This window comes from Dromiciops gliroides, chromosome X (assembly GCF_019393635.1).
Source record: "Dromiciops gliroides isolate mDroGli1 chromosome X, mDroGli1.pri, whole genome shotgun sequence".
NCBI classification, from domain to species: Eukaryota; Metazoa; Chordata; class Mammalia; order Microbiotheria; family Microbiotheriidae; genus Dromiciops; species Dromiciops gliroides.
In genome coordinates, this window is record NC_057867.1 from 58,475,081 (window position 1) to 58,547,169 (window position 72,089).

Below are 72,089 nucleotides of genomic sequence, written 5' to 3' on the forward strand. Positions count from 1 at the left end.
AGTGATCCTTGCCATCTTGAGCCTGGAGGAAGAGGTGATACGTAAGCCAGACCAAAGGAAGGGCAGATTGAAGTGAAACTTTAAAGGTGTCCTTTTGACTAGCCTTGATAGGAACTTACTGGTCAATTTCATTTGGCGTGGCTCATCTCTACTTGATGGGCCATAGTGACAGCTATCTCATTATCATCTGGCACCTGGTCACAGGGGTGAAATTCACACTGCTCTTTCTAACTCTTCAAAAGGGACTTCTGTCACTTGTTATATCTGCAGGACTGGAGCTATTTATGCTGCTGAGTAATTTCTGAATCAGTGGAGAAGTGACAGTGGCCTGGGAGGAGTCCATCTTGATATGTGAGCCACCCAGAACAGGAAGAAGAAAGAAGGGCTTGCTGAGTGGGGCTCTGATATGCAGCCACTTTATCACCATCACAAGCTAACACTTAATGAGGGGCCACTTGGCATTATTTCAGTTTTCTAAGTGTCTAGCCCAATGACACTGAGCGAATGAGAACCAATACGCTCCTAGATTTTTGCCAATGGGCTAATATTTAATGACAATTCTGGTAGAAGAATCTAGGATACACGTAAAGCATCTCACAAAGCTTGAACAGCTACATCAGTGTCATTCAGCCATTCATAAAACATTTCTCAAGGGCCTACTATGTGCCTGGTCTTGTGCTAAGTACTAGGGATACAAAGTGAAATAGTTCCTACCTATAAGGAGCTTATGCTCTCCTGGGTACAAACAAGAGAAATAAATACAAAACATATACAAAGTAAAGACAACATAAATTGTGGGGAAATACCAACAACTTGAAGGATCAGGAAAGGTCCCATGGAGGATAAACAACTTGAGCTGAGATTTGAAGGATGAAAGGTGTGGTGGTGGTGGTTTGTCCTTTGTTATTTTTTTTGCAGGGCTATGGGGGTTAAGTGACTTGCCCAGGGTCACACAGCTAGTAAGTGTCAAGTGTCTGAGGCTGGATTTGAACTCAGGTCCTCCTGAATCCAAGGCCAGTGCTTTATCCACTGCGCCACCTAGCTGCCTCTGTCCTTTGTTCTTAAAGAGGACTTCTAACATCAGGAGGGTGATGTCTTGACTTTAAAGTAAATTGGATTTAAGTGAAGCAGGGCTGTGAAAAGTCACCAGCCTCAACTCTCTCCTCCAGGGCCATCTGAATCCAGTGGCAAGACAGTGGGTGACCTTGGACTTTTTAAACTAAGGTCTTTACCAGGTCTCAGTTTGTGTGAGGCAACACTCATTCAGTGATCAAGCTACGGAAGAAATGAGGCAAAAGATGACCTAGTATGTCTACTCAAAACAAAACCAAACCTCAAACTGGGAGGGGAAGACCCTCTGGGTTTCTGGCCAGAACAGAAACAATTGGTATTTACACTCGCTCTGAACCATCAAAACACAATCTGGCCCTCACCAATTGGCCAATAATAGGTCCAAGCACGAGCCTCACTTGGCCATGGTTTGGTTTTTGATGGCTCAGAGTGAGTGAAAAGTAAGAGAAAGACAATTCCAGGCTCAGGGATGGGAGAACAGCAAATAGACCAGTTGGCCTAAAACTTAGAGAGTATGATGGGAAATCATTTGGAAAGATAGGCTAGAGCAGACTGTGAAGGGCTTTAAATGGCAAACAAATGAGTTTGAGCTTTATTCTAGAGACAGTAAGGACCCACTTATGCTTCTTCAGCAATATAAATATCCTGATTGGATCTATGATTTAAGAAAAGTAATTTGGTAGCTATATGGAAGATGGATTGGAAAGAGGAGAGCTGGAGGCAGGAAGACCAAGCAGTAGGCTCTTGTAGTTATCCAGGCAAGGGGTGATGAGGGCCTGAACTTAAGTGGTAGTTGCATGACTGGGGGTTAGGGGGATAGGGGACAAATATGAGAGATGCTGAGAAGTTAGAGTCGATAGGACATGATGACTAGTCACACAGATGAAAGAGCAACAAGAACCGAAGATGACAGGCTGTGAACCAGAGTGAAATAAAGAATGATGGTGCCTCTGACGGAAATGGAAATGCTATTATTGGTAAGTACTAAAAAGAAATATTAAAAGTACTTGGAACTGGGGCAGCTAGGTGGCACAGTGGAGAGAGCACCGGCCCAGGATTCAGTAGGACCCGAGTTCAAATCCGGCCTCAGATACTTAACACTTACTAGCTGTGTGACCCTGGGCAAGTCACTTAACCCCAATTGCCTCACCAAAAAAAGTACTTGGAACTGGAATGATATCGCACAAGAAGAAAGGTTTAGCTAAACTGAGGAAATCTGGTCTCCACCCAGGGATTACATATAAATTATCAAGCTAGTTTATATCTGAAATCATTTGAAAACAAAGCTATGGATACTGAAGACTCTTCTGAAAGAGTGGGAACGTACATGGGCATCCTTGATTCCTTTGTTCTCCAGGACATGGATGCTCAAAGGCCTTTTGGGAATCAGGGATCCCACTGGGGATGTTTTGAATCAGACTCTCATTTTGAATCCCTGCATTTTTCCAAATGACCCTGTTTGGGGACAGTAGAGAACCAAGGATGTTGAAAGAAAACCTGAGCTACAGTGTGAAAAGATGCTTTTTTCTACTTAGATATCTTATAAAATGAACTGGCCAATGCACTTTTCTGACAAATTTGGGGGAACAAAAGCTAAGGCTTAACAGAGAAAAATTCATATGAGATTCTTCTGGGATACTCTAATAATAGCATTATCCAAATTGGGCCTCCAGTTGAAATTTCATAATTGACATTGTACAGTTCTGTATAAAATTTAATATAGAGGAAATTTCTGCATTCCTTGGATATGTTCAGTGGTAGATCTATAAATGTGAATATAATAATCATGATGGTAATAGAATAGTAATTATAATAATCCCTTCAACTCCAATCCATAGTCCATGCTAGGAAGGTTAGGAGTGGGAAGCAATGATACAATATAGAAATGTCAGCCAGTGCAATGTACAATGAGAACTTCATGTGCTTCAAGACTGCTATGGTATTTGTGAAAGCCTGGTAGGAACCCTGAAGCACTGATCAGTGAGCTCCAGAGATGCTCCCTGATTCAGTTAGAACCCCAGTCATTGAGATACAATTGCTCTTAAGATGCAAAGAAATGGACGGAGTGGCATAGGGTTGTAGGCTGGCTCTATCTGAAAGCATTGTAATGTTCAGCTTGATACAGAGCAAATGTTCATGTCTGGTCTTATTTTGCTCAGTCCGAGGCCTCCGCAGCGTTATACAGATATCTCTAGCCATGTTTTCTCTGCTTGATCCATTATATCCATCCCACCCTCACCAGAAAATTGAATTCCCATGAAGATATATCTGAAGGAGGGTCCTTTGAAAAGCCTAATAATTTGACTCCCTCAATGAACTTCTCTCCAATCAGATACCCTGCTTGGACTCATTCCTCATTGGTCAGCTTACTCCCAACCCATCATACTTGCCCCAGGAATTCTGAGCCACCAGTTGCCAATGTACAAACCATGTTCCCCATCCCCCCAAATCCACTCCCTTACTCCCCTCCCCCCTCAACCCTATCACCCCAGTATCTTTTTCCAGATTTAAATTCCCTTTCCCACTGTGCTCTCTAGAATACCTGTTCCATAATTCATCATTTTTGACCTCTTACTTTCCAGATTGGATGATATTTTCTCAGTTCTCAGCCTTCCTGACCTCTCTGCAATATGTGACAATTTCAATCACCCTCTTCTTCTGGACTCTGTCTCCCCCTCTAGCTTTTGATTCTCCTTCTGCCTCTCTCACTGCTCTCTCATTCTCATTTGCTGAATCATCTTCTAGGTTATGCTTATCGACCATAGGTGTCCATCAAAATTTCATTCCTATCCCTCTTTTCTTCTTCCTCTATACTATTTCACTTGGTAGAGTCAGAGATCATCTTTATGCATATGGTGCCTGATTCACATATCCAACCTTAATCTCTCTTTTGAGTTCTAGTTCCATTTCACCAGCAAAAAAGGAAGAGGAATGATAGGTCACCATCTTTGGTGGTCAACACCATCTACATTAAAGCATTTCCAACAGGAAGGTATTAACATTTTTGATTTGTTATTGTGTCTTGTCAAGTCAACAAACATGCAAATACTCTTTAGATATGAGGGGATGCCCCAGGGAGTCTTCAGCAAAAGTTGAAGATCTGTAGAGGCTTAAAGAAAGAGACTAGAAAGATAGCGTGCATCCTTCAGATGCAGAATAATCGTAGCACACCCTAAAAAGGTAGGAAGCTAGAATACCTTGAACTGCATATGAAGAAGCCAGCAAGACCCATGCATGTGTCTCCAGGACATAGATTACATTCACACATTGGTCCTTAGTTTCAAATCTACACAAGATTCCTCCATGAGTGTGTTAGTCACCTCCAAGCATAAAAGAATACCACTCCAGGTTTGGAGAAAACACTCTAGGCTGGATTTCCACTCAATAAGTTCAGAATTAACCTATTAAATGTAACTCAGAATTTTTATTTGAGAAAAAGGTTAGATTAAATCATACCTGGATGAGAGATGCAGTTTAGGAGGTCTTTAAAATATCAATCATTTGCCCCTTTGTGGAATGTCATAGTCTGAGGCCCTGAAACATTCAACATTTTTATGAATGACTTGTTGAAAATGGCAAGCTTACCAAATCTGTAGATTATACCAATTTGGCAGAGGTAATTCTTCTACTGGATGACAGAATCAAGATCCCAAAATATCTTAGTGATTTATACAGTGTTGAGGCAAATCTAATAAGATGAAACTTAGTAGCGATAAAGGCAAAGTCCTGGCCTGGGGATCAAAAAATCAACTATATAAGTACAGTATGGGTGGGACCAGATCACATTCATTGACTATGAAACTAAACAACACAGCTATGTAAAGGATCTTAGGTTTTTTAATAGATTGCAAGATTAACAGAAATCAACAATACAACATGGCAGCCGATGAAATCTTAGGCTATAGAATGCACAAATCCTTTAGCCAGAACATTTCTGGAGTAGTTTTTTTCTTGGTTCTAGACATAATATTTTAGGGAGAACATTGACAAGAAATATCCAAGGAAAATCAGTTGAAGGAAGTGGAAACATTTAGCCTGGAGAAGAAGAGACTCAGTGGGACTATGAGAGCTGTATTCAAATGTTTGAAGGAATCACATGGAAGGAGGGGGGGGGGATGAGATTTATTCTGCCTGGCTTCAGAATACAAAACTAGGAGCAATGGTTAGATGGTTCTGAGAAACTAATAGAAGGGGGAAAGGCTAATGGAAGCTAAAATATCTTACCAATTAGAGGTGCCCCAAAGTGCAATGAGCTGTCAGAAGGAGTAATGGGGTCCCCTCACTGGTGGCCTTCTAGTGGAGGCTGGATGGCCACTTGTCAAGGATGTGATGGTGAGGATTCCTGCATAGATATACATTGGAAAAGATGGCCTTCTGACATGTACGTGCACATTCTCTGTTTTACTTTCAAGTTTTTCCGCCTACAAAACTTCTCTTGATTCAGATGGGCATCCAATCAGGGTCATTAATCTACATTTGCCTCTCTTCTGACAGAGATTCTGAGCCTTAGAACTGAAAAGGACTTTAGGGATCTAGTTCACCCACCACCACCACCATTTTACTGAAGAGGAAACTGAGGTCCAAAGAGGAGAAAGAACTTGCCGAAGGTCACAAAACAAGTTTAGGTCAGAGCTGGGATCAGAACTCCAGTTACTAGGGTTCCTGGCCCAATGTGCTCTGCCATATTCCTCACTGCCCCTCCCCCCCCCCCCATGTTCCACATCCCTACTGGCCGGAGTTCAAATTCAATCTCTGAATTATTTTAGGCCTTAGTATGATCACAGGGATTTTATTAAAGAGAAAACAGATTCTGTAGTTCATCATAAACCTGTTTCCACAAATTAACCACCCCCTTCCTCATCCCGTAGACCGACCCACCCAATTTCAAGGCCACAGCAGTACCTAGATGAGACAAATTGCTGTTCCTACTTCAGTGAATATGCCTGGAATAAGTATCTATAAAACACGGTGAGGGGGAAGCATCTAGGTGTATAGAAATTTATTTGAAATGCATATGAAGTGAGGTGAGGGTCATCTGACTGCAGTACTTTGGACTTCATGAAAGCATTTTCAGAACCGAATGACAGCAATAATTAGAATTCCTTCAGAGTATTTTCCTCTTCCAGAGCTGAAAATAATCGTGATGGAGGGAGGAGACAGGGCTAGGTGGTAAGAGCAAAGAGCTTGGAGTCAGTGGATCTGAGTTTGAGTCCTGTTTCTACCACTTCCTTGCTGTGTGACCTTAGACAAGTCATTTCATCTCTTTGGCTAAAAAAACCTGCTAGATTGTCAAGTCCTGAAGGGCAGCAATGGTATAGGGTTCTACAAGTAGTGATCATATTAGTCTGATGACACAATCAGTGTTTGTCGTTGGGCCTTTGTTTCTATATCCATAAAATGAGGAGCTCGGAATACATGATTCTTCATATTTACCTTTCCCAGTTAATTGTACATCACTCTCATTTACATTTTATATTCCCGAAACACTGGTCTTGCAAGCCAGGGATTCTGGGAAGCTGAAGATAGGACTCTTAGGCCTAGGCTAAGGTAGGGAGGCAGAGAATGCAATGTTGTGTATGAGGAATAGCAAGTAGGCCAATTTTTTCTGGAATATAATTATTATTACCATTATTCAAAACAGCTAACATCTATATAGCATTTTTACTTAAGGTTTGCAAAGCTCTCTACATCAATTATCTCATTTGAGACACACAACCCTTCAAGGTAAGTACTAATTATTATCTTCATTTTTACAAATGAGGAAACTAATTGAGAGAGACAAAATTACTTGCCCAGGGTCACACAGCTAGAAAGTGTTTAAATCAGGATTTGAACTCAGGTCTTCCTCACTCCAAGTTCAATGCTCTATCCACTATATCACTTATGGATTATAAAATATTTTCTTTCAAGTACACACAGTAGCTATGGTATAGCTAACAAAGGGGTCTTGAGTAGATGATTCAAATAAAAATTACAATTATTTGCAATTTGCTTATTCCTTCTTATGTAAATAGGAGTCTATAAGGTTTCAGCAAACATTTATTAAGCCCCTCCTATGTACACAGCACTGCCCTGGGAGAAGAGCCAAGCTTTCAAAAAGACACAATTCCTGCCCTCATGGAGATTAGTCTAGTACGGGGATATAAAATATTAAAAGGTAATTGCAATGCATAACATTATATAATTGGCATATTAGAGCAGTATTAACCAAGCACTATGAAGAAGGCAAAGAGAAGGTACTTACCAACTGGATTGGGGATAGGAGAGATCAGGGGAAGGATTCTGGGAACAAGGGCGACTTTAATTGGGCTTTAAAGGATGAGTTGGAATTTAACAGGAAGAGGGAGAGAAAAGGAGAGCATTCCAAATGTAGGGAACAATGTGAGCAAAAGCAATGAGGCACAAAAGCATGAGCTACAAGTACAAGACTAGTTGTCCAGTTTGGCCATAGTGTAGCATAAGTGAAGAAGATTGGGAGGGGTTAAGATTTATTTGGTGAGCAATGGGGAGCCACAGAGGGATCTTGAGCTGAAGGAACCGCCTTCTCCCAGATCTATATATGAGGAAGAAGAGGCTGGAAGTGGTGCCCAAGACTGCTGGCAAACACCTGGTACTTGTTAATTCTAAGCCTGCCCACTTACAATCAGGTTTCTTGTGCTGGCTTGCTTAGTACACTTTCCTCATAGGTTGCACACAGTTAGAGTTCAGCACTGCCTCTGTCTGAACTGTAAATAATTCCAGGCCGAGCCATGGAGGTTTGAGTGTCATTCACATCAATAAAAGACATCTATTATCATTTCAAGAGCAGGCTGTCCATTAAAGGAATTAGATACAAAGATTGAAAAGGCAACTTTCTTCACCTGCCCTTTAAATAGAATTGGCCAGCGGTTAATTGCCTGGCATCAGTCCTCAATTTCATAAGCAGGGGATGTTTTTATACATTAGGTTAAACTAGAGAAACACAAATAGCATATTGTAGTGGAAAGAAAATGAATTTGAGATAAGAAGATTGGGTTAGGATCCTTCAAATTCAACCACTTTCTACTAAGGCCCAAGGTCAGGCAGCAAGCTCTCTGCTACACATGGGAGAGATGCATAGTTTAGAGGAGACATATTTCCTGCCCTTGTAGCTTCCAGTCTAGTGACCCTTACAAATATATGTTACACAAAGTCCCATAATAAGGACATCCCAAAGGTATAAAATAAAGTACTCTGTGCCATACTAAGGGGGGAGATTGCCACCCACTAGAGAAGGCTGTGTGGAGGAAACAGCATATGATTTGAGTTTTAAGGGATGGATAGAAATTCAGCTTATTAGCTATATGACCTTGGTGAAATTCTCTCACCTGCTGGAGCCTCAATTATCTCCTCTGTGAAATGGGATAATAATTCCTACCCTTATCCCATGGGGTCAATGGAAGGCTCAGATGAGATCATATATGGGAAAGTGCTTTGTAAACTATAAAGCATTATCCAAGTTAAGGATCATGCAGTGGTGGTGGTGGTGGTGGTGGTGGTGGTGGTGGTGGTGGTGGTGGTGGTGGGGTGTGTGTGTGTGTGTGTGTGTGTGTGTGTGTGTGTGTGTGTGTGTGTTAGCGATGTGTCACAAACTGGTGCTTAGAAGTGGGAAGCTCTTCTCTTCTGATGTGTTAACCTTATAATTTTATTGAATATCTTTGGTGAAGCCTATATCCCATTGCCTTGTAAATGAATAGCGTGGCTCAGCATGGCTGAGGGCTTGGCACAAGAGACTCACAAGAGAAAACTCCAGGTTTGAATCCTGATTCCAATCTTTATTATCTCAATTGATTCTCACAACAACCCTGTGAGGTGGGTATGATTAGTATCTCCATTTTGCAGAAACTGAGGCAGGCAGGAGATTAGTGATTTACCCAGGGTCACAAGGATATTAAGTGTCTATAATGGGATTTGAACTTGAGTATTCCTGACTTCAAGTCAAGCATCCTACAGATTGACCAGCTCACTTAGCTTCCCTGTACCTCAGGCAGCTGTCTAGAATTTAACTTTGAACTTAGGCCTATGGTCAAAGCCCTCCTGGTCTGACAGAACCTGCAAAACTTCTGTCCTCTGCCAAAGTCATAGCTCAAACATAAGCTACTGTTATTCTTTCTCCCCATCCAAAGGAAAACAGATTACTTAGATGGTGTCAGATCATTTGCTCCCAAAAGGCATCTCAGCAATTCATACTCACCAGTACCAATGCAGGTCCAGAACCACCAAGAGACTATGAGAGTTTCTACTTTACAGATAAGGAAACTGAGGCTGAGAGGGGTTAAATAACTTGCACAGGGTCACACAGCTGGTAAGTGTCTGAGTTTCAAATTGAGCACAGGCCTCACTAACTCTAAGTAGGTCTAACAGATATCCTATGATGTCTCCCATCAATATTCTACTCCGAACTCTTGAACGACTCCCTATTGCTGACCAAATAATGTCCTAACTACTTACTTAGCCTGGCATTCAAAGCCCACATCCTAACTCCACCCAGCCTTTCAAGCCTTAGCTCATCTCCAAGACATGCCTCAGCAAATGTGTTCAAACTGTTCCCTATGCCTGGCACTCCCAACCCAATCTATTAAATTCCACCATGGTCTTTAAAGTGCACCTCTAATAGATCTCCTCCTCCAGGAAGCCTTCCAGGAAGCACTTGGTGATGACCTTTCCCTTCCTTCCTCTCATGAAGCCTATTTTTGATAGTTCTCAAGGCTAATGTCCTGTCCGGTTTTGTGTTATAATTATCTGCACTGGTAACTCTTCTCTCCCTACTAGGCAAGAAGCTCCTAGAGGCAGTGAATTACAAAAAAAATTACTAAACTCCACATCTTTGCCAGAGCCCAGCAGAGCTCTCCACTGAAGCAGGGGGTTAATCTGCATTTGTTAAATTGAAGATATACATTTTGCTGGGAGTATGAGAGATCCTATGGAGGACAAACATGTGACCTGATCCATCCCACATGACCGTGGACATCATGTCAGTTGAAACTGACGCTCTGTCCTCCCCACAAAAGGTGAGAAAGCAGGCAAGGGGGCACAGCCACCCAAGGAAACAATTCAAGCTGCCCACGGCCTCCCCCATCTCAGTGCTCCTGGTCTCCATCCTCCTCAGCTCTGTTTAACCCCATAGGCAGGACAGGAGGGCCCCTTAGAAATCCTTTAGCCCTGCTGACTCATTTTGCAAAGGGGTAGCCAATGCCCTGACAGTAGAAGGGACTTATCCTAGACAGGGCCCAGGCTATAAGCCAGGTCTCCCAATTTCCAGGCCTGAGATTTTTCAAAACCATTGTACCACATTATCCAATGTATCACAAAACAGAAGAAAAAGAAGAAGAATTGGAAAGGGGGCAGCTAGGTGGCACAGTGGATAGAGCACTGGCCCTGGATTCAGAAGGACCTGAGTTCAAATCCGGCCTCAGAAACTTGATACTTACTAGCTGTGTGACCCTGGGCAAGTCACTTAACCCCCATTGCCTCACACACAAAAAAAGAAATGGAAGAAATACTGTAGTTGGAATGAAAACAACATGTATGCAGACATAAAGAAAGAAGCAGGTATGTGAAGTCCCGGCTTATGTACTGTTTAGAAGGGCAGTCTGGGACATTTTCATAAGTACTTAAACACTCAATAAAACTGAATATTTAGCAGGAAAAAAAGAAGGAAAGAGGACATTACCTACTTGGTTCTCTTTCTGTTAGGCCTCCTCTTTCCTCTTTCCCTCTCTCAAATACTAGTTTACTTGCTTCTTAATTAATTAATAAGGACATATATCTCATGTCCTTAGTACTTTTGGGTTTGCAATGTTCTTGCCTCAAAACAACTACACGAGGTAGGAAAAACAAAAATCGTTATTTCCATTATACAGGTGGACAGACTGAGGTTCAAAGAAATCAAGGGACTTGCTTGGGGCTAAACTGCCAAGTCGATGACCAAGCTGGGGTTTGAATCTAGGTCCCCCAGCTTCAAATTGAGTGTACTCCCTACTTCTCCCACCGAACCGTAGCTCACATGCCATTCTTCATCTCCTTGAAACGGTCTCTCTGCCTTGCCTGATCACTGCTATGGCCACAGCTCGGACACCCCTCCCGACTCCACATTGAGAAAGACCAAGGAAAGTCACTGCCACAGCATCCGACGTGATTATCCTTTCCAGGTCAGTACCTGCTCAGCAAACCACATTCTTATTGATTCCAGGGAGACTGCAAAGATGGTATTGCTTGTGACAAATGGCAAATTATTCAAGATTTCCACTTTGACAATAGTGTGCTTAAAAATCTTCAGCGTGGGCCTCCCTGTCCGGGCCCAGAAAATCTCAGAATGCTGAATATGTAGGAAGATATAAATATGTAGGAGTGTAAGAGTAGGAAGAAAAAGTCGTGGGTTTTCTACTTATTTTGATTCTTGGTGCAGTGTGGCTGCTTTATAATATGTCAATTTATGGCATAGTCCCCACTAAGAAAACAAATCTCAGCCCCTCCTCCTCTCTCTCCCTCCCATAAAATCAATTCAACAAAAACCTATATCTAGTCTAAACTGAAGATTAGTGTGGCCCTGATTGGATCAGATAACTGTAGGGAACTTCTCTGCAAACACACTTTAAAATTGTGATTCCATCAACCCACTTCTTCATCTCCTGGGTAGATAATCTCAGGCCTACCCAGGCTGTAAAAATGGAAATTGTCTCTGGGCACTTAGGAGCTCCTGCTACTAGAATCAACCTGGATATCTGGCCATCATTGCCTGAACTGGGAAATTTCCTTTTCAGCATTCATCCTTTGATGACCTTCCAGTATTACACTCTTACCCATTTGCAGTTTTTTTACATCTGTTTCTCATTTTGACCCTTTCACAACAAAATGAGATAGGTAGGGAAGATGCTATTGTCCCCATTTGAAAGCTAGATAAATGGAGGCCCAGAGAGAAGAAAAGCAAAATTCAGACAGAGTATGAAGGAAAACAGAAACTGGTAATGACAAAGAGTGAAGTATGTCACACCATGAAAATAATATGAACAGTGTCGACAATAACATAAAGGCAAAAGAAGAGAAAAAACAAATATTATGTAATTATCAGCACCAATGTGGGTCCCTGAAATGAAGAAATGCATCTCCTTCCTTTCCTCTGAAAAGTAGGGGCCTGTGAATATAGAAGGTTTCATCCATTATCAGACAGATCACTATGTTGGTTGGTGTTGGTTAACTGCTTTTCTTTGTTATGAGGGAAGACCCATTGAAGGGAGAAGAATATACCCCCAAATGCCTAAAACCAAAGGCTGCAGTGAAGCTGATGGAGAAAAAGTAAGAAATGGCTCTGGGTTGTGCTGCTTATTCACTCCTTTCAATGCCCCCTCACTTAATTTTAATGCTACTGCAATTAGCAGAATGCAACAGAAAGCATATATTGGAGAATTCTGTTATTACTTCCCATTCCTACCACGCATCTCTCTAGATCAGTGGCACCGAATGTCTGAGTGGTAATAACAGATGCCCAGAAATGACAGGATGGAAATTTCCATCAACCATCAGGTCAGATTTCAGCAGGGCTAGAGCTATAAGGGGCTATTGGAGAGAATTACCCTATTTGGGCAGACCCAGGCCCAAAGTGGAATCCCACCACCTGAGTAGATTATAGTCTGGGCCCTGGGTTGGACATAATAATATATCCCAGAACTATTTCCCAAGTCCGATTAGTACAGTGTTCCTACTGACAACCCCAAATTTCTTAAATAATTCATCTTTATCCATTTTTTCTATAGGCCAAAAATGTTAGCATACCATTTCTGCATATATGTATGTGTGTAGATATACATATGCATGCCTACATATATGTACATACACATCCATATATATGTATGCATGATATATACCCATATATAAATATATGTATATGTGTACACAGGGGCAGCTAGGTGGCACATTGGATAAACTGCCAGGCCTGAAATAAGGAAGATATAATCCTGAGTACAAATCCAGCCTCAGACACTTACTAGCTGTATGACCCTGGGCAAATCTTAATCCTGTTTGCCTCAGTTTCCTCAGCTGCCAAATGAGCTAAAGAATGAAATGGCGAACCACTCCAGTATCTTTGCCAAGAAAACCCCAAATGGGGTCACAAAGAGTCAGAGACAGATAAAAACGACTAAACAACATATGAGTGCAAATATGTATATATGCACATATATATATATATATATATATATATATATACACATATCTGTGTATATAGACAGTGAGTTGATGCTACAGTAGACAGAGCACTGGACTTGGATTCAGGAGTTCAAATCTAGCCTTAAACACTTCCTAGCTGTGTGACCCTGAGCAAGTCACTTAACCTCTGTCAGTCTCAGTTTCCTTATCTGTAAAATGGACCTAACAGTAGCACCCACCTCTCCAGGTTGTTTCCAAGATCAAATGAGATAATTCATGGGTAAAGTACTTTAGAGATGCTGGCTGTGGTGTTGTCTTTCCCCTAGTGGAATGTAGAATGCAGAAGCACCTTTAGAGCAGAAATTTGTTCCCTTTTGTCTTTGGAGCCTCAGCAAATAGGAGCTTAATAAATGCCTGCTGATTGATTTCCATGACCTGGCACCTCATAAATTGAATTTAACTACATTCAGCATGAAGCAACAGGCTCAGAGATACTCATAGCTTAATGTCTTGCACAATGGGGTCAAATCATGGTGTTATGGCTGATGTTTTGGCCTTTAAAATGCCTTGATGAATTTGGGGCTGCAGTTAGGTAGGGAATGTGTGGGCTCCTGTGTTAAACCACCACTGGTGCTTATGGCACAACCCTTCAGAGGGCACTCAATGCCAAGCTCCTCCCCAAATACAGCTTTTGTCTAGAATCATTGGGATTTGCATGTAGGCTCTGTGATAAAATAATGGGATTTAGCAGATACTCAAAGACCCACCTGGAGATTAATCTAAACTGATTGAATCAAGTGAGAGTGATTGACTGCTGATTAGCCTACTTCAAAGTTAACTAGATTGTAATCACACCTGGCTAGCCCTTAATGGATTTGGAGGATGCCAACCAATCAGCTTGAAGCATTATGTAAGGACCGCCTCTATTCCAGACCTATAAAAAGCTTCCACAATCAGTTTGCTAAAGAGTTCCTGATTAAAGCAGGCTCTTGGAGGAGGACTTGAGGAAGAACCCAACCAGGCTGGAACTCTAGGCTACATAGGCTTTTTCTTAACTTTCTGAACTCTTTATGAATACCTGTATGCTTTAATAAATGTTTAATGTCCAAAGACTCGTGCTGAAGCTTCTAATTTAAGGCGACCACAATTTAGATTTTAAACATCACAGCTCAATGTAATGAAAACCTTCCTAACAAGTTGAGCTGCCCCAGGGTGCCCAGCTTATCATCATTATCTTTTTCGATGAGGGAGCTCCTCTATCCTGCTTCTCCTCTGCTGGCTTATTGGGGTACAGAGGTGAGTCTGTGCTCTGGAAGTTTTCTGCCAGTGAGGGGCACAATCTCTGGCTTGACCTGCCATGATGTGGGAGGACCAGTCAAACTAAGTTTGTAGACACTTCTCAGCCTGGCCACGCATGAGATAATGAGCTCTCTGGCCACAATAACTCCTAAAGTCTATTCACTAAGTTGCAAAGGGGCTATGGTCTATGTTGGTGGAGGGCTATACCTATGGCCTTGAAAAGAAGGAGAAAGTGGAGAAAAAGTTATTTAATTGAGCCCACCTCGGATTTCTTTTACCTTTCAACTTGCCCTCTGTCAACTCAATGGCTTCCCAAAAATGGTAAGCAAATCGGCTGAAAGTGGGTCCACCTTATCTGTAATGATTAGGGTGTTCAACACTAAAATGAAGTCGGACAGCAGATAACATATCTGATGGGAGTCTCTGTTTTTTCTTTTATTTATTTATTTATTTATTTGTTTGTTTAGTCCTTCATTAATTAATTAATTTATTTTTAGTGAGGCAATTGGGGTTAAGTGACTTGCCCAGGGTCACACGGCTAGTAAGTGTTAAGTGTCTGAGGCCGGATTTGAACTTAGGTACTCCTGACTCCAGGGCTGGTGCTCTATTCACTGCGCCACCTAGCTGCCCCTGTCTCTGTTTTTTTCAACAAGAAAGACTCTGGTTTCGGAGGCCAGCAAACTAAGGATTGGCAGAGGCCAATTGGTCCTGGCCCCTGGCTCCTTACTTTCTCATCCATTCTCCCTGTCTTGCTCCCCTCCCCCACCCTAGTTCCCATATGCCTCCATGCTTAATCTCTATTTCTGATCCAGAACAGATTGGGATATAAGAATTCACTTCTCCCACAATGCCTACAGGAAGAAAATGTCTCTTCTCAGTGGATATATGATATAAATGACAGTACAGAGAAATAGCAGGATAAAAGAACTCATCACATTTTCTCAAGAAAAGGGAAGTCTTTTCCCAGATCTCACCATACTTTGGATTGTATCCTCCACATCTGTAACTTGGAGGGTTTTGTAGGTAAAAAAATCTATTGTAACTCCAGGGATATTTCTCCCCAAGCTTCTTTAGGGCTTTACAATCTCTCCTGTTGAGGTCATCTCTTCTTTGGAGGCTACAGGATTAGATTGGCTGGAGAGCTGGGATCCTTGACAAAGGCCAAGGCAAGAACGCTCTCAGGTCCAAGGATGTAAGGCCTAATCATACACCTAAAGCCTAAGAGAAGCTGGAACAACTGCCCCTCTGTTCCCTTTCCCACCCCAGGCTGGCAGGAGGCTAATTCTCAGTTAACAAGGATTAGAGCAGACCCACTTGATGAAGGGAGAGACTGCTATTTCAGGCAAGGAGAAAGGGGCTTTTGTAAAGGATACAGCCATTTGGACTTATGTGAGAAAATGCAAGAAACTCAGGTTTGCAGACTAGCTCTAACCCTTTCTTAGCTGTGTGACTATAGGCAAATAATTTCCCCTCACCGAGCCTCAGTTTCCTTCTCTGCAAAAGAGGGATAAGAATATCTGTGCTGCCTGTCTCACAGGCTGCTTAAGAAGGAAGGCTCTTGTCGACTTTAAAGTACCATAGACATGTCCTATCAGCAAATTCTGGTTTTTTATTTGGCCAGTTCTTAATAATAATCAAAATCACTTTGGCCTATATGGGAAAGAGGCATTTCCCCACCATCCCTTATTAGAGGGCCTCAACCTTCCCTCTATGCAGGAGAAGCTCCATAACATCTGGGTCCTTAATCTACAGCTGCCCATGTGAACAAGGGGGAGGAAGAGTCAGTTGCTACAGAATTTCCTGAGCCAGTTATGTTGCTACAGTATTAGGGCCAGTAGTGCTTCACCTGAGGTCTGGGAACTTGTGTGTCCCCCCCCCACCTCACCCCTCAGCCCCCCTACCACACCCACCCTCGCCCATTCCACCCATTATTTTGAACTGTAAGTAGTTATATTGCAATTTAATGTATTTCCTTTATAAACCTGTGTGTTTTATTTCACACATTTAGAAACATTCTTCTGTGAATACATCTACCAGCTTCAGGGAATTGCCAAGAGGCCCATCACATCGGCGGGCGATCACCTTAAAAAAGCCCTGTCCTAGGGTAGAAAGATAACAGGCCCAAACAGGAAGTGAGACAAAGGGACACTGATTTGTGGCTCTAGTCCTCACCATGCACAGGAGAGGGCCACGGTTTACTTTATTATTTACCTTTCTATATTCCTACCCCACCCCATGCCTTTGAAAAAGAGAAGTTATTTGGGATTGAAAGGTGAAATCTAGCCTAACTCTTTCATTTTTTCCAAGGAAGAAACTGAGCCACAGAAAAGATATACAAGTGATATACAAGGTAACGGTTATGAAGTAGAAGAGGTAATATCTGAACTCAAATCCTCTGGATATCCAGTGTTCTTTCCAAAATCCCTGGACTCTTCTACTCTTTGTGCAGGGCCAAGACAGATGAAATCTTGATTCAAAGCAAGAAGGAGATGGCAACTGCCACCTGTGCCCAAAATCTGCCCTGGAACCTGGTGAACCATCGAGCCCATAAAAGTGGTGGGTAGGGGGCAGCTAGGTGGCACAGTGGATAAAGCACTGGCTCTGGATTCAGGAGGACCTAAGTTCAAATCCGGCCTCAAACACTTGACATTTACTAGCTGTGTGACCCTGGGCAGGTCACAACCCTCATTGCCCTGCAAAAAGAAAGTGGGAAGACTGGATGGGTCCTGAGGCAGTAACCAAACAATAACTACTCAGCCCAGAATGAGAAGAGGCTACAGGTCAAGGTCAGCATCTTTTTTTAGAATGAGACAGGACCTAAGTAAAGTAAAACTGAAGGAAGAAACAAAAAAAAAAAGGTCATGGAATTAGCAGGTCTTCAAGAGTAAAGGGAGTCAAAAAAAGAGTAAAGGGAGGCAACTGGGGAGTGTCATAGGTCAAGATGAAGCAAGAGACAGCCATGTACAGAGTTGGCCTCAGAACCAAGAAGACCTGAGTTCAATACTACCTTTGACATCAACTCGTTGGGTGAGACTATCCTTTAAACCTCTGGATGCTTTGGGCAACACAGTCTTTCTAACCCAAAGTTATAAAGAAAAGTGCCTACCTGCATTGGTAGAGGGAGTTTCCTCATTTCAGAGTTCTTTGTGTTTTATAATCACAGGATGACCTCAGGATGCAGCATGGAGTCAGAAGGTCAAGCAGAGCCTGAAGCAGCCCCCCAAAAGGAATGTTCTCCTAGGCACCAGCAAAAGTGGCAATGTCCCAGAGGACAGACCTGATTATCCTGCAATAACTTGCCCTGGCCACATGACATCTGGAGCATTGTGTTCTGGGAGGCACACTTTGGTTATGACATTGACAAACTAGAAAAGCGCAACCCCGGTGGTCAGTCAACTCGAGACTCTTCAGAGAGGATTCATTAAAGGGACTAGGAATGTTTCATTTTAGCCTCAGAAGAGAAGACTTCATCATAGTCTTTAGGTATTTGAAAGGCTGTCATATCATTTGGCTTAAGCCCAGATTGCAGAAATAGACCAAGGGATGTTGGTCAGAGAATGCCAGCAAAAGGACAACAGTTGTGCCTTGGAGGCTGCAAGGAGAGACAGGTGTGCCGTAAACCATTCATGGCCCAGCCTGTTGGAGATGGGCCAACAGGGACAACCCCACTAGGGTTGCAGACATGATGGCAAAAACTTTCCCTGTATATCTGACATATAAGTGAGCTTTGTCTGCATGGGCCAGGAAGTGGTCAGGGGCTGGAGCCCTGGCGATTTGTTTATGCATGAGTGTGGAATAGAAGGAATGAACTGGTGTGTGAGAGAAAGGGTGAGGTTTGAAGCTCCAGACTGCGTGGGTATCGAGAGTGAGTTTGGTTGAAGGGAGAGGTTCAATCCTTACCCTTTATCGGTGTAAGGATATCATTATTGGGGAATCATAATAAGAACCCCAGTCAGATTCTCTCTCATACAGTTGATATGAGTGGCATATGTCTGAGCTTCCAGTAGAAAAGAGAGGGGGGGGAGAGGGAGAGGGAGAGGGAGAAGAGAGAGGAAAGAGAGGAGAGGAGAGAGAGAGGGAGAGAGAAGAGAAGAGGATAAAGGGAGAGGGAAAGGGAGAGAAAAAAGAGAGGAGAGAGAAGTAGAGGAGAGAGAGAAGGAGAGAGAGAGGAGAGGAGAGAGAGAAGGAGAGGAGAGAGACAGAGATAGGAGAAGGAAAAGAGAGAAAAGGGAGAGGGAGAGAGAGAAGAGAGAGAAGGAAAGAGAGGAAAAAGAGAGAGAGAGAAGGAGAGGGGAGAGAAAGAGAGAAGACAGAGACAGAGGAGAGAGGAGAGAGGAGAGAGAGAGGAAAGAGAGAGACTTCCACGGAGGCATGAGGGAACTGAGAGCATGGATCTAAGGGCAAAGTTCCAAAGCAAGCTGAATAAAAGTCGAATAAGAAGAGGTCATGGGTTCTCTCTAATTGGGGGGAGTCTTCAAACAGGGTGGATATCCATTTTTTGACTGTGCCAGAGAGAGGCCTATTCAGGTACGTGTTGGACCTCATGACCACTGAGGTCCTTTTCCAACTCAGTCAAAGGCCAGGGTGAAGCCAGTGTATCAGAATGTCAGAAGCCTCAGAGGCTACATAGTCCAAGCCTCTCATTTTCCAGATGGGGAAACTGAGTCCCAGAAAGGTGACGTGACCTGCCCAATGTCACACAGGTAATCAGTAGATTTGTCTTTCTGGGTCTCTCTGTGTGTATGTATGTCTGTATGTATGTGTGTGTGTGTATGAGCATGTATGTATGTGTATCTCTAAATGTGTGGCTGAGTGTGCATATGTTACAAGTGTGTGCCCACGTGTGTGTGAGAGAGTGTGCTTAGTGGTGCTTTTAACTTGCCAGCAGCTCCTCTTTTCAGTGCTCTATTCAAAAATAGCAAACGTTCAAGTGAAGGAAGCTGCCAACAATCTCTAGCAAGAGAAGCAATAAAAACAGAGTCGGTCTTCCCAAGCTTGCTTTGGGAAAGCATTGGGCCTGTCATATACTCGTGCTTCCCTGTGCCAAGGGACAGGCCTCTGCAGTTCAGTCTACTGGTCAGAGAATTTTGCTTACCCCTAAAGATATGCAGTTGCCCATCAATAGCAATAAAGCTCTGCAGAGAAAGAATGAGCCTGGGAAACATTTGAGTGCTTTCTTTTGTTTACAACTTAAGCCTCAGGTTTATCCACAAAGATGCCTTTGGGGTACCCACAATTAAGAAAAGGGAGTTTTCCCATACCCTGCAGGGCTCAAGTGTTGTCTGTAGCAGCAAAGACGGTTTCCTTCCAAATTCCTATAGACGCCTTGGGAAATGTAGTCAAATGGAAATATTCCCATATTTGCAAAGCAGCAGCCAGCAGGCTTGGGGAAATCTGAGGACTTCCTCAGTGTTCAAACCCAGCTGAGAGCTTCCAGATCCAGGCACATCAGACCTGTTGCTCAGTCAATATTTGCACGCCCAGCTCTCCTTCGTTCTAACTGCTTGAACAGCTATTCTACTATTTGAAAATATTGAGAGAGAATAAGAGAAAAAAGTCTCAAGACTTCACAAGGAGTTGACCATTCAATAGAAGTGTAGTAAGAAAACATGGGACTGAGAATCAGGAGGGACCTGGGTTCAAATTCTACTGTTTTACCTTACTAGTGGGGTGATCTTCAAGGTAATTAACCTCCACGAGGCTCAGCTACTTCATCTTCAAATTAGGGATAGTGACACAACAGCCACCCCCTACGGTTGTTGGGAGTCTCAAATGAGATAATGTGGAGAAAACGCTTTGAAAGCCTGAAAGGTCCGGTTCTAGGGGGCCTGTGATTCCATCATAGGAAAGTCCTAGGACAGGAATTCCTTCCAAAGATGGTGACCATGGGTAATGCTCCTTCTAATCTGGAATATCGTTCATTGAACTGCAGCATGACACAGTGGTGAAAGCTTTGGATTCAGAAGGGCTGAGTTTGAATCCTGGCTCAGGATGTTAGTTACTGGCTGTGTCAATCATGGGCAGGACCCATCTCAGAGGACTGTGCTGAGGGAAGCACTGTGTACACCTTTAAGGGCCGGAGAAATGGAAGATATGATTGTCTTATAGGATTGTTTGGGAGACTAAATGAGATAACAAATGTAAATGTAAACACTTCAGGGATCCATAATTTCATTTACATGGGTCCTCCCTCCAATAGGTAGGTCATCTCCCCCCACTTATGGCTTTGTAGATCCTCTCGGAGAGTTATTGAAAAAGTTGTCACCTTGCACCCAACCTGATGAGGAGCCTCTCTTAATTCATCTGAGCTGATCCTCACATACCAAACACATAGTCTATCACCCAGGCCAAGTTCAGAGAGTCTGTAGCTTTGTAGGAACTAACACTACAGTGAGCTTGCCTTCCACATCCCAGTATCACCATCATACCATATTGAGGCATCAGAGGAGGATTTTAGTGGACCATTACATGTAAAGTGCTATGTAAATACATTACCATAATTATTATTGTTATTAAAAATTAGGCATCATCCTTATTCTATAGAAAAGGAAACTGAGGCCCAGAAAGAAAGAAGACCATGTCTAATATCACAGAAGTAGTAAGTGAAACAGCAGGAATTCCTAGTGGTGAGTTCTACTACCAAAAAAATCCAAGGTCCTTCTCATTCTGCGGTTCCTGCTCCTTCTTCCAATTCTAAGAATTAAAGAAATCTTGTTTGTGAATCTCCTAGGGTGTCATGACAACTTTATAAGGGAGGCACTACAGGCATCATTATTCCTATTTTACAGATAAGGAAACTGAGGCTCAAAGAGTTTAGGTGACCTGCCCATAGTTGCAGAGTTTGGATGTGTCGAAGCCAGGACTTTCACATTCCAAGTCCAGTAGTCATTGAGTATTTCAGTATCACTTCCGGGGGGTGGAAAACAGTATTCCTCAAATCATATTCTCTGGGACACTTCAGTAAGACAGAGATCCCACAGCTACTTTCACTGAAAACAAGCTAAAAAACCAACCAGCCCAAACCAAATAAACAAAGAGCTGATTAGAATTAGTCAAAAATCTGGCACTGCTTTGGATAAACTAACAATGAGGTCAACTCACAGAGTTGGAACTATAAAGGACAATATATAAAGGTCATTTAGTGTCCATACCCTTCTCCTGTTTTACAGACAGGGAAACTGAAGTCCAGAGAATAGAAGCAGCTATTCTCCCATGGGAAATAAGTAGGAAAGCAGGATTTGAATTCAAGTCCATGGAATTCCAAAAGCCAGTGCTGACCTGACTCCAGGCCTGAGACACTTACCAGCTGTGTGACCCTGAGCAAGTCACTCAACCCTGTTTGCCTCAGTTTCTTCATCTGTAAAACTAGCTGGAGAAGGAAATGGCCAACCATTGCAGTATCTTTGCCAAGAGAACCCAAATGGGGTCACAAAGAGTTGGACACAACTTAAAATAATGACTGAATAGCAACAGTTATAGATGAGTAAAGGAATCAACTCCACAGTTTCACATGCTGATTGTCTTTATTCCTATCTACAATAATAATAATAACCACAACATAGTTGCAGGTTGCTTTAGTGTTTGTAAGACATTTGATATAGTTCTCACTAGATTATCCCACTATTGTTGTGAGGTGGTGCTATTATTATGGACATTAAAATGATAAGGATGAGGAATGAGATGAGGAAATTGAGTCTCAGAGAGAGACTGAGTGACTTGCCCAAGGTCACACAGCCAGTAAGCATCTGAGATCCCCTCTGAATGCAGGTCTTCTTAACTCCAAGTCCAGTCCTCTGGACACTATTTGATAACAGATATCAAGCCACTAACCTTCTCTGGACCTCAGTTTCCCCGTTCTCATCATAGAAAGTGAAATCTTAATCACAGAAGTTTAAACTTTAAACAGAAAAAAAGTTAAATAAAAATTCCATTCATCATAAATTTTGCTTAATCATAAAGTTTAACCTTAATCATAGAACTTTAAAACTAGAAGAGTCCAATACCAAATACTTTATGGGGAACCTGAATCAGAGAGGGAAGAAATTTGCCTGAAGCCCTCCAGATAATTGGTGGCAAACCCAAGACCTAGAACTCAAACCTCTTGTTCCTTAACTGAGCTAGATTTCCCATAACACCCTATTACCTCTAGGCATCCATTAAATGAAAGAGTTGAATGAGATGGCCCTGAAGGACTTTTCCAGCTCCCATATTCATAGGTCCTATATTGCCAAGTCCTCTCTAGCTCGAACAATCTATAATCTTATGGCTCTCTGAATATCCTGAATAGACTTAGCCAAGCTTCTTTTGTTGCATTTAGTGTGTGCTTGGCTAACCATTTCATTGGGAAGATATTGAGTTTATTTGCACACGTCCTTTGTACTATCTTTTTTTCTTTCTTTTTATGAGGGGACAAGCTGTGATTATAAACTATTTTCAAGAAACTTTAAATAGAGTGGTAAATTAAGCATATAAAATGAAGAATGCCCATATGGAGGCATCCTTTGCCTATCAAGTTATCTCCCCTTTATTGCTGTGATTCTCTGATGCCTTTCTCTAACTGGGATCGGAGAAACTTTTTCCTGTTGAAAATATTCTTCCCTTCACCATTTGTCTTCCCATGCACTGTGCACCATAGTATTCTCTCATGATTCAGTCAAGCTAGTGTGCTGATTACAAATCACCTGGACCTGAGCTGGATTCTGAATATGGGGACATATGTACTTTGCACTGAAAATTCTACCCTGATTTATTGAGAGCTGAGGCTGGGCACTTAGAATAGCTTAAGGTGTCTCCTCCATAGTCTATACCTGGCTTCAGGGAAGCAATAAGGGAGAGTATGAGAACAGGATGACCACACGTAGGGAATATCTTGGAGGGGAAACTTGTTCTGATAGCATTGTAGAATAAGTGAATTTTGAGTTAGAAGTCGGGAGTACAAACATTGGTTCTGCTCCTTGCTATCTGTGTGACCCTGGGCAAGTCACTTTCCCTCCCTCTATAAATCTTAGTTATTTTATCTAAAAAATTTTAATTCACATTTCTATAGTGCTTTAAGGAAATCAACAGCACATTTTTGGAAACAATCCTACAGGGTTAAGTAACAAAAGTATCATTGCCCCCCTTTTTACAGATCAAGAAACTACAGTCAGAAAGATGGACTTGCCCAGAGGTTCACACAGCTGGTGAATATCAGAATGAGCATTTCAAGCCACCAGGTCAAGTGCTCATTAGATGGGATGACTCTGGAGGTCCCATCTAATGAAATACCAAACTCCTTGATTTACATATGTGAAACACCGTGAACGTGATGCATACTGTTTTGTCAGCTAAATTCCACTGAGTGGTGACTCAAATCATTTGTGAATATGTGAAGCATCTGTGATTCGGTCAGAGTGAGAAACACCCAGTATGGAAAATCCCTCCTCTTACTCCAGATTTCAGTCCATCTTTGACTTAGTAGATCAGTCCTGTGGCTCACAAAGGTTAAGGGACTTGGTGTCAGTGGCAGAATTTGAAGCCAGGTCCTCCTGACTCCAAGCCCTGCTCTCTATGACTGTGGTAGGCTGCCTCCAAGATTTTTTGGCATATTTCATTTTTATACTCTTCTCTAGGTTAAGGTATTTGGTATAATATCCCCTACTTCCGCTTTATAACATCTCTTGAACATAAGGAAGCAGATATTTCCATTGGCAAAGCAGGAAGGTAGTTTGTCCCTTTTATCATTACTGATTCAAGCTAGCACCTGTGAATAGACTTCTGTTTCTGAAGATCCATTTTACTATTCTGATTCTGAAAGAGATGTATTTTTTCTAATTGTTTCTAAATGCCAGGCACCGTCAAATGCCATTTTCGGCTGCTGTTGTTAGCAGGGGAGAGGACACATACCTAATACTCCTAGCAATTTCTGTGCACTAATATGTCTGCTTCATTAACTTCAATCAAAACACAGCAGGGGCTCCTTGGTGGCAATCCATTTCCTTTGATACCTTCTCATCAAATATTGATCTGAATAAGATTCAGTAGATGAGCATGGAGCCGGTCTGTATGATATTTATTTACGGAATTCACTGAATACATTATTTCTTCCTGAAACGGCCAATTGTCTTTTTCCAAGAACAGGTCTGCCTTTCGGTGACTTGTTTTATAGCCCTCTGCAAGATCTCATTCTTCCATTCTGCAGAAAACCTCATCCGCCAGAACAACATCTTTTTGTGAGTATGTAAAATGTTACTGAAATTTAGGGGGTCAATGGTACATTCAACCACTCACAGAAATGTCTCTAAAGAAGAAAAAAAACGATTTTGAGATCGATCCCTAGCAGGAAAAAAAGCGTGACAGAAAGAAAGACAGATAAGATAGCTCTCCTTTGTCTATAGTGTGAAAAACAAAGCTAGATTTCCCATGGTTTTAATAGATAGCCAGTAAGTGCTGGGAATGGAAGTAGATAAGGCCCCCCAAAGCAGGTCTGTCCAAATGGTATTTCTGCATGTTGAACTCACTTCAAGACAGCCTGCCATTTTTGTCCCTTTTTTTCCTTTCTGATCACTCTGCTAAATAGATGGACTTGAGATATTTGCCATGCTCTGAAGCCCCTGACTCTTCCATAGATGAGTTACCTATTTTACATATTACAGCTGGGGCCCTGTTAGTAGGGGTGAGCAGTGAACAGAATACAGAACAGTAAACAAAGAGCATTGCTGAAGTACTGGGGAAAAGGGGATAAAGTCGAGTTCAGTAAATGCGTTCTGACAGTCCTGGAGAACCAACAAGAGACAGAGCACTGGGCATGAAATGGGAATTAGGAGGCCATAGACAAATCCAAAATGGTAACCTGATCGCAACTGAATTCCAGAACAGAAAGAAGCACTGGGAAGAAGCGGGCCACATGACTTCACTGATGATTGGAGTGTGAGACCACAGCGGCCTCACAAAGAGAATAATAAGGTATGCTGTCTCGGGGGTGGGGGTGGGGGTGGCAATTGTCCAATTGTCCTTCAGCAAGAAAGACAATTCATTTTCCCATGAAAGTGAAGCAAAGTTTCCATTGAACACCACATGACATGAATGAAAGGAGATTCTATTGAAGTGAAGTCATTAGCAGCCTTGAGGAAATGAACTTCGGGAGGCAGCACAGTCTGCTAGAAAGAACACTGAAGCCAGAGTCAGGAAGCCTGTGTTTGAATGTGGGCTCCTAGGCATATTCATCATGTAACATGGAGGAAATGACATCGCCCCTCTGTGCTTCACTTTCTCGGACTGCTTACCTCCCAGAATTGCTGTGGGACAAGGGCTTTGGATGGCTGATTGCAGTGATTATTGGGAAGCTGGCTGGAAAAGGATACAAAGGGACGGAGAAATAAATTGGCATTCGCTGACAGGTAGCTTTAGATCTAGGGATTTTTTAAAATCATGATCAATGTTTCTAGTACCATGCCACTGGAAGTGCCTGTTGGCATATCTGGTTTCAGCCACTGCAGCAACGTCAACATTTAATCCATATTGCTCACATCCTACCTTTCTGGCTTTGGGTTTGGGTGGGTTTTTTTTTTTTATGTTTTTGTTTGTTTTCTGGATTATCAAAGTGTGAGTTAATTTACTGGGAAAAGGCTTGGAAATTGAAGCAGCAGCACTAGCTGCTCTTCAGAAGTGAATGTGGCTTGCTGTCGACCATCCACGACTTTGAGCAAAGGCCAATGGGTCAGCTTCGAGCCAGAGGGAGTCACAGATGCCAGTGGACATCAATAAGTCAATAACTCACAGACTCACAGCACCATAGAGTCTTAGAGATAAAAGAGATCTTAGAGACAATTGAGGCCAACCTCTTCATTTTACAGAGGGGGAAACTGAGACCCACAGCTGGAAATCAAAGGACAATTTGGTTTTTTCATGTTTAATCATGTTATTTTTTCCATTCTACTCTATTTTATTTTCAGTTCTACATTCTCTCCCTTCTCCTCCCCCCACCCACTTAAAAGGTATGAAAAACAAAACTCATTACAAATATGAAGTTATGTGCAACACATTTCCACATTAGCCATGTTCTAGAAAAAACAAACGAGAAAAATAAAGAGAAAAAATATATTTCAGTCTGCACTTTGAGTCTATCAGCTCTCTATCTGGAGGTGCACAGCATGTTTTATCGTGAGTCCTTGGAACTGTGATGGGTAATTGTGTTGAACACAATTACTAAGGTCAAAGGACAATTTTCAAGAGAGCAATATTGCCTAAGTCTTCTTGTTCACAGCCTCACACAAAGATGGCAATTGCCATCTCCCACACTAGACAAATATATTACACAGGCAGAATGAAAAATAGACTGGGAGTCAGGCTGCCTGATTCTACTCCCTGATTTCTCACTTGTTAGCACAGTGACATTAGAGGGTCACATCCCCTCTCTGAGCCTTACTTCTTTCCTCTAAAAATATGTAGGCCAGGCTAGATGATCTTAAAGGCCCCTTTCAATGTTAAACTGCTATAAGTCATATTTTACATAAACATATGTTTTAATACTTCAAGAGGCTGTGATACTTCCATTGCACTTCTGCTCTCTACCAATACAGATTTCAACCCTTGTACAACTTAGTAAATAGGGTTCTTGCTCCAGCCAAAGGGATGCATACACACAATGCATTATGGGTAAGATGCTAAAGGGCTTCTATGAACCTAACTAGGCTGGTCTTCAGACAACAGGAGCACATTTTGTCACAAACCCCAACATCCTGTCTTGATAGGATGTGCTAGAGGTTGGGTTCCACTGACATTGGGTCTTCTGGAACCTAATATCACCTCCATGCCAGGATGCAGCATGGCAGTAGAATAACAGTGGAGAATTTTTGTTGTTATTGTTCAGCCATCCAGCTGTGTCGGAATCTTTGTGACCCTGAGGTGGGTTGGGGATGATTTTTTCCCAAAAGAAAGCCTGAAGAGGAGTTAAGGGGTGATTTTGGCCAGCAGGGTAGCCTTAGATGGGTTTGGGGGGCTAACTTTGCCCAGCAGGGGCCCTAAGGGGAGTATCATTGCCCAGCAGGGGGGCCTTACAAAGGGTTTGGGGGGGATTCACTTTGCCCAGCAAGGGGCTTTAGATGGGGCTGGTGAGATGACTTTGCCCAGCAGCGGGGCTGAGGTGGCATGGGGGGCTCACTTTGCCCATCAGGGGGCCTGTGGTAGGGTTGGGGGAGCTCACTTTGTCCAGGGGGGCACTTAGGAAGGTTGGGGGTGACTTTTTCCAGTACGGGGCCTGAGGAGGTGTTGGGAGGTGACTTTGTCCATCACAGGCCCTAAGGGCTCCACCATTGCCCAGCAGGGGGGGGGCCTTAGGAGGGGTTGGTGAGATGACTTTGCCCAGCAGGGGGCCTGACTTTAAACTGAATCTAAACTGCCCAGAATTGACACTGAATTAGAATAGTGAGATCCTGTGACAAAGGCCTCCTTGCTGTTTCTAGCACCTGAGTGAAATCACTGGCCCTCCTCCATCCAGGAATTTCTCCCTCCTTATCTGTATCCTTCCTTTCCTGGTGCTCCTTAATGCTAGTTCCTTCCTTATGTGGAGGATCTCCCATTTACTCTGTTGGTATGTAGTCATCTGTGTGTTGTCTCACTGGTTAGACTGTAAGGTCCCTGAGGGCAGGCACTCTTTCTGCCTTTCTTTGCTTGCCCAGGGCACACAGCACAGCGTCTGGCACTTCTGTTGTTCACTTGTGCCTGACTCTTCATGACCCCCATGGTCCATAGCTTGCCAGTGGTATCCATGGGGTTTTCTTGGCAAAGATACTGAGGTGGTTTGCCATTTCCTTTTCCTGCAGATTAAGGCAATAGAAGTTGAGTGACTTGCCCAGGGTCACACAGCTAGTGAGTGTCTGAGGCTGGATTTGAACTCAGGCCTTCCTGACTCCAGGCAGAGTGCTCTACCCACTGAGCCACTTAGTTGCCTCGTGGAGAATACACACACACGCACACACACACACATATAAATAAATTTCCGTCTCATGCCCTCTGGTACTTCCCTATTACTGTCAATGGGTACCACTTTCCTCATAGTCCCCCAGGCTCACAGCTGTGTGTCATTCTTGATTTCTCACTCTCACTCACCCCACACATCCATTCTAATTCCAAATCTTGCCCTTTCTACCTCCCCAACATCTCTCATGTCTTTACTCTTCTCTCCACTGACACAGCCTCTGTCTTATCTCAGGTTCTCATCATCTCTCACCTGGACTATTGCACTAGCTTCACGACAGATCTCCTTGCCTTAAATCTCCTGCTCCAAACCATTCACCCCTCAGCTGCCAGCAATATTTGTCAAAAGTATAAATCTGATCATGTCAAATGCCTCATCTCCCAGTGAGCTCTAGGGTTTCCCTGTCACCTCCAGAATCAAACATAAGGCTTTCTGCTTGGCTCTTCATCACCTGGCCCCTTCTGACCTTTCCTGTGTCTGGTCATCTTTCTTCCTCTACCCATTCTCTGGTCCCGTTGTGATAGCCTTGCAATTCTTGTAGCATTATACCCCATCTCTCAGTCTCTCACTGGAGAGATATGGAGAGAGAGAGAGACAGAGAGGAGAGAGGTACAGCACGCACATACATACACTATATCTACACATACATGTACTATATATGTATGTGTGTATATATGGGTGGATTTTATATACATACATGTGTACACATCCACCACACACACACACACCATACACTCACACACACACAGTACATAGTATGTGCTGCTGTACATATACAATTCCTCCAGGTCTTCCTGTGTTTCTCCTCATCCCACACATCCATTGTTTCTTAGGCTTGGTACACAACCTGGAATTTCATAGGGAACTTCCAGTTGAGGAAATGTCCTATACTGATGGAGGTTGGTACCTTCTCAGAAGGTGCCTAGAGCAGTGGTGTCAAACTCAAATAGAAATGGAGGCCACTAATCTGTACATAAAGATCCCTGCAGGCTATCTATTGACTTACTTTTACGAGGTATTATTATCTATGTTTCATTGTATTTTTATTTATTTTGTTAAATATTTCCCAATTACATTTTAATTGGGTTTGGTGTGTTTCACACCTCTGCCATACTCAGAGGTTAAGGAACTTGCCCAGGGTCACACAGCTGGGATGGATGGATGGATGGATGGATGGATGGATGGATGGATGGATGGATGGATGGATGGATAGATGGATAGACAGATCAGAGGCAGTATTTGAATCCAGGTTTTCCTGGGTTTTAGGACAGCTCTTTAACCACTACACTAGGCTGGCTCTCATCATTTTTTTCTTCTAGTATAAATTTATTCTATCACATTCATAAACCACAATTTATTTAGCCACTCTCCATTGGGAAAAGGTATTTTGACAGCTGCCTGACTGGGAGGGTTAACTAAGGAAGCATTTGGCTCTAGAGGAAGCACAAAGAGTAACAGTTATAAAAGAAAGCTAATATGCTAGCAGGGGATTTTGTCACCCCTTAAGAGAAAGTCAAATGGAAAGTGCACCATTTGTTTAGTATACAGTTATTCAGGAACTTGAAAATGTATCTGAAAGGCAAGTGAAAATTTATCATCATAAAGCCAAAAGGACTTTCAGTGGATAATGGCTGACAGGATTCTGATCAAGGTGAATTCTGTTTCTTTTCATCAAAGTGTAATTAGCCTTGATACAGGCTTTCCCTATATCTAGATTCCCTTTGATAGCAGGGAACTCTTTGCAAAGTCAGAATGCAGGTTTCTGGGGTGCTCTATCCACTCAATTGTTAACTGAATTTTCATTTTCCTAGGGTCACCAGGGGATTACACATTCTAATTGAACAATGCCTTAATGAATGTAATTTGGTAGCTCCATATGCCCGTGTGACTAGTTCCTAGTGTTTATTTCATTTTAAATTTGGACTAAACTAGATATGGAAAAATAATTATACTGTGCAGAAATAAACCCGAAGATTTCATCTAATGTCAGAGTTGAAATGTCCTATAGACACCACTTAGTCCCAACTGTATCTGAACAAGAATTCCCTACAACCTCTGAGACAAGTAGTATTGCAGCTTTCACTTGAGAACTAGCAGTAAGGGGGACCCCCATGACCTCTGGTAGCAGCGCATTCTACTCTGGGACAGGAGGCTGTTTTGTTTTCCCGAATTTATTCTTCAGCCTTCCCCCTCTGGCCTAGGCACTGAGAGGTTAACGGACTTGCCCAGGGTTACACAGCCAGTCTATATCAGAGGCAGTACTTTAAGCCAGGTGTTCCTGGCTTTGAGAACAGACAGCTCTCTACCTACTACACTAGGCTGCCTCTCATCACTTTTTCTTATGGCACAATTTATTCTATCATATTCATAAACCACAATTTATTTAGCCATTTTCCATTGGAAGACTGCTCTTAGTTCTATACTCTGGGGCCAACCAAACAAGTCCCACCCCCCCAGCCCCTTCCACACCACAGCATCTATGAATACTTAAAGACAGTTATAGCCCCCCCCCACCCCCGTGAGGCCTTCTATTCCTAGTCTCATTCTAAGCATTCCAAATTCCTTCCAACAGAAATTGTAAGGAATGTTGGCAGGTCCCTTCACCATACTTGTCCCACTCTTCTGGATGGATGCTCTTCAGCTTGTCAATGTCCCTTCTAAGCTGCACCCCAGGGCTATGGATGGGGATGGAATCCTCTAACTAACATAATTGGCCCAAGGGGTAAGGAGTTACTGAGGCTTCCTACGTGGAGTGTGGACTCAACTATCTGCCCTGGTATTGGGAAAACTGGCTTTTACCACCACCTCCCCTCATCCCCCACTTCCCTACCACACACAGAGATACACAGAATATATCCACAGATATTCTCTGTCAATGGCTGGGAGACCATGGGCAATTCTCAGGGGGCAGCTGCAGGCCATACTGTAATTCATTACTAAGTCCCCTAAAATGGCTGCCAAGGTAGAGGAACTGATGACATGGGATGCTGTTAAATGGTCCACCAGAAGCAGACAGGGTAAGATCTCTACAGACTGGGGTCACATACCCAATACATTTTATATTGATGTCACCTTCATCTCTGGAAAGATCCCTGTTCTCCTACAGCAAGCCATCCTTTGTAACAATGATTAAAAAGAGAAAGAGGAACAAAGAATCCTGCAAAACTAACCGTCATTGGTCATTTCTGACAGTGTATGCCATATGCCACACTCATAGTCCCCCACCTTGGGGGAGGTGGGGTTACATCGATCAGCTCTTCTTCAGACCAAGCTTGGTCACTCTCAATATATCACAGCATGGGGTCTCATTGCTGTATTCTTCCTCTTTACCTTGATATCATCTAAATGAGGTTCATTTTTAAAATAAAGTATTCAGTGCTATGGCATGCTCCTTCTCAATTGGACTGACTATACATCAGCCCATCGTCACTGACAGTATAGCTTTCAGCTGTACTTTCCTTCCAAATTAACTCAGTTTACAAGAAGCTAACAGTGTAAGCTTTTGTGGTAGGGACTCTTAACTAACTGTGTAACTGTCACTTTTAAATTTCTCATGGATTTGTGTTATTAAATCAACAGAATTAGACTCCAAATTAATTCAGGGAAGCAAACAATAGAAAATGAGGTCAGGATTGTTAGTGGAAAAGTAGACAAGGAGATTAATTGATCCATAGTCAGATTGTACAGGTTGATCCCTGAAACCCAGAAAAAATAGGTCAACATTTTCCCTCTCTCTTAATTGCATGCCCCTTTGCCTTTTCTCTTTGTTAGGCCTATCTGCTACATGATTAGTCAGGAGTAACCTGGCTCATCAGCCTCCCCCTTTTTCCTCTCCTGACTCTATTCCTAATTCCCTGTAAAGCACTCAGTATTCCCTCTGTCTGCACCAGAATGGGCCATATCCCCCCAACACTCCTGTATCACCCCGTGCTGCCTGTTCACTCTATTCTACTCCCTTGCTGATAGGATGGGAAAGTCAACTGGATGGCAATGATACAGGGGATGGCTAATGATGATGTAGCATGATTTCCTGTAGGAAAAACAGAAGTGGGCCTAGATAGAATGACCATTCAAAGTAGCAGTGATGAAGAATGCTGCTTCCTGACAGAGAAGTGATGAACTCAACATACAGAATGAGACCCACATTTTTAGTCAGAGACAGTACAGAGATCTCTTTTGCTTGACTATGCACAGTTGTTACAGATATTTTTTCTCCCCCCACTCCCCAGTGAATGGAGGCAGGAAGGTGAGAAAATGAATGCTTATTAATTGGAAATCATATTTAATTTTTTAAAAAGAAGTGGCTCTGGAGTATTTGGCTCAAATGTAAGAAAGCCCAAGGCAAATCATGGATTATCAGGTCATTGACTTTGTGCAAGCAGGTTATGTACAGGGAAGGGAGGCCAGAGGTAGCACTCATCCCCAGGGGAGTAAAAGTAACAAGACCTTATACCGTGGATACTGGACTTTTGTCATTCCGATAATTAAGTATTTCTTAAGAAAAGAGAAAGAACACTGCATTTCATTAGGCTTGTTTTTTATTAGCCGAAATTAATTGTAAGAACAAGAAAAGGTTTCGGATTCCACTAAGCCAGCGAACTTGAAGGGTTTTGAACTTCACTGACAGAAGAAACCATGAGGATCCATTGAGTTGTTCTGATGTGGCCGTTTTATTTGATTATTTTAATGAAGGGGTATCTATCATAGAGATACAGTAAGAAGAAGATGACAATGGTTCTCTTGATTTCACGGATTCGGCCATGAGTATTGGCTTGTGGCACACTCTCCTTCCCCCAGATCGTGCTGTAATGTGTTTTGTTCCGTAACATTCCTGAGGTCCCCAAATGGCAGCGTCTGACTCTGTCCTCCACATTGACGTGCACCAACAAGAGGCTGAAACTTTGAAAGAACTTGAGGATAGTGGGTGACACTGGCCCTGGGAAACGCTGGCTCAGAGGGAGACCACCAGGGGGCAGAGTAGAGATGCAACAGGCTTCCACTGAGGAGTTGGTACCCCAGCGTGACTTGGCGTAGACAAGGAACTGGAGGAACTGTACGAATGCCTTGCAGATCAGGATTTCCAACCAATCGAGGAAACCCATAGCCAAGGTGAAGAGCAGTTGGTACTGAATGGCCCTCAGAATAATGGCGTAGGCATTTTTCTGGAACAATACAACGAAAACATAGTAACCCCAGTGGCAAAGTCTGAGCAGGGCCTTGCCTGGATGTTTCCACGCATATATCAGCATCCACCAGGTACCTGTGATTGTCCAATAGAGCAGAATTTTAGTAAAACTCCAGAGCCGAGGACATAGCACAATTAGGATCTGCCACAGGTTCAAGAACATGGGGACCAGTACTAACACGCAGAACTTCTTAGCCAAGATGTAAAAGAGAACTGCGGAGGAAAAAGCCAGGTAGATCAGGCACTGTGAGGTCCTGCAGCTTATAACAAGTAAGGTCTGGAAAAAGCAGCAAACTCTGATCATAAATGGAGATTGCCACTGATCCAGGGCCCATCCTCTGTGGGATATCATCCCCTTGGAGGGGGAACTGAGCCCCTCCCGCCTGTGCTTTTCAGTGTCCAACCTTTGGTCTTTGGCAGGCAGGAGCCTATACTGAGGCCTTCAGCTTGCTCTGCTCAAGATATCTGTTCCGTCAGCTGACCTAACAATCGGTGATCTCATAAAGCCACAGGAAGTGACATCATTCTGTAGGATTAAGCACAGGGTGGGCCGCAAGTCAGGAATAGTTCATAACTCCTTTATTTATTTATTTTTTTGGTTTTAGTTTACAATACCATATCATTATATACAGTATATACAGGAAATGAATTTACATTAGGTGTGGAAAATCAAATCTCACAAATGGCGAAAAATAAAGAAAAAACCATTTTCAAAAAGTTCTTAAAACATCAGACCCCTTTGTGACTTGTGACCCAGCCTATATTATTACTATAAATGGTAAAAATGGGCTTTCAAAGTAGCATGTCCTCAATGTCCATCCTGTGTGTGATCCTGGAAGAGTCTCTGGTCTTGTTTCCTGACATAATATACAGGATGGCGCGGAGCCATGACTCCAGATTGGGGCTCTTTACCTTTTTTCCTCACAGACCCTTTAGCAGGGGTCAAAAGCTTGACCAAATACATAGAACTACAAAGGGAAAAAAATATATTGAAATACACCTAATAAAACAAACCAACAAGTTACTTCCAGGTTATGAATTATTCCTGCCCTAGGCTCTGTGCCCTACAAATTCAACCCACTCAAGGGAAAGGAAATAAGCATTTATGTAGCACCTGCTATGTGTCAAGCACTGCATTTGACTACTTTTGGGGATTTTTTTTTACAAATATGATCTCTTTTGATCCTCACAGCAACCCTATGAAGTTATGATTATCCCCATTTTACACTTAAGGAAACTGAGGCAAAGGTGAACTGACTTTGCCCAGGATCAGACAGCTAGTGTCTGAGGCTGGATTTGAACTTAGGTCCTCCTGACTCTAAAGCCCAGTGCTCTATCCACTGTGCCACCAGACAGATGTCTGCGGTTTTATATGATATGTCCCAAACAATCCTTGTACCATCTTCAGAAAATAAACTATTGCTTCTATGATGTCTTAAGGTCACCAAAGTGCTTTTTTCATGAAAGGGCTGGGGTGTAGATCATTCTCATGATTTAACTAATAAAGAAACTGAAGATCCTAGAGGGTCTGGTGTTTTGTCCTGGGGCGAAGCCATGAGAGTCACTGCTCAGCCGGGGGCCAGGCTAGAAATTCAGGGTTTCCTGACCCAACCTCCATTGTTCTTTGTCTGAATCACCGATTACATAAAACTAACCCTGACAACTACCAATAACATTTGTTTCTTCCAAGCCAAAGGAAGAAAGCAGCATCCAAATTCTGCATCCTTGACTTATCTATACTACTGTAGGTAGACCATAAAACCTCTCTGGGGTTCCTCATTTGTAAATGAGGGGATTGTCCCAGATGACTTTTGACATCCTTTTCAAGCTCCAGATCCAGGGTCCAGTGATTGAAGAAGATTTACCTGCATGAATGAGACCTAGAAAGTCTACTCAGTAGCACTAAATGGAGCAAGGGTATTTTACTTCACATTTTTCTATCCCTTCCCTGCTGACAAACCCGGAGTCCTGCCTTCCCACTGGGCTGTTTGTTTGTTTGTTTGTTTGTTTGAAGAGGGATAATAATTAGAAGATGGTTGATAAGATACTTGGAAGGATATGCGAATCAAAGAACAAATAAGGTTCCTCGGAGAACAGCTGCTTTTAAAGATGCTCAGATTTTGTTTCAGAATAGGAATCCTCTTCTGTTGGGTTATAGCCACTGCACAGTGTATTATGAAAACATGTTTTGAAAACAAGCAGCTGAATTCAGTCAACGAAGGGGTTGGTAACGGGTTCCTAATGAGCTGTTCTCAAAGTGGCCACTTACTTGCTTTTTTACTCAAAAAGTTTGTTGTGTTTGTGTTTGGTGTGAGTGTGTGTGTGTGTGAGAGAGAGAGAGAGAGAGAGAGAGAGAGAGAGAGAGAGAGAGAGAGAGAGAGAGAGAGTAACCAGCCATAAATTTGTCTTCAGGATGGATGTGGCGACTCTTTTCAGCAAAGGGAGATGTGCAATAACCCGGATATTCCCCTCTAACACTGTTAAGTACTCAAGGCGCATCTGTACCTCTCTGAATGGAAATTCTCTTGAGACAAATGCCTCTTCTTTTCAAGCTGGTCCTGGATTCCTCTGTTTGTCTGTCACAATTCTCCATACAACGTACACGGTTCAGTGACTTTTAAAGAGCAATATTTCTTCCCCTACCTCATTCCATGACTATCCGAACAATAGAGCTACACAACCAAAATATCTTGTCTTTAAACTTGAGATTTTTTTCAGTTGGGTGGAAAATAAAACCTGTGGACCTCCCCCCTCCCAAACATTCAGATAAGTCCATTGTGAGAGCAGCATTCTAGGGACTCCAAGAATTCGAGACTTTAATTCACTATTGACTCCAAAGCCATTTGTCCAGATCGGTTTTTTGTACAGTAAACACTACTTGCAGACATGTTTTCTTATTTCCCAAGTGTCCAGACCCCAATCACCGTACAACTGCTGTCTGACTCAAACTAATTCAGTCTGCTTTCCTGTAGCCTCCAACTTAACGAAATGACAGAATTCTGGCAGCTCGGAGTCTGGGTTGGGAGGGCCCGATTTCAGCGGGAATGTCACAGGTCATTTTACAGCAGACAAGCCACAGACAGATTCTGGAATCTGGATGCCCTGGGGGTCTACAGCACAGCTCCATATCAGATAGCTCCCCTGGGTACTTTGCTGAGTATCTATCTTGTGGACAGATAGAGAGGCTTGCTGTTTTAAAAAAAAAATCCCAGGTAACCCATGAATACTGTTCTGAAGGCCAAGGGAAATAGTCCTCAATGTTTAGTTACTTCCTTAAATCTTACAAACACACACACACACACACACACACACACACACACACACACACACACCCTAAGCTCTGCACAAAACAGCTTCTCATTAGACATTTGTCTATGATGCTGCGTATAGAAATAATATAAAAACCCTAAGAGTTATAAGGGGTTTTTTTTAAGTTTTCTTAGTCGTTCCCATTTATACTCCCTCATATACACCCAGTGAGCCTTCTCTTGTAACAAAGGAAAACAGTTAAGCAAATCTATAAATTCATAGCAATCCTATGGTCATCCACCATCACATACAACAACACTCTGCACCCATTGCACTGACCCCACCTCTCCAAGGAAAGGAGGGCAGGGAGCACATTTTCTCATCTCTCCTCCAGGATCAGAAGATCTCAAGCTGGCAAGGCACCTCAGAGGTTATCTAAGTCAAACTCCCTTATTACAGAGAGAAGGGAGTTGAGCTGTATATGGTCATATATAGTATTCTGTGTAATTACATCACTTGACAACTTTTGCGATGTGTAGCTTGGCTGAAGTCACTTTTTATAGAACGATTAGATGACACAATTCGGATAGGGATAGGTAACATGATGGATAATAGAATTCACATTTTTAAAGTGATCTCAACAAGCTGGAATAATTCATCTGATCAGTTGGAATTTATTAGGGATAAATGCAAAATCTTACATTTATATTCCAAAACTCAAAGAAGCTAGAAAGTTAGGGGGTGGAGTGTGTGTGTGTGTAGGGGGGGGAATTAGGGTTAGTTGATTACAGCTTCAGTGTGAGTGGTGTGGCACAGCAACCAGAAAAGCTTTTGTAATAAATGTGATCTTCAGGTGAAGACGCCTTGTGTCGCAGGGAAGAAAGCTGGCAGGCCCATGGCTCACAGATCATTGATTAGCTGGTTTGTGTCTATGAAAGGCCAGCCAGGATGGTGAGAGGAACTGGAAATCAGGCCATATGAGTGTGATTTGAAGGAACTGGGGCTGTTGATCCTGAAGAAAAAATGACTTCTTGGGGGGCCGACAGGGGGGAGGGATACAGGGATATCATATTTTTTCAAGTATGTGAAGGACATCATCAAGTGCGATTAGACTAACTTTGCTTAACTACGCCCTAAGTGTTCCTAACTGCAGGTATCATGATTTTGGCTCCATGATGAGGAATAGCTTCTGTAAGAGAACTAGTCAAACTTGCCTTTGAAAGCAGTAAGGATTCACCCTCATTGGAGAATTACCAGGGATCAAAAATGGATTTCATGTGATATTCTACTTTGGTAGCTAGATGGTACAGTGATGGCAGAGTAAGGATAGAGTGCTGGACTTGGAATCAGGAAGACCTGAGTTCAAATCCAGCCTCAGACACTCTGAGGCTATTCAACCTTGGGCAAGTCACTTAGCATGTTTACCTTAGTTTCCTCAACTGTAGAATGGAGATAATAATGGACCCTATCTGGCAGGCTGTTGTGAGAATCAAAGGAGATATTTGCAATGTGATTAACATGGTGCCTAGCTAGCAATTATGATTAGGTGTAAAGGTCATCTGGAGACATCTGGGGACATCTGGGGACATCTGGTTCCTTTGATTACTAGGGAATCCGGGTGTCAGGACTCTTTAGGAGAAAAAAGCGTTAGATTGCAGTCTCCATGAGCTATGACTTTGGCACTTTAGAATATGTGTGCAAATATCATTTAAAATTGTGACCCCAGAAGTGTGCTACAGACACTATTACCCTAATACAATTAAGGGGCACAGAATAAGAAAGGGTGTATGAACCAGAGCAGGAATTTAAACACATTTCAGGGCAGAGTTAGGACTACTTATGTATTCTAAGGGCCCTTAGCCAAGGAAATTGGGGGGCGGGGAGTGAGTGAGAAGCATTTACTCCAACCTCTGAAAGATAATAACATTTCATACAACACCACATTTTCGTTGTTTCCTGGGGGAGTTGCTTTATTTCTCAGCTATCCAAATTTCTCCCATATTTGTAACATGTTGTAATTTTCTCCCCCGACATGATGGTCTACAGTGTTTCAGTCCAATTTCAGTTCGGATCCTGTCATCTTTCTATAGATCTCCTTTATATCGTCACAGGCGCTCTCAAAGTGCACGGAAGCATCGTAGCTGGTCGTTACGAAGATCTGACTTTTGGTCCCCAAGTCAGTGGGCACGTGGAGGTCACTTACGGAAAAGAATTTTTGCTCAATGGGCTCCAAGAGCTCCAGAGCCAGCTGGATTTCTTTTTCGGGGTCTTTACTCTCCACAGCTGTGCTCACTATGGCGATGTATTTGCCCTGTGTGGCCACGTTGTGGACAGATGAAGTGAGGAAGATGTAAATGTCCGATCTGCGGTTTGTCTGGGCGGAAGGGATGATGATAAGTCCCGAGTTGGCGCCATTGGTGTTTTTAACCGGGTGGCTGAGAATGCAGATGGCCCTGATGACCTGGCTGACCTTGTTCACTCGGTCTGGCACATAGCTGGGGTCGCATACCAGCTGCTTGCACCTTGTGATCTGGCCCTCTGACCTGATGCCCACCACTCGGCCGTCCCTGATGAGTATCTCGTCCACCGGTCTGTTCATTAAGAAAACGCCGCCTTGGCTGGAAGTCACACGGGCGAAAGCCTGTGCCAGCTCTCCGATCCCAAAGCGTGGGTAGAGGTAAGGGCTCTTTCCGTTCTTGGCCAGGGAAAACGTGTACAGTTGGATCTTCTCCAGGGTCTCGACGCAGGGGTGGTCCAGATAGCTGTTGGTTCGACTTAGGGCCAGCGCGTGTCCAGCAAAGTCCGTGACATCTTGGCCCAAGTCGAATCTCTGGAAGAGATCTTTAAAGGTCGTCTTCCAGGGATCCACCCCTTCGTATGTCCGGGGGTCCTGCTCGTTGAAGTTAAGGGCGTACATGAAAAATTTGCGGAATCGGCGTTTCTCGAAGAAGCCCATGAGCCCGGAAGCCAGGGCCTCGATCTCGGTTGAGGGCACTTTGTGAAGCCGGCTGCCCTTGTATAGGTAGCCGGCGTCCACCACGCGGAAGTCCAGGAAGCGCAGCGCATCCAAGTGGGTCAGGATTTTCACCAGCTGCCCGCTGGCCATGAGGAACTTGGGCAGCAGGTCCACCTTCCAGGCGCGCCCGCGGCCCATGGTGGCAGGGGGCGAGCCGGGCACGTTGAAGTGGCGGTAGGCCATGTCCAGCGGGCTCAGCGAGGCACTGTCCCCGCCGTGCTGGGCGCTGCGGTCCACGTGAAGCACCTTCTTTCCGAGCGAGGCCAAGAGGCTCCCGAGGGCGCACTCTTTAAGCCCGGTGCCAAGGATGATGACGTCATAGTCTTTATTCATGGCGCTGCAGAGGTGTGGCTGGGGAAGAGGAGGAAGAGTAGCAGCAGGAGGAGTGAGGAGAGGAAGGAGCGGAGGATGGATAGATGGCGGAGGAGAAGCAGAAGGGCTACGAGGAGGACAACAACGACGACGACGAGGAAGACGCTGAGTCGAGTGAAGAGAAAGGTGTGGAGAGGCTACGGTGTGGAAGGACGACGACGAGGACGACGAAGACGACCACAGCAAGGATGACAACGATGACGACGACGATGCGGTGGTGGTGGAGGAGACGGAGGTGGTGGCCAGGAGGGAAGAAGAGCGGGGGGTGGCAGGCTGAGAGAGGAGCAACAGGAGCAGGAAGAAGGAGAGGAAGAGGAGAAGGGAAGAAAGCAGCGCAGGGACAGCAAAGGCGAAGATGGAGATGAAGACTAGGGCAGAGATGGAGGTGAAGACGGAAGAGAAGATGGAGGAAGAGATGGTGACGATGGAGGTAGAGATCGAAGAGAAACTGGTGGAGGCAGAGCCGGAGGTGCAAGTGAAGAAGACAGAGCCGGAGCCAGAGGTGGAAGGGAAGGGGCCAGAACCGGAGCCGGAGCCAGAGGTGGAAGCGAATGGGCCAGAACCGGAGCCGGAGCCAGAGGTGGAAGCGAATGGGCCAGAACCGGAGCCGGAGCCAGAGGTGGAAGCGAATGGGCCAGAACCGGAGCCGGAGCCAGAGGTGGAAGCGAAGGGGCCGGAGCCGGAACCGGAGCCGGAGCCAGAGGTGGAAACGAAGGAGCCGGAGCCGGACCCAGAACCGGAGCCAGAGGTGGAAGCGAAGGGGTCGGAGCCGGACCCAGAGCCAGGGGTGGAAGGGAAGGGGCCGGAGCCGGAACCGGAACCGGAGGGGGAGCCAGAGTCAGAGGTGGAAGCGACAAGGATGGAGAGAATGTAGACAGAAGTGGAGGTGAAGGCTGAAATGGTCTAGGTGAATGAAGCTTCGCTGCGGCGATCTCAGAGCCGGCTACTGAGAGAGAGCTAGCTGGCATAGGTGGTGCTCACGCCAGAAGGAGAAACGGAATGGCCAGAGACTAGTGGGACCCTGTCGCTAAGGACGCACCCCGGTTGCTAGGGCCCGTCACAACACCCAGCATTCTTCGGTACTCCTGGGCAAGGCCCAATGAGGGAGGAGGATATCTGTTGTCAAGAGACGCTTAGCAGTTGCTATGGCCCGGAAGGAATGGGGGAGGGTACATAGAGGAAATTTAATAAAAGTTGCTAATTGATTATTAGAAACAATCCCCTCCCTGCACCACAGTGCCCTCTTTGGCTGGAGTGCAGCATCCATTCCCTTCTAAATTTCCATCTCCTTTCTCAGGCTTAGCACTGAGGGGATTGCTTCTGCTTAGATGCTTAGCCTGCACTTAGAGAAACTGCTAGCAGGTCAAACACCTGATGACCAAGGGCTAAACACAGAAAAAACAGCCAAATATTTGGAAACCTGGAGTTTTGGACACTTGATTATCCCTCTAGCCCCTTACCCCTTAAATAAATAAAATTAAGACTCTATTACAATAGTTGAGAAGCAATATAGTGGAGAAAAGGCTGGCATGAGGACAACCTCATTTCAGAACCTGCCTCTGCCGCATCTTGGCCATTTGACCCTGGGCCCAGTCCCTTGAGCCCTCAGTGCTCCAGACAACAAAGCAGATAAGTTCATCTGCCTCACCGAAGGGAGATTTTACACCTGGAGTTCCCTGAACTGTTGAAATTACAGGCCCTAGGTGCTCTCCTCAACCCCCTCCCCAACAAAATTAAGCAGCATTAATAAGTGAAAAGTACTAAAGGAGCAGGGTTTTGAGAGAAAAGAGTGCAGAGACAGCTAGTTCTATTCTCCAGTCCTTCAGTGTTACCAATAACCACTCAGTCCCTGCTTCAGTTTCTAGGTTTAAAGTGAAAAAGACTTCTTTCAAGTCAACAATCTAAATTAGGTGCCTAAGTACCAGGCAGAGGCAGCTAGATGGCTCAGTGGGTAGAGCACTGTGCCTGGAGTCAGGAAGGCCTGAGTTCAAATCCAGCCTCAGACACTCACTAGCTGTGTGACCCTGGGCAAGTCACTCAACTTCTATTGCCTTAATCTGCAGGAAAAGGAAATGGCAAACCACCTCAGTATCTTTGCCAAGAAAACCCCATGGATACCACTGGCAAGCTATGGACCATGGGGTCATGAAGAGTCAGGCACAAGTGAACAACAGAAGTGCCAGACGCTGTGCTGTGTGCTCTGGGCAAGCAAAGAAAGGCAGAAAGAGTGCCTGCCCTCAGGGACCTTACAGTCTAACCAGTGAGACAACACACAGATGACTACATACCAACAGAGTAAATGGGAGATCCTCCACATAAGGAAGGAACTAGCATTAAGGAGCACCAGGAAAGGAAGGATAAGGTACAGATAAGGAGGGAGAAAATTCCTGGATGGAGGAGGGCCAGTGATTTCACTCAGGTGCTAGAAACAGCAAGGAGGCCTTTGTCACAGGATCTCACTATTCTAATTCAGTGTCAATTCTGGGCAGTTTAGATTCAGTTTAAAGTCAGGCCCCCTGCTGGGCAAAAGGAGCCCCTCCCAGCTCCACCTCAGGCCCCCTGCTGGGCAAAGGGAACCCCTCCCAACCCTTCCTAAGGCCCCCCTGCTGGGCAATGGTAGTCCCCTTAGGGCCCCTGCTGGACAAAGTTAGCCCCCAAACCCTCCTAAGGACCCCTACTGGGCAAAGTCACACCCCAACCCCATCTCAGACCCCCTGTTGGTCAAAATCACCCCACCAACCACTCCTGAGGCCACATGCTGGGCAAAGTGAACTGACCACGCCACCTCAGGCCCCCTGATGGACAAAGTGAGCCCTCCCAACCCCACCTCAGGCCCCCTGTTGGCCAAAGTCACCACCCCAATCCTTCCTCAGGCCCCCCTGCTGGGAAAAATCACCCCACCACCCCCTCCTCAGGTTCCCCCCTCCTGGGCAAAGTTAGCTCCCTCAAACCCCTTCAGGATCCCCTGCTGGGCAAAGTGAGCCCTTCTAAGCCATCCTCAAACCCTCTACTGGGCAATGTTAGCCACCCTCCCCAACCCCTCCTCAGGCCCTTCTACTGGGCAAAGCCACTCCCAATCCATCCTCAGTCCTGCTACTTAGCAAGGTCACCCCCCAAATCTCCCAAGGCTCCCTGCTGTCCAAAATTAGCCCCCCAGCCCTTCCTCTAGCAACCTGCTAGGTAAAGTGAGCTCTTCCCCCCAACACCTCCCCTGCTGGACAAAGTCATCCCCTAGCCCCTCCTCAAGACCTATGCTGGACAAAGTTACCCTCCTAAGCAAAGTAAGTCCCCCTTAATTCCTGCTCAGACCCCACTTGCTAGGCAAAGTTAGACTCCCCAACCCTTCCTGAGGCCCCCTGCTGGTTAATGGTGGCCTCCTTAGGGCTCATGCTGGGCAGTTAGTCTCCCCAACACCCTTGAGGCTTCCTACTGAGCCACGTTTGCCCTCCCAACTGCTCATGAAGCCACTTTTGGGTAAAGTTAGTCCCATCAAAACCTCAAGCCCCACTGCTTGGCAAGTCACCCCTCCAAATTCCCCCCCAGGCCCTCTGCTGGATAAAGTTAGACCCCATACCTCCCTCAGGGCTCCTGGCTGAATAAATTCCCTCCAACCCCTCCTCAGGCCCCCCTGCTGGGCAAACTACCCCCTAATACTCCTCAGGGCCACTGCTGGCCAAAGCTAGCCCCCTTAGGCCACTGTTGAGCAAAGTTAGCCCCCCCCCAACACTTCTGCAGGACCCTGCTGCTGGACAAAGTCACCCCCAACCCATCCTCAGGTCCCCTGCTGGGCAAAGTCACCCCCAACCCTACCTCAAACCCCTGTTTTCTAATGTAAGCCCTCCACCCCCTCATGCCTGTTGTCCCCACCACCAGCCTCAGGCCCTCCTGCTGGGCAAAGTTAGCACCCCAACCCCTCCACAGGCCCCATACTGGGTAGTCACCCCCAACCCACCTCTCAGGCCCCTGTTCTCTAACATAAGCCCCCCATACCCTTTACCGTTTGCTGGGCAAAGTTAGCCACACCCCCAAACCCTCCTCAGGCCCCTTGCTGGACAAAGTCATCCCTCCTCCACCCCCCCCACCTTACTGAAATATCCAAGATTTTTGAAACACAAGTTAATACTACAGTATTACAGTATTAATACAGTATTACTGAGGAGCCCAATTCTCCCAACTTAACAAAAGGGAGGAAGGACCTCCCTCTTCCCCAAAAGCTAAGGACAAAAAGTTCTGCCTGGGGAGGGGGCCATTCTTCAGGCCTTAGCCTGCCCAGACTCTGCCCCCTACAGACTCCCAGCCTCTCCCTATGACCTTCTCCGGAACCCTAAAGCCCCAGAGTCCTCATTCTGGGCCCCACTGGTTCCCTTTCAGGCCTGGAAAGGCCTTTGCATCTACCTGATGGCTAAACTTTCCTCTACATGTTGTCTCACCCATTCAGGTGTAAGCTTCTGGAGAGCAGGGAGCAGCTTTCCTATGGGCATCTCCAGCCCTTAACACAGTGTGACATCGAGTGGCGTTTCATAAAGGCTTTTCCTGCCATTCATTCCTACACTAGCCCTCAGAAGTCTCATGTCCATGGCCATACAGCAGACTGGCTGGCTGGCCCCTAGGCTGCACCCTGGACTCAGGAGGCCCCAGTAACAATAAAGAACCAGAACAGAAGCAACAACTTGGAAAGGAAGAATAAGCTGATTCTGGTTAACTGTAAAGCAGCTGATCCGGCCCACCACTGGACAGCAGAGCACAAGGATCAGCAGTCAGCTACCATGGCAAAGGCCCAAGACAGGGACCACAGGGCTCACCTCTGAGCTGCCTTGGCTGACCTATAAGCCCCTGGGGGATGGAGCCAGCAGCCTTGAGAGTGAAGGTGCTATCAGAGTGGCAAATATAACAAAAATGGAAAATACTGGATGTTGAAGGGGATGTGGGAAAGCTGGGACGCTAATCCACTGTTGGTGGAGTTTTGAAGAGATCCAACCATTCTGGAGAGCAATTTGGAACTATGCCCAAAGGGCTGTAAAACCGTGCATACTGCTTGGTCCAGCAATACCACTGCTGGGTGTATATCCCAAAAACATCCCCAAAAGAGAAAAAAGACCTATTTGTACAAAAACATTTATAGCAGCTCTTTTATGGTGACTAAGAATTGGAAATCAAAAGAATGCCCATCAATTGGGAAATCGCTAAACAAGCTGTGGTATATAATGGTGATGGAATATGATTGTATTATAAGAAATGACAAGCAGGATAATTTCTGAAAGGCCTGGAAAGACTTGTATGAACTGATGCATAGTGAAGTGAGCAGAACCTGGAGAACACTGTTCACAGGGACAGCAATATTGTTTGATGAAGAACTGTGCATGACTTAACTATTCTCAACAATACAATGATCCAAGACAATTCCAAAGGACTATTGATGAAACATACTATCCACTTCCAAAGAAGGAACTGATATTGATTGAACACAGACTGAAGCATGCTATTTTTCACTTTCTTTCATTTTTTCTTTTATTCAAGTTTTGTTGTACAAAATTACTAATATGGTAATGTTTTACATAATTGCACATGTATAACCTACATCTGATTGCTTACCACCTCAGGTAGGGGGGAGGGGAGTGAGGAAAGGAGGGATAAAAAGTAGAACTCCAAACTAAAACTAAAATTGTTTATTATTTTTTTAAAAAGAAAGAGAGTAAAGGTGCCACCATAAGCAGATATGGTAGGGGAGGGACACCGAGGAGAAAGGGGGGACCTAGAGGGATGGTGAGGTCAAGCTAGGTCAAAGGTCTGACTGGGAGCTGCTGGGATGGTAGAAGAATCAGGAAAAGAGGACAAGCCAATCAAAAGTGGAGAGGATGCTGCAGACAACCCTGAACTCCTGTTCAGAGCTGGACTCCTCATCGTCCCTTCCTTGGAGGGCGATGGGGATTGGGGACAAGTGAGGCTTTTAGGGGGGCTAGTGCTGTGACATCCTTGAACCACATTGGAGGGGGGGTCAGATGATCTAGGAAGAGACAGAGGGTTAGATCTCATGGGAGGAATGGAATAAATCTCTGATGTCACATTGGTGTCTGTAGTGGACCCTTCTGACCAAGTATCAGAACTGATCATTAATGAAGTCAGGGCCTTTGTGGGGAAGGGGCAGGAGGGCAGCCCCTCCCCCAAAGACCCAGAGGACAGAATTTGAAGCGTGAGGGAGAAATTCTCATTTGGACAAAAGAAAGGGCCACCTTGACCCCGACGAGGCTCCTGGGGTGATGGCCAAGCTGCCACAGCTCAGAGTCATCAGGAAGAGAATCCAGGGACAGGCCTGGACTCACAAACATCTGAATTCCAAACTCCCTCCCCACACAGGGCCGCCCCAGCCCTTCACCTGCTCTGACTCTGGGCACACCTGCCCTCCTACCAGCTGTCCTCTCCCCAAAGGGCATGAGGGGGTGAGGGGCCCTGGGGTCTCTTGTCAGCTCTGCTGCTAAGTGGCACTGGTCCCTTGTCTGGGCCTCAGTGTCCTCCCCTGTAAGATGGGAAGGGACCTTTATTGTGGAAGGGACCCCTGCAACATTCTGGTGAAGCCCACGGCGCCCTTCCCTGAACATTCTGGAGCAATGGAAGGCAATGCTCAATGTTAGTTAGTACGTAGGGAATGTAAACATGGTGTGTTTTCCATCCAATGTCCCAGAGTAAGAACTCTGGACTGGGTGGTCTTGGAAAAGCTGATTCAGCTCTGAGCATGTCTGACTCTAGTCAGTGGGATGAGAAGGCAGACATGAATGAGCCAAGGAGGGCCCAGGAAGCTCTGCTTCATCCTGTGCTGTGTCCCTTACACACGCACACACGTGCACACATGCACATATACACATGTGTGCACACACGTGAGTATACACACACAAGTGCATGCACACACACATACACACCACTTGTAAAATGCACATAAATGATCGTGAAGGGGACCAGGTGTGAGAGTGGGATGGATCAGGAAAAGGATTTGGGGGAAATGATGCTCTACTGGAAGTGTGCCAGTCAGAGGGTCTCTCTCTCTCTGAGGGCGTGATTGCCAGTGCCTGTGGAAGGTCTTTGGGGAAGGGAGAAAGTGCCTGGGATCTGGAGTCACAGGTCAGGAGATTCATGATTTGGGGTAGGGGCACTGCTACAGACACAACTCAGGCCCACAAGGTCAGAGATTTTCTCCCACAAGTTCCCTTCTAAGGGTGCATAGTTCAAGCCTCTCAGTGTACAGATGAGCCTGAGAACGAGAAGAGGGAAAATCTCCATTTTCTCTGGGTCACCGAGGTATTAAATGGCAAGGTCACAATTTGAACACAGGCTCAAGCACTCCCAAGCCAGCAAGCTCTTGCCAAGGATGACATCACTCATTCCATGGTCTGGGAAATAATTCCGTCAATTGTTACATCAGAGGAGGAAAAGAAGGGGGAAAGAGGAAGGAAAGGGAAAGGAGAGGAGGAAAGAGAAGGAGAAGAAAAGTGGGGTGGGGAGGGGAAGAAAGGGAGGGAGAAAGAAGGGAGAATCGGGGAGGGGAAAGGAGGGCTGGAGAGATGGAGGAGAGAAAGAAAGGACAACAGAGGGAGGGGAAGGGTGGTGTGGGGAGATGAAGAAAGAGGAAGGGAGGGCAAAGAAAACATAAAGAAGAGGAAAGAGAGAGGAGAGGAACATAAGATCATAAATTAAAGATGGAAGAGAGCTCAGAGACCTTCTAGTCCAAATCCCGCCTGTTATAAAAGACAGAAAAGAGGCCCAAGAAAATTAAACGACTTGGCCAGGATCACACAGGTAGGAGAAGCCAAAGATGGGATTTGAACTCAGGTCCTCTGACTTCAGAGCCTCTGCTTTTTCCATTCTGGGACTCTCTGCCTCCTCTGATCCCTAAGAGGAAAAGGGAGGGGAAAAGTCAGGAAAGGGCTGGGGAGAGGGAGGAAGCAGAGGAGAGAAAGGGTGGGGAGAAAGCCTGAGAGGGGAGGGGGAAGGAGGAGGAGGGAGAAGGGAGGGGGAGGAGAAGGCCTGAGAAGGGAGGGGGCGAAGAAGGCCTGAGAGGGGAGGGGGAGGAGGGCTGAGAGAAGAGGGGGAGGAGGGGGAATGAGAGGAGAAGACCTGAGAGGGGAGGGGGAGGAGAAGGCCTAAGAGAGGAGGGGGAGGAGGGGGAGGGAGAGGAGAAGGCCTGAGAGGAGAAGGGGAGGAGATAATAAGATCATAAACTTGGAACTGGAAAGGGTCTTCCTTCTTTTATAGGAGATGAAACTGAAACCCAGGAAAGTTAAAGTGCTGTCCCAGGGATGATACAGGTAGTCAAATCAAAGACAGGATTTGAACCCAATCCTCGGACTCCCAAGACTCTGCTCTTTCCTGTAGGGAAACTACCATCTCCTACATAAGAGGAGTGAAAGGGCCGGGGAGAAGAGGAGAGGGCTGGGAGAAAGGGCTAAGAGGGAAGTGGAGGTGAGGACCTGGAGGAGGAGGAGGAGGAGAGGGAAAGGGACAGAAGAGGGGGCAGGAAGAAGACAGGAGGGGAGTGAAAAGGCAGTGAGAAGAAAGGATGGGTTTGAGGAGGAAAGAAGGTGATGAGGAACAAAGGAAGACAATGAAGGGGAGAAAAGGCAGATGTCTACAAAGGAGGAGAGAGACCAGTCTGAGAACAGGTGGGAGAGGAAGGGAGAAGAGCAGGGGAGGGCAGAGAGAAGGGAGGCAGGAGAAGGCACAGGCTGAGCAGAGAAGTTTACACAAGAACCTGAACACCTCCAGGGCTCTGACCCTGTGGGGAGGGACTGTTGGGAGCTTGTCTCCTTCCTTTCTAGGCTACAATTTGGGAGAGGAAAGAAGAGGTGAGCATGAAGGTGACAGCAAAGGACCGTGGTGGCCTGGAGAACCTGGCCAGGTAAGGAGAAGGAAGGCTCACCAATCAGAGGTCAGGGTGACAGGGCTGGGCCCAGGTGCAGGCCCACATGGATAAACACCTGACATCCAACCCCCCCTCCCCACACAAGGGGCTGCCCCAGGCCTTCACCTGCTCTGACTGTGGGCACACCTCCCCCACAACCAGCTGTCCTCCTCCTGGCGTGTGATATAGCAAGCAGCCTCCCTCAGCATATTATGGGTTCTAGTGTCACCTCTGCTGCTGTCACTGGCCCTTTCTCTGGGCCTCGGTGTCCTCCCTAGAAAAGGAGGGCACTGGGCCAGTTGGGATCTAAAGGGCCCTTCAGCTCTGACAGCCCAGGATTCTAGGAAAGGCTGAGGCTCAGGCAGGGCAGAGAGAGTGCAGAGATGATGAAGTCAAGGGGAGGAAGGCCCAGGGACCACCTGGCTTTGCTTCCTGCCATGGCCACATTCCTAACTCTGATCCCAACTATTTTTCCCCCAGGTCCTGAAGGAAGTGAAACCTGAGAGTGGGATGGATCAGGAAACAATCCATTGGGAAAACATCTCCAAAGGCAGCTCTACTGAAGCGGTGTTAGTAAAGTCATCTCTGTTTCTGCAAAGGGCACAATTGCTTGTATGTGTGGAGGGCAGCATGGTGAGGTAGAAAGCATACAGAAGGCACTAGGGCTCACAGGCCCTGGGTTCAATTCCCAGTTTTGCCCCTAAAATACCTGTGTGACTTTGGGCAAATTGTTTCTCCTCTCCGGGCCTCAGTTTCTTCATTTGCAAAGTTAGGGATGGAGAGGCAGAGTAAGATACCGAATAAAGCAACAGTCCTTGGATCAAGACATGATCTGGATTCAAAAGTCTGTCTCTGACATGTGCTGCCTTTGTGACTTTGGACAGGGGATTTCACCTTTCACCTTCCCCAAGCTACACTCTTGGCATTTAAATAACAGTTATATTGCAAAGCTTCATAGACTGAGGGGTGAAATTCTAAGCTTGAGCCCTCCCCTTCTCTCAAAAAATAGTCCCCAAAATAAAAGAGTTGGACAAGAGGAGGCTTCCAAGATTTATTCTGGCCCAAATCCCTTAATCCTGAACATTCCTGATTTTTCTTTTACAGATGAGGAAACTAAGCCAGGAGGGCTAAGGTCTCAATTACATGGACATTAATTCAGTGGCAGAGCCACCATTGGAACACAGGATCTCTGACCTCTATGGTAGAAAACTGGTGCCAAAGACAACATTTCTGTTTCCAAGGCCTGTGGAACAATCCCACTAACTTTGATAGCAAAGTGGGAGGGAAGGGAGGGAAGGAAGGGGGAGAAGGGAAGGGGGAGAGGATGAGGGATAATGAAAAGGGTAGGAGAGGGAGAAGAAAAGAAGAGAAAGGGTAAGCTGAAGGAGCATATCCCAGGGTCACACACTAAGAGCTGGAAGGGCCCTCAGAGGCCATGGAGTCCAACCCTCTCTTTTGACAGAAATTCAAGTGGAAGAAGCCCAGGAAATGTTAGTGATCTTTCCACCAGGGAAGGTAACATACACTAGGGAAGAAGACGGAGGGAGAATGGGTTGGGGAAAAGAGAAAGTTGGTGGAGGGAGTGAAGAGGACAGATAGGGAAGGAGAGGGAATGGTGGGGGAAGAGAGTTTGGGGGCGAGCATAGAGAAGAAAGCAAGGCAAAAAAAATGAAGAGAAAAAAGATGGGTTTCGGGAGAAAAGTAAAGTGTATGAGAGAGAGATGGAGGTGAGAAAAGAGTAAAAAGGGGGAGGCCTAACAGGAGATGGAGAGACCAAAGAAGAGCTGAGGCTAAGGAGATGAGGGAGAAAGAAGGAGAAAAATACAGGGGAGGAAAGAAGAGAGACTAAGGGATAAGTTAAGGTAGAGAGAGGAGAGGGTGGGGCAGGGTATAACAGACAAGAGGCTGGAGAGCTCCAGGGTTCTGACCCCTACAACATACTATCCCTATGGGGAGGGACTGTTGTGAAGTTGTCTCTTTCCTTTCTAGATTCCAGACTGGGAGAGGAAAAAAGAGGTGAGCATGGCTTAGAGATGAGTGAAAAGGGGCGTGGTGGCCTGGGGAATCTGGCTAGGTAAGGAAAAAGAATAGGGGCAAGCCTGCATGAATAAACACTGGAATTCCAACCCCCACCATTCATAAGGGGCTGCCCCTACCTTTCTCTTGCTCTGACTCTGGGCACACCTGTCCTCCCACCAGCTGTCCTCCCCTGGCCTGTGAAAAAGTACAAGTAGCCTCCCTACCCAGATTAGAATACTCAGGACCCCTGGGTTCTAGTGTCAGCTCTGCTGCTAACTGTCACTGTCATCCCCTGGAAAAGGAGGGCACTGGGCCAGTTGGGATCTAAAGGGCCCTTCAGCTCTGACAGCCCGGGATTCTAGGAGAGGCTGAGTCTCAGGCAGGGCAGAGAGAGTGCAGAGATGATGAAGCCAAGGGCAGGAAGGCCCAGGGACCACCTGGCTTTGCTTCCTGCCATGGCCACATTCCTAACTCTAATCCCGACTATCTTTCCCTAGATCCTGAAGGAAGTGAAGCCTGAGCCTGGGATGGATCAGGAAATAATCGATTGGGAAAACATCTCCAAAGGCAGCTCTACTGAAGCTGTGTTAGTAAAGTCATCTCTATCTATGCAAAGTGTAAAGAATTAATTGTTATTTGAGGTTTTTATGCCTCAGCATGCACTGGCCTGGGGCTCTGCAAACTGCAGGGTGCTCCACCCACTGGTTGTAGCCGCTGCCAGGGCTCTGGCACCTCACGTCATCACCACTCGCCGATGCCTACATGGGCCTGGCAAAATTATAATGATTGGAAGCCTAGTGAGGGCAGTCATGTGACTGTCAGAGCAGCCATCCCATTGGCTGGGACTGTGTGGGGTGTTTCTAGGTTTGGGGGAGGAGAATTGGGCATTCTAGGTGGAAGCTGGAAAGCGACAGGCGTTCTGCTGCGTATTTTCAGCTGATTCCTGGGCGCTGGTATTTTTTCAGGTATTATAATTTCCCTTTCCCCATTTTATTTCCTTTCCCTTGATCCTACTGATCCTGTTTGTGTGTGTTTTTTAAGTTCATTCTTGTTAAAATAAATCTTGTTCTGTTTTGAGGGAGGTTACCGGTTTCCTTCCTTGCCCCAATATTGCGGAGAGCCGCTTAACTAGCACTCCTCAATTAAAAATTGGTCCCCACAAAAGAGCACAATTGTTTGTACAGGGTGGGTCAAAAGTCATGATGTTTTAATAACTTTCTGAAATTTTTTTTTAATTTTTGAGATTTGATTTTTCCATGTAATGTAAATTCATTGCCTATATACCGTATATGATTCTATGGTACCGTAAACTAAAAACAAAAAGTAAAGGAGTTATTAAGTACTGAAACCCCTTCATGATTTTTGGCCCACTCTGTATATGTGGTGAGAGAGAAGTATGGATGGAATCAGGGCTCATAGGCCATTAAGGCTCACATGCCCTGGGTTCAGTTCTCAGTTTTGTCACTAAATGACTTGTATGACTTTGGGCAAGTTCTCTCCTTCTCCAGGCCTCGGTTTCTTCATTTGCAAAGACAGTGACACGGAGGTATAGTAGTAGCATACTACATAAAAGAATCATTTTGGAATCCGTATCAGAGGACTGTGCAGTTAGGTGGTGCTGAAGTGGACAGAGCACCAAGCCTGAAGACAGGAAGACTCATCTTCCTGTGTTCAAAAGTAGTCTCAGACATTTACTAGCTGTGTGACCCTGGGCAAGTCACTTAACCCTGTTTGCCTCAGTTTCTTCATCTGTAAAATGAGCTGGAGAACGAAACAGCAAACCACTCCAGTATCTCTGCTGAGAATACCCCAGAGAGGGTCAGCAAGGGTCAGACGTGACTGACTAAACAACAACAGTATAAAATCCGGATTCAAATTCTGACTTTCACCCCTTCTGGTTTTGTAACTATGGACAAGGGACTTAACATTTCACCTCCCCTAATGTTCTCTCCGAGACTTTAAATTACTGATGAATGGCACAAATGTATAGGCTCAGAGATGAAATCATAGGTCTGGCCCCTTATTGACTCAAAAAACTCCAAGGAAATTGGACCAGATGATACTTCTAAGGCTTATTCTGGCTGGAATCCTGTGATCCTGAAGACTCTTGATTTTCATTTTACAGATGAGGAAACTGAGAAATAGAAGGGCTAAGATCTCCCTCTGCCCTGAGTCACACAGACATTAAGGGGCAAAGGCACAATTTGAATACAGGTTCCCTAACTCCCAAACTAGCACACCTTTGCCAAGGATGATGTCACTGTTTCCAAGGTCAGTGGAATCATCCCACCAGTTGTGACAGCATAGGGGAGTGTGGAGGGATGGGGAAGGAAGAAAGGTGGGGTGTTTTGGGGGGGAGGGGATGAGGGGAAAGGAGAGGGTGGAGAGAGGAAAGAAAAGAGAGGAAGAAGAAAGAGCAAAGTATGAGAAAGGAGAAGAGGGAGAGCAGATCCCAGAATCATACACTGAGAGCTGGAGGAACCCTCAGAGGACAAGGATGCCAATCTCTCTTTTTGACAGAAAATAAAGCTGAAGAAGCCCAGGAAAATTCAGTGACTTGCCAGGGACACACAAGTAATAAAGATCAAAGGTAGGATTTGAACCCAGGTCCTCTGTCACCCAAGGTGCTGCTCTTTCCACCAGGAAAGTTAACATCCCCTAGAGGATAGGGAGGAGAGGGGAAAGGGTTGAGGAGAAGAGAGGGCTAAGAGGAAAGTGAGCCGAGGGAAAGAAGAAAGGGTATGAAAGGGAAGGAGGAAAAGGAAGATGTGGGGGAAATATGGGGGAAGAGTCCTTGGAGGCTGAACATGGAAGTAAGAAATAGGTAAGAGGAGCAGAAAGAATGGTTTAGGGAAAAAATAAGGGTATGAAGAAGGGAGGAAGTGAGAAAAGAGAGGAGGGAGAGGGCTAAACGGGAGCCAGAGAGACAAGTGGGCTGAGGCTGAGAGATGGGAATTCAGGGGGGAAGGACAGGGCAGAGGAAGAAAAGAATGGAGGAGCTTAAGATCTAGCCAGGCAAGGAGAAGGAAAGCTCACCAATCAGGGCCCAGGGTGACAGGAGCCATATACTGTGTTGCCCCCACCCCTCACTTGCTCTATAGGTACACTTACTCTCCCATCAGCTGTCCTCCCTCCTGTGCAATAGTGCAAGTAGCCTCCCTACCCAGGTTAGACTGTTCAGGAGTGCTGGGTTCTAGTGTCAACTGTCACTGTCATCCCCTGAAAAAGAAGGGCACTGTGCTAGTTGGGATCTAAAGGGCCCTTCGGCTCTGACAGCCCGGGATTCTAGGAGGGGCTGAGGCTCAGGCAGGGCAGAGAGAGTGCAGAGATGACGAAGCCAAGGGCAGAAAGGCCCAGGGACCACCTGGCTTTGCTTCCTGCCATGGCCACATTCCTTACTCTGATTCCTCCTCTTTCTCCCTAGATCCTGAAGTTTGAGAGTGGGATAGATCAGGAAAAATCCACTGGGCAAACAACTCCAAAGGCAGTTCTACTGTTAGTAATTCATCTTTGTCGAGGCAAAGGGCACAATTGCTTGGATATTTGGAAGGCAGCATGGTGAGCCCGAAAGAGCATGGATAGGATCAGGACTTACACGTCCTAGATTTGATTCCTATTTTTTGCACTAAATTCTCTGTATGATTTCTCACCTCCCCAAAGCTACTCTCTCAGAGCTTATAGAACTGACCAAGAGGATGTGTGCACAGGCTGAGGGATGAATTCCTAGATCCGGCCTCTCCTCTGCACTCAGAAATAAAGGAGTTGGACTAGATGAGACTTCTAAGGTTTATTCTGGAGGAAAGGGGCGTGTAAGGTACAGTGATAGGAGGGGATGGGAAAGGGAGAAGAAAGGGGAGGGCAGACAGATGAGAGGACAGCATGTGGGAGGGGAAGGGGCAAGAGTGGATCATAGTTACATCTGGTAGGTCCCTCAGAGTCCATCTAGTTCAACAGAAATAAAACTGAAGGCCAGGCCAGTTCAGTGACTCATGTGATATCACAAATGTAATCAATGAAAGGTGTTATTTGATCCCAGGTTCTCTGACTACAAGACACTACTCTTTCCTCTCATGGAATCTGCCTCCTTAGAGGTAAAGGGGCTATAGGGCTCAGAAAAGAGAAAGGAGGAGAATGGTAGTTGGGTGGGAGGAGGAGAACTGAGAAAATCATGGGGAAGGAAAGGAGAGGAAGTGGAGAGGAAAGGAAAGGGGGTAGTGGAAGGGAGGAAAGAGTAGGAATGGGGACAAGATGGGGAAAACGAGAGGGAGGAAAGGATGGAGAGGAAATGGTAAGGGGGGGAGATTTAGAGCTGGAAGGGATGTCAGAGATCATCTACTCCAACTCTCTCATTTTCTAGGCACTGGATGTAAAGCTCAGGAAAGTTAAGTGACTTACCCTGAGTCACACCACTAATAAGAACCAAAGCTAGGATTTGAATCCAGATCCTCTGATTTCTGAGCCACTGATCTTTCTCCTAAGACTCTGCTTCTTCTGATTTAGGGGGAGGAGTCAAAGTAGGGGGTAAAGTGAGAAGGAAAGAAGAGGAGGAAGGGGGAAGTGGGAAGGGAGGAAAGTGCAGGAGAGAATCATAGCATCAGACATTTGAAGCTGAAAGGGATCTTGGGGACCATCCAATCCAACCTTTTACTTTTATAGAAGATGCCACTGAACCCCATAAAAATTAAGTGACTTGTCCAAGGTGACACAGGTAATTAGGTGGAATTGGAAAAGGAGTGAGGAGAAAAGATGGTGGGGAAAGGGAGAAAAAGGAACAAAAAGGAAGAGGTGGGAGATGGTAGAGGGCCCGAGGCTGAGAAAAAGGGTGGAGGATAGAGGGGATAAATCAAGGAGTAAGTGAAGAATGGATGGGGAGAGGAGACCAGGAGGGAGGAAGCTGGGCAGCTCCAGGGTTGGTCTCTCCCGTCTAGGTGTGCAGTGCTGCTGTGTGCTTCTCATTCTAAGTTTCACTTCGCAGGTTTAGGGATTTCTCCTCTTGGAGCCTTGGCCTGTACTTGGTATAGTCAGCCAGCAGGTGAGTCAAAGTGCCTTGGTAATGGCCCACTTGGACAAACAGACTCCAGTCACATGCTTACTCGACTGATTTACTGAGTCTGGCAGGTGTTTCCACTCATTTATCCCTCCCTAACCTACATCAGCGAGCTGCTGGCACACACACACACACACACACACACACACACACACACACACACACACACACACACACACACACTGCATTGAAAATTCGAATTTTTTAAAGAGTTGGGCAATAAATAGCCCACTACTTCCCAAGTATGCTGTGAGGATCAAATGGGATAATATTTATAAAAGCATTTAGCACACTGCCTGGTACATAGTAGGCACTTAATAAATGTTCATCTCTTTCCCTACAGCATACAGCAGTTGATAGAGGGCTGGCCTTGGAGTAGTCCTGGATCCAAGCCCTTCCTCTGACAAATACTGGCTGTGAGAACATGGGCAAGTCACTACCCCCGAGTACCCTGAGCAGAAAGCTCACTCTTCAAGAGACAATTGCTTGGCTCCTCTCCGGAAGAAGCTTCCCCATGGACGGTTAACTACACCAATGAAATCCCAAGTCAGGCCCACTTCCCCCAACTCCAAGAAAAAGCAAAATAAGCAAAACAACAGTAAAAAAGATCCGAGAGATAATAAAGCAGGGTTTTTCTTAGAAGGAAAATACATATGGAGATGGTAAGATATTTACCAGTCTCAACCTAATTCTAACCAGTCACTGTTTAATTCAATCCACATGAGACCAGCTTTTGTCCCTCAATTTGATCAGAAAGGTTTGTTCTTTCTTAGTCCAAAAGCTGAAGCTGAAGTCAGTCACTGTTCCCTCCTCTCCCCACTCCTCGGTTTAGGCTCTGGGATATTTGAAACACTAATTAGGACTATTATAATATCACTAATGAGCCTAATTCTCTCAATTCCAGATACACAACTAAGAGCCCACTCCAACACTATGGAGAAAGCAAACCCTCAGTGGTGGAGAGGGCTGCCTCCTTTCATTCCTGCATCAGTCCCAAGAGGCCTGTCTTTTTTTTGGCTTTAGGACAGCCTGAACTCCAAGCCACGGGAGGGTGAATCAGGTTCCCCATTAAAAATAATAATGAGGATAAAGCATACTACTGGGAATATGAATCTGGAAATTAAGGGACATTTTTTGATTTCACAGGTATGACAAATTCCCACTCTGGAAACTTTCTCCTGTGATGGAGATCAACTGATCATCTAAGAGAGCTGCCTAGAGACACTGAGGTTAAGTGACTTACCCATGGTTGTGTGGCCAGCATGTCACAGAGGCAGGAAATGAACCCAGGTTCTCCTGTTTCCAAGTCTAGCCCTATATCCACTTCATCAGGCTGCCGCCCAAGGACAGCGGACAGTGGGACACCAAGGATTAACAGCCAACCGCAATGTTCAGGGCCCTAGAAGGGGACCACAGGACTCCCCTCTGCACTTCCTCACCTGACCTACAAGCCCCTGTGGGAGGGAGCCAGCCTTCCTTTCAAGTAAAGATGCTATCATAAGCAGATATGGGGTGGAGGAGAGAAAGACACCAAAGAAGGAGGAACCAAGGAGGGGTGTTGAGGTCAAGTTAGGTCAAAGGTCTGACTGGAAGTAGCTAGGAAGGCAGGAGAATTGGGGAGGGTGGGAGAAAACAGATCAACTGGGCAGAAAAATGGTATGGACACCTCAGTGCCTCTTTGAAGGAGATTTTTTTTTAGTGAGGCAATTGGGGTTAAGTGACTTGCCCAGGGTCACACAGCTAATAAGTGTTAACTGTCTGAGGCCAGATTTGAACTCAGGTACTCCTGACTCCAGGGCCCGTGCTCTATCCACTGTGCCACCTAGCTGCCCCCTTTGAGGTAGATTTTTAAGGGGTCCGATGCAGTGGAATTTTTGAAGCTGACAGTGGGATCCAATGATGTAATATGAGATACGGGGTTAGTTCTCCTGGAAGACGGAACATAAGTCTCACATTCATGTCTGATCATCAAATAGTGCTTTGGGGCATGGAGGCGGGAGCAGGGAGAAGGGACTATAATGAGTTGCCTGGGAAGGCCCTAAAACAAGAAGTGGGCTGAAATTCAGTCAGGAGATAGAAATTCCAGTTGGACAGAAGGAGCAACTCTGACCTAAACAAGGTTACTAATGGAACTTCCAAAACTCGAGATCATAAAGAATGAATTGAAAAACAAGGATGAGGGGGTAAGGGAGGGAGAAGAGGAAAGATGGCATGGAGATGGTCAAGTGGGGGAGCAGGGAAGGGTCTGAAACAGGGCAAGACAAGATGAATGATCACCAAACAGAGGCCATGGTTTCAGGGGTGAGGGTCCAAGATTCAGTTGTATATGGAGATATCATGGTATGATGGCTTCAAAGTGGAATAAGCCTGAAACCAGTCACAATAAGGTGAATGCTCGCCAGTCAGAGCTCAGGTCATGGGTGGGAACATGGTCAGGCCTAGACTTATAAACACCTGACTTCAAACCCACCTCCCCATTCAAGGGGCTGCCCCTGCCCTTCTCTTGCTCTGATTCTGGGCACACCTGCCCTCCCACTAGCTGTCCTCCCCTGGCGTGTGCTATAGAGCAAGTAGCCTCCCTCCCACGGTTAGAATATTCAAAAGCCCTGGGTTCTAGTGTCAACTCTGCTGCTAACTGTCACTAGTCCATTCTATGGGCCAAGTGTGTTCCCCTGGAAAAGGAGGGCATTGGGCCAGTTGGGAACTAAAGGGCCCTTCAACTCTGACAGCCTGGGATTCTAGGAGGGGCTGAGGTTGAGGCAGAGAAGAGAATGCAGAGATGATGACCAGGGACCACCTGGCTTCACTTCCTTCCATGGCTACTTTCTTAATTCTGATTCTGCCCATTTTTTCCTCCAGATCCTGAAGGAAGCCAAGTGTGAGAGTAGGATAGATCAGGAAAAATCCATTGGGAAAACAACTCCAAAGCCAAGCTCTACTGAAAGCGTGTTGGTAAAATTATCTTTGTCTATGCAAAAGGGCCACTTGGAAGGCAGTATGGCTAGGCAGAGTGTGGGAGTTAGAATCAGAGAACAAGAAGGGGCTGAAGTCCTAACTTTGATCCTATGTGACCTTGGGGAAATTGCTTCTCCTTTCCAGGCCTCATTTCATATTCAAGAGCCTTAGTGGAAAGATGGTTAGTCTTGGAGTCAGGAAGACTCAGGAAGATAGATGAATTTGTAATCTGTATTGATTTAGGGATCCAATTGTAGGTTCAGAGGGTGATGCCACCACACCTCAACATACAATGTGATGAATTCCTGGGGGTGGGGTGGGGTGGGGTGGAAGTTCTGATCATCTCCCTGATAAGTGGTGTCTCTGTACTAGGCTTGTCCTCTGATAATGATGGATACAGATGAAATCCCTCTGATGGGACCCACTGACGATGGTACATCCTGGGATCGCTTCCAGCTTAGTAAGGTCTTCCAGAACTCCTGCCTTTGGGAAGGGAGGGTCACCTTATTTCCACAGGGATGCAGATAGCAAGGAAGGGTTGTGATTGGTTACAATGATTACAAAGGTGCCAACTGAATAGATGCCATTGATCAGTTTCATTATAGCCCTCATCAATTCCCCCTGAAGTTTGTGAACTTGTTTGATATTTCAGCTTTAGGAGGAAAAGTGACTTTTCCCCTTGAGTGATTTATATAATCGTCTGAGATTATTCTTTCTATTTTAAGTACTTCAAGGATTACAATCATGTCTAACTTAGAGAAGGGCATTAATTAAATTACTCTTTTTTTATTCTTTCAATGCAAATGATTAATAAAGTCAAGGAGTTAAAATTGATGATGTAGAACTAAGTCACCAAATGTTTAATTAGATAATTGTGCCCAATAATGACTCAATGAGCCCTGAGAAAAGTTTGCAAAATGTTCATTTATTCAACAAACATTTACTGAGCATCTATGTTCAACACTCTGTGTTTGACACTGTGTAGGGAGAGGAAGGAAAGGAGGTCTAGATAGAGAAATATATGATCCCTGCCCTTTCTGGGCTTCGAGTCTGCTGGAGCAGGGACTTCTTTTCAGGTATGGGCTACAGTAGATGGCTGCTGAAATTCTGTGATTCTGTGCTAATCTAGCACGAGTTTGCCATTTAACCAATATACTCAAATATATCATTTTTGTGAGCATTCCCATTTTACAAATAAGGAAACTGAGCCTCACCAAGGTCACGTGACTTGCCCAAAGAGCCATAGCTATTGACAAAGCCAGGGCTCAAAGATAGATCTTCTGGTTCCTAAGTCCCGGGTACTTTATACTATATGTGGTACTGACGGCTATTTATTTGAAAACTTTTCTCCTCAAGCTTTACTACTTCTTCCCTTCTCTCAGAAGAGGACCTTGACTAAGAAAATAGACGCTCTGAGGTTCTGCTTTTCTCCTGCCCTACACCTCCAAACTCCTTAACCTCACTACCCCTTTTTCTCCTCCCTTGCTCCAGTGTCTGATAAAGCAGAAGCCCTTCTCTTTGTGTCAGTTAAGGCCTCTTGATCCTATCTTTCCCTATTCCCTCCATTGGGACCTTTATCCTTCAACTATTCTGTCTCATCTTCAGGCACTCCCTATGTACCAGTTCTTCCCTGGCTACCAATAAACCTAGCAGGTCTTCCCTATCCTTACCTTCATTAAGCCAACCATCACTTCAAACCATCATCCTACATCTTAAAAGGATGGTGTCACCATTCTGCCAGTCACCCACGTTTGTATCCTCAGCAGCAACTACACATTTTCTCTTCATATTTGTCAGTTGCTAGATATTGTCAATTAAGCCACCATAACATTACTTGAACCTCTTCCCTTCTCTTCACTTACAAGGCAGCCACTACCCTGAGGCCCTTATCACCCCTCACCTCCTCCATCGGAATCCTGGCTTCCAATTTCTCCCATCTCCAGTATATCCTCCGTTTGGTGGCCAAAATGATCTCCCTAAATAGGGCAAGCCTGACTGCATCGCTCCCTCACTAAAGAATACTCAGTGGCTTTCTATTGCCTCTATAACAAAATACAAACTTCTTAGCTTGGGATTTTGAGCCCTGTGTGATCTGGCTCCAGCTTGTTTTCAAAGGCTTAACCTGCTGTTGCCGGAACTGGGCATTCCATCTCCTCCCTCTAGGCAGTCTGTCCCCTGTGCCTGGCACACATTTACTCCTCATCTTTGCATCTTAGTCTCCTGGCTTCCTTCAAGGCTCAGCTGATGAGCCACCACCACCTCTATGAAGCCCTCCCTGATCCTATAGTCTCTCCTCAAATAATCACATACATGTAAAGGAGTTGGCCCCTGAAATCCTAGGACCTAATCACATAAAAGAGGGACACAATGAGGTGTTAAACTAAGAATACAAGCACTTCAGGAAGCGGGCACAAATCCCCTGGGTCAAACAGAGAGGGAGCAGTTCCCCAGGATGAGCAGTGATTGTTCATGCTCCCTGAGGGCTCTTTGAAAGTCATTTCAGTCAGTCCAGGCATAAATGAGGTTCAAAAAGCAAGCCAGCTTATGATCACATAGACCTAGAGAAGGGGAGTCTGGGAAAAGCAGACCAGCCTGCAAACATGGGCAGCAAAGGCAGCCAAGACCAGGATGGAGGCAGTCTGGGCTGACTGGGCAAGACAAATGCTAAGCTACTGAAACCCCCCTAGAGAACAAACCAGCAGGCAGTAAGGGATCCTGTATCTCCTCCCTCTCCTTGGGCTGAAATCTTGCCTTCTGAACACGGAGAAAACTACTTACCTCGCTTTGTCTGAAAGGTTTAGTTTGTCTCTAAAAACAGTATTTGCCACAGGCCTTGCAAGTCTGGGTACACTTACCAAAAATGAAGTTGGGAGGAAGCAAATGAAGGACAAAGCAAACTCAGAGAAGGGATCTAAAATGAGGTGCTCCTCCAAGAACACTGTCTCAAGGTAGGGGCTCAGAGCTTTAAAAAGTCAATGAAAGATCCTTTGTTACAGTTTCCTAAAGCAGAAACAGTAGAGACAGGCAAACTTGTCTGTATGCAATAAATCTGTAGTACAGTACAGAAGTCAAAGAGAAGTGGGTGAACAGGCCCATCCACCCCTCCTCCTCATCACTGTTAGACTGTCTTTTTTGCATACTGTATTCAAACACAATCTAGGCTCCTTGAAGACAGGGATTGAGAGGCAGCTTCAAATCATGGAGAAGGGGGACAACGTGGAGTTGTAAGCCCGAGTTTGAATTCTAGCTCTGCCACTTTTCTACATATGTGTACTGAAGCAAGCTATTTCATTTTTCTCAGCCTCAGTTTCCTCACCTATAAAATAAAATTGGCTTACATGTGGGTTGTTTTTTTGAGGCAATTGGGGTTAAGTGACTTGCCCAGAGTCACACAGCTAGTGCCAGAGGCTGGATTTGAACTGAAGTCCTCCTGACTGAAGGAATGACTTTGCCACCTAGCTGCCCCTTAGATGACATTTAAAGTGTTGTTGGTTTCCCACCCACCCCCGCCCCCAACTTTAAGCTCTGTGATCCTGACTAGTTTTGATTTTTCATTGTTTCCTCACTACCTAGCACATTGCTTTGCATGTTGTGGGCATTTATCAGATTCTTGTTGGCTTGGATCACATTGGAGAAAAGAAGCATATTTACAGGCAGTTAAGAGGTGCCAGTTGATCACACCTTCCCAGGTAAATGCTCCTTGTATTATGTTAATTGGCCAGTTGAGAGGCTCCTAGTCTGAGCATTTCTACCAGTGCCTGTGCCTTCCTGGTACAGCTTATGAGAACCCAAGGCCACTCCCACACCAAGAGGAGGCAGGGGACAAGGTCTTTTGTGGAAGAATCACTTTTTTCTTATAGCTTATCACGTAAAATAAGAGCTGCTACTTTAGGATCAAGAAACTGTCCCTCAGAATATGGCTTCTACTAAACATGAGAATTTTTCCATGATTGATCAATAGCATTGGACAGTATAGGCCTCCAGTGGAATTTAATCTTTCTCAGATGCCATTTTATCTAGTAGTCCTAGTTAGGGAAAAGTCTCAGACTGTAAGTTCCAGAATATATCATTTGAGTCTATAGTTTTCTCCTCTGGTCCTTTAAATGCTCTATGGCTTACTTCTTACTTATACAGAGCTCATAGAATGGGGCCTGATCACTTTAAATCCCTTCTTTTGCTTGGCTTTGATTGCAAAAAGTGGTCAGGTTAATTGGGACAATTAAGGTGCTCCTGGGGGATAATTACCCCTTTTAGTTTCTGTGTGTGAAGAAGAAGGAGGATGATTGGCCCTGAAAATGGAGTCCCTGTGGCACACTGGGAAGGAGAATTAAAAAACACAGTGAGATGGAGCCTGGAATTAGTTTTCTCTTGTGCTTAATATAATTACTCAATAAAAGCATACAGTCTCTTCGATTTCTCCTCTCAATTCATATGCCTCCAAGGAACCCAAGAGAAAAGATTAGACATCTGAACCTCTGCCCTCAAAGAGGAAACTAGATAAATAGGAAACTGTCACTGAAAAAAATCAATGAGTTTTGGGAAAATACACAAACATTACCACCCTTTTCTTCACCTGTCAGTTTTCCATGCTCTGATGGGGTACCATGTATTGAATGGGAGGGGGATAAAATAGTGGTTATGGAGGGTGATAAGTGAAGCCAATCTGTGAAGTCTCATATGTGGGGAGCACACCTCTTACATGTACACCTGTTTCTACTGAAGTTTCAGTGCGGTTAAAAATGCTACTAGATATATCTTTCCAGGACTCCCTTCATGTGATGACTCATAGATCTGCTTCTATCATCATCCTCCATAAGCAATATTTTATCACCTTCCCCAATACAATACCCTATTTCCTCTCACACTTTGCAACTGGTTCTCACTCATCCCACTGAAATAAGCCCGTTGTTATACTTCTATTCTCATATGCTACTATCTGTATTACAGACATCATGGGGCCATGTCATGTTAGCCCTGAAAGGATGTTCACAAGCTGTTCAGTCCAACTCCCTCTTTTTACAGAGGATAGAACTGAGGCCTAAGGGAGAAAAGCAAAGAGACAGGAGGAGGCTTTTAAGAGTTGATCGTTGGATGAGGTAGGAAAGAGTACAAAATGAACTCTTGGGCAGCTAGATGGCGCAGTGGATAGAGCACCGGCCCTGGAATCAGGAGTACCTGAGTTCAAATCCGGCCTCAGACACTTAACACTTAACTAGCTGTGTGACCCTGGGCAAGTCACTTAACCCCAATTGCCTCACTAAAAAAAAAAAAAACAAAAAAAAAACAAAACAAAACAAAATGAACTCTTATACTGAACTTAGAAACTCCTTTATACACATCTGCATTGTTCGGCTTGGGTTCCTCTTGGAATTTGAGCAGAAAGATGGTTTCCATCAAAGGCAATTGAGCTCCCTCTTTAAGAAAAAACAGGTTGGTCCCTGTAAAAGAGGTTTTGTCTCTCGGCACCCAGTGAGGTATGACCATCAGGCATTTGGCACAGTAGTCCCCTGTACAAGCTGGCCACAAGAGCTACCAACAAGAATGATGGAGGATTAAGGAATGAAGATCTTCTGTCTATCAAGGATGTGAGGCAGGACATCCTTTAGGATATCCCAAAGTAATAGCTCTTATTTTGTGGTGCAGTTTTGTGATAAGTCATTTTTAAAAGATCACGTTTTGTAGCGCAAAGAACACTGTATGCATGTCTTGTTATCACTGCAGGGTAACTTGTGTAGGTAGACCCTGAGCTTTGGTCTCTTTCCTAGAAGATAAGGATAAACATACTAGAGCACTAACTACAGTCTCCAGCTTCTCAGGGAGAATGAAATGTTCCTTGAAAGAATATAAGAGAATTAATTGCCCCTACTGTGGCCTCACTTTGCTTCCTTCAAAATCTTGACCCTAGGGGTGAGCAACAACCCAGCTTCAGTAGTACGCATAAAGCTCTTCCTATAGAATGGGGACCTGAATCTTCTGAAGGGGAAGAAATTTCCTGAGCTTGAAGGAATAATGAATGATACAGATCCTCAGGTGACATCAAGAAAGAGATTTAGTAAAAGTGAGAAGAAAAACTGAGTAACAGCAGTTAATGAGTCCTTACTGAAGAGTACAAAAGCTGACACTCCCAATGCCTGGGCTAAGCTAGGGCACTCAGCTCTGAATTGCATGAGACCAATCATGCCACTGAAAGGGTGCCCCTCACATACAACCACCACTTATCACCTCTTGGAAAATGCATGTCAATGGACTTTTCTAGTGTTTCCCTTGCCATCTCTGTGACTTCCCCAACCAAAATACTTTTCCCTGGCCACCACTTCTCAAAATGAGGATTTCACACTAGGTGAACTGAGGCAACGCAGTGCCTGGAGTCAGAAAGATTCTTCTTCATGAGTTCAACTCTAGCCTCAGATACTTAGTTGTGTGACCCAGGGCAAGTCACTTCCCCATTTGCTTCAGTTTCCTCATCTGTAAAACAAGCTGCATAAGGAAATGGCAAACCACTCTAGGATCTCTGCCAAGAAAACACTAAATGGGGTCACAGGGAGACAGACATGACTGAAATGACTCAAGAACAACAAAGAGCTATAAAGCACTCTCCAGCTCTGACTCTGTGATCAAAATATGACCTATAATACAAGGAAAAAATTGGAGATTTGGCTACATAGTAGCTTGTCTGGAAAAAAGAGATCTTGGGGGAGGGTCACAAATGATTATGTGCTGAAAGCTCAGTATCAATCAGTAGTACAATAATACAGTAGTCCAATGTCAATTCAATTTTAGACTGCATTAAGAATACTGTAGTTTCTAGATGACAATAAATTCTATCTATACACTGGTTAGGCTATATTTGGAATACTGGGTTCAGTACTAGGCATCACGTTTTAGGCAGAACACTGCCACACCAGAGAACATCTAAAGAAGGGTGGCCAGAATTTGAGAGGCCATAAGACCATACTATAGGAGGACAATTGATGATACCGGAGATGTTGAGCCAGGAGAAGAGAAGACTGTCCCAGAGGAAAGAACTAGGGGCAATGGGTGAAAATTCTAGAAACAGATTTAGGCATTTTATAAGAGAAAAAACCTCACTAACAATTAGAGCTATCTCCAAGTGGAATTGGCTGCCTTTAGAAGGAATGAGCAACCCCACATTGGAAGTCAAAGAAGGCTGTATGACTTGCCTTCATCCAGCCTTGGGGATGAGCTTGAGGGAATTCCTACATATCATGCATTAAATGACCCCTATGGTCCCAATTCTAAAAATCTCTCTCTGTGATTTATCCAAGGTTGCACAGAAAGTAAGTGCCTCTTCTTGAATTGAAAAATTCTCATACCTACCACATTGCTTCTCTGAACCTCATGTGAGCATTTTACAAACCTAAAAGCATTATATTAATTCCAGCTACTTGTTATTAATTATTATTATTATTACTTATTATTATTAGCTTACAGTAACCAGGCTTCTGGCCTGGTGATAACTTCATTCCCTACCCTTCTTCTGTACTGCAGCTGAATTCAAGCAATATAGGGGTAAGCTGACAAATGGTTACTTACCAGGCTCTGTGGGGGAAATGTGTACATACTTTGAAATGTTATCTGCATTATAAATGCTTTCTAACATCTAAACAATTAAGAAGACATTAAATCAAGATGGGATTTGTAGTAGTGCTGCTCTCTGATGAGCCACGATTGATGCTCCTAATGAAAACTTAACAATCAGCTCCCTCAAGTCCTTTAAAGCTGCCTCTTTCCCTAAGAGTATTTGAAGTCCACTTTGGGAAATCCCTTTTTTAAGTTGAAAATTCATTTTTAATAGTTATTGTGGGATAAGTTCTCTAGCCAATGAACTAATATGCCTTCAAATGAAGACTTTTCTGTTCATCCCAGCAGCACTTGGGAAACAAGGGCTTCATTCACTCAAGTCCTCCAATCCTTCTCAAAGGCTCTGCCAGTGGAGCACAAGCCCAGGCAGGTCTTCCCTAGAGAGCTAGAGGGGCCCGAATTAAGGACCCCATAATGAACCACACATAGGTCATGTCCTCGGAGGTTTGACCTAGCAGTTTGTTTAGAGTAGTTCATGAAGACCAACTAGAAAGGTATGGAGGGATTGCCATCTGGGTCTGTAGCAGGAATACCCACACCAAAGAAAACCCATCTCTATTGGGGGTATTGCAGAAGTATAATAAGCACAGTCACTAAATTGCTCTGTCTTGTATGTCTGATTGAATGAGCTTATTTATGCAACAGATAATTAATGCTGCAAGTTAGGTGAGAGAAAAATGCTATTATTATTATTATTATCATCTAAACATTCATATTCTACTTTTTAATTAAAAGCTAATGGAGACTGAAGAGACCTTGCTAAAGAAGCATAAAGTGATGCCTTCTGGCTTTCTGAAAACTAGCAAGAAAAGCAGGTACTCCCTGATTATAATTGTAACAACATTAAAACGTAGGACCACATATTAACAAAGAACAAAAGAGAATTTGGAGGAACATAAAAGTTTAGAGTTTAATATTCACCAGCTCCTCTTTTTTCCCTGTAAAGTTGCTTAACTTCCTAATTAAAAAATAAAATTTTACTAGAAAAAAATCTCCCCACACATTAATGGTAATTAAAAGAGCAGTGTGAGTATCAGCAAGATATAGTGGAAAGCATGCTAAGCCTAAATTCAGATCAGAGTCTGAAGGCCACCTCTGCCGCCTCCTGGTTATATGACTAATGGACAAGCCATTTAATCTCTCAAGGCCTCAGTTTTCTTATCTGTAAAATGCAGATCATAATATTTAATACCTACCTCATGTAGTTATAAATAAAGCATGTCATTAATCATAAAGCTTTATCTAAATGTCAGGGTTTTTTCATACTTGTTCAATAGCTCTTGGACTTCATTAATACAAGGATTCCTTCCACCAACAAAGATCACAGTTGCCTTAGGAGGTGGTCTGTTCGAGGAGGCATGGCCAAAAATCTTCATCCTCTGGTGGCCAACCTCTCAGGAACAAGCTTTTCCAAACTTTGTCTGTCCCTTGGACTTGTAAAGTCCATTGCTAGGCTCATACATGAATCCTTACCATCTTGGTAGATGCTGACATAGCCTGTGTTCTTCTAGTATAAATTTTAAGAACCTATGGTCACCTCTGGGCCATGATGCCTTAGATTGGAGGAGGATGCCAGTGGGAAGATTATTATGTAATGCCACATTGGTCCATATGCCCATGACCTAGAGCGTGAAGCTATGTGTGTATATGTGGAGGGGGGGCACAAATAGGTAGAACCGATGTATATCTGTTTAGCTGAGCATCCTGGAGAAAAGGGATGCAGAACATCAAAAAGGGGTTTAGAGCTTGGGTACACTTGACTTGGCTTCATGTGACTGGGCAAGATTATTTCTGGGAATTGATCCAACACTGACGTTACTCAAGCTTACAACACTGCTAACAGCATGCTCATTTTTATTGTATTATTGTTAATAAACCGCGATTCAGCACTTCTTCTATACCCAGTGAGAGATACCATAGAAATATATGACATCTCTGAGGAGCTTAGAAACTTTTGGGGGTGGGGGTGGGGGTAAGGACTAAGATGTACTTCTATGACATGTCTCATGCATCCACTTCTCACACACCCACTATTCTCATTCAGGTCCCCATTCTCTCGGTCCTCAACTAATACAACTTCATAATGAAACTCCCGACATCCAGTCTTAGCTGGCCTCCCCATGTCTAGTTTCTCCCCTCTCCAATCCATTCTCTATACAGTTGACAAGAGCATCCTCCTAAAGCACAGGTATGATCATATTTCTCCCATACTCAAGAGAATCTGTATCAAGAGCACCAAAATCTTCCCCCACCCCCACCCCGATGAAATCGCGGATCCTTGACATTGTCATTTGTATTACATGACAGTAAAGCAACTTTCTGATATGTTTTGAAAACTGGCTCTGCTAAGGTCCTACAACAATGACCTGCTCAGGATTGTATGGAGGCAATCCTGGTAAAGGCTACGTTGGTGGAGTCCAGGATATGACAGGTCCTTCCAAAGTGAAAAGGCCTCAAGAATGGACTTGGTAAGCGACTGCACATCTGCTGTCCCCTGACCGGCCTAGCCACATTCACAGAGCCTGTTTACTAGAAGCTTGGCCACCAGGTGTTGCCCTTTGTTGGCCATAATAACTCACGAAGACCATCTCTCTGAAGCCTTTCAGTTGTGATCTACTAAATGGAAAGAGTAATCACAGCAAGGCTATCACAGTCCTTAAAGTCTAAGAAAGGTGCAGAACTATACACAGGGGATCTCAAAGTAAATATTTTATTTGAAGTGTTAATGTTTTGTTCAATCTTTTGTGTTCCAGAAGAATACCTAAGGAATACATGGGTAAGTATATCAAAGTAATCTACCAAGTGCTATCAATCCAGGGGTTTAATCTTGAATTAGGAATTTTAATAATAGTGTCTTAATAAATCTTTAAATATATGTGCAAAAGTTTCTTATATTCATTTTAGCTTAAAAAGTGAATTTCATCATCTTCCTGGAAATCATAACAGATTTAAGAACCCAGGGGGATTATTAAAAATTAAGGCAAGGAAGAAATATGTTTTCCAATTATTGTTAATATTAAAATCTTCTCAACTTAATTGACGGAAAACCCATCATTTAAAATGTTATAGTTTCATGGAAGTAGCTTCAGCTCCACTGGCTGGTTAGTTCACTTGATTAGAGCATGAGGCCCAAATGGCAGCTATGATGCCTGCAAGGGCCAGCTAGTTTGCTCAGTACCATGGACATGGGTGGCATCAAAAACCCTGCTTGGTTATTTCTCTGATCTGCTCCTTTTTGGTCTCTCTACCTCAAGCCTGTCCCCATTCCAGTATATTCTCTACACAGCTGCCAAAGTGCAGTTCTGAACACAACACACCCCTCTCCTCCTCTTCCTCCCTTAATAAACTCCACAGGCTTCTTATAGCTTCTAGATTCCAATGTAAACTCCTCTGTTGGACATTTCAATCTCTTTACAACTTGCCTCTACTACCTCTCCAGTCTTTTTACACTTCTCCCCTCCTTGAACCCTGGGTTGTCTAGCCCAACTGTTATTGCCACACAACAGTCCATTTCCCACCTTTGGGCAATGGTGCTAGATGTCCTTCCATGCCTGGAATATACTCCCTCCTCACCTCAACCTCTTGGAATCTCTGGAATCTTCAAGACTTATCTCAAGCACCACTTTCTACATGAAGCCTTCCCTAGTATCCCAAACTACTAATGTTTTCTCTCCCCAAAATACTTTGTCTTCGTCTTGTGTATGTGTACATAGGTATTTGTGTATATATGTATGTATGTGTTGTGTATGCGTGTATGTATACATGTATGTGTATACATGTCGTGTACATACGTATTATTTGTTGTATGTGTCTGCATGTGTGTTTATGTCTGTATGTATATATGTGCGTGTCTCTCTTGTTCATATGTAAGCTCCCGTTTCACTTTTGTCTTTGTATTCACAGCACTTAGCATGGAAACTAGTCTACACTATTGTCAGAAGGTTTTTCAACCAAAAAAGGGATTGGGCCAAGAGACCAAAGTTGGCCCTGTGGTAAGGGATTTCATCTCAACTCCAAACACCCACTTGACTGGTGATGAAGCAGTAGCAATACCTTTCTATCTGAAGGTCAACACCAATTCCACTTTTGTAAAACAATGACTCACCTATGTGAAAGATCAATTATTTCTTCAGAGTGGAGAAAACTCCCTTGACCAACATATATCATAACCCATCTGTTTTTTTGGTTTGGTTTGGTTTGGTTTTAGTGAGGCAATTGGGGTTAAGTGACTTGCCCAGGGTCACACAGCTAGTAAGTGTTAAGTGTCTGAGGCCAGATTTGAACTCAGGTACTCCTGACTCCAAGGCCAGTGCTCTATCCACTGCGCCACCTCGCTGTCCCCCATCTGTTTTACCTAGTTAAGTTCATGAGAATTCTGAGAAGCACATAGAGACTGTGTCTTGTCCAGCATCCCACAACTAGTAAGTATACAGAAAGATTTGAATCCATTTCTTCCTGACTCCAAGCCCATCATATCAGGCTGCCTCTGTTCCAAAATAAATACAAAAACCATGGAGTTTCCAAAGCACTTTTTACATCTGTTATTTTATTTGGTTCTCTCAACAAACCTGTGAAGTAAGCCAACTAGGGATCCCAGTTCTGCCACAGACTACCTTTGTGACATTGGGCAAGTCACTCAAGCCACTCATTTGCAAGACAATGCCATTGGATGAAATGTCTTCTAAGCTCCCTTCCAGTTCTAGATGTTATGATCATTTTTGTATCAATTTTTACATATATGGAAATAGGGATGCAAAGACTAGAAAAGACTTATTGAAGATCATACAGTTAGGAGCAGCTAGGTGGCACAGTGGATAAAGCACTGGCCCTGGATTCAGGAGGACCTGAGTTCAAATCCAGCCTCAGACACTTGACACTGACTAGCTGTGTGACCCTGGGCAAGTCACTTAACCCTCATTGCCCTGCCCCCCCAAAACAACAACAACAACAAGATCACACAGCTAGTAATGGGTGAATGGAAGAGTATTTGAGCCCAAGTCCCCTGCCTTCAAGTTCATTGCTCTTTCCACTATCTCACACTCGCTCTTTGTGTTACTCAGTCCTGTTACCCTATATGATTGGAAGGTATTGTTTAATATGGATTAAAATAACTTTATCTGTAAACACATTACAAGCCATGATACCATTTTCTGAGGTGTTATAACCAGGGGTTTTAAAAAATGCCTTTGAAAAGTGATGATCGTGTGTGTGTGTGTGTGTGTGTGTGTGTGTGTGTGTGTGTGTATGTATGTGTGTATCTTGGGG

At 44.7% G+C, this 72,089-nt stretch overlaps 1 protein-coding gene across 1 annotated transcript; it reads right to left on the minus strand.

Moving 5' to 3' along the window:
• Positions 1-38,973: 38,973 nt before the first annotated feature.
• Positions 38,974-40,272, minus strand: LOC122733960 (rab GDP dissociation inhibitor beta-like). Its single transcript, XM_043974655.1, has one exon. It carries the CDS (start codon positions 40,270-40,272, stop codon positions 38,974-38,976), a length of 1,299 nt encoding a protein of 432 aa, XP_043830590.1.
• Between the last annotated feature and the right edge of the window lie 31,817 nt (positions 40,273-72,089).

Bases quoted from the DNA above. Each gene is read 5' to 3' on its own strand.
- LOC122733960 (XM_043974655.1), bottom strand. From the start codon at position 40,272: ATGAATAAAGACTATGACGTCATCATCCTTGGCACCGGGCTTAAAGAG.